The sequence below is a fragment of the Panicum virgatum genome, chromosome 4K, assembly GCF_016808335.1.
Source record: "Panicum virgatum strain AP13 chromosome 4K, P.virgatum_v5, whole genome shotgun sequence".
In the NCBI taxonomy this organism is placed as follows: Eukaryota; Viridiplantae; Streptophyta; class Magnoliopsida; order Poales; family Poaceae; genus Panicum; species Panicum virgatum.
Genome location: NC_053139.1, coordinates 12,109,238 through 12,181,326, shown reverse-complemented (window position 1 = coordinate 12,181,326; position 72,089 = coordinate 12,109,238). Strand labels below are relative to the sequence as shown.

The 72,089-nt window shown below is 47.7% G+C and overlaps 2 protein-coding genes and 1 pseudogene across 6 annotated transcripts; all 3 read left to right on the top strand.

Annotated features, from left to right (window-relative positions):
- The first annotated feature begins 41,970 nt into the window (after positions 1-41,970).
- Positions 41,971-43,239, top strand: LOC120701896 (transcription termination factor MTERF2, chloroplastic-like). Its single transcript, XM_039985702.1, has one exon. The coding sequence runs from the start codon at positions 41,971-41,973 to the stop codon at positions 43,237-43,239; it is 1,269 nt and encodes a 422-aa protein (XP_039841636.1).
- A 1,662-nt stretch (positions 43,240-44,901) lies between these two features.
- Positions 44,902-47,776, top strand: LOC120701895 (annotated as a pseudogene).
- Positions 47,777-50,371: 2,595 nt separating this feature from the next.
- LOC120703140 (transcription termination factor MTERF9, chloroplastic-like) lies at positions 50,372-53,232 on the top strand. 5 transcript variants are annotated; one of them, XM_039987156.1, is made up of 3 exons: positions 50,372-51,626; positions 51,737-51,805; positions 52,841-53,232. In XM_039987156.1, the coding sequence occupies exons 1-2, from the start codon at positions 50,441-50,443 to the stop codon at positions 51,781-51,783; spliced, it is 1,233 nt and encodes a 410-aa protein (XP_039843090.1). In that variant the 5' UTR covers positions 50,372-50,440; the 3' UTR covers positions 51,784-51,805; positions 52,841-53,232. The 5 variants fall into 5 exon arrangements, with proteins under 5 accessions (XP_039843090.1, XP_039843089.1, XP_039843087.1 ...); XM_039987155.1 differs by having other exon boundaries at positions 52,830-53,232; XM_039987153.1 differs by having other exon boundaries at positions 51,737-53,232.
- Positions 53,233-72,089: the final 18,857 nt, after the last annotated feature.

The window sequence follows — 72,089 nt, the reverse complement described above, 5'->3', positions numbered from 1 at the left end:
AAGCTGACATTACCCGAAAGTGCAAGGCCCTTAACCAGAAGAAGGCAACTCTAGATATCAAAGCTGATGTGTCTGCCAACATGAATCGACTCGACCTCCTGAAGAAAGAACTGGCGGAACTCGAAGAAAAGGTCCGCACCACCAAGGAACTCATCCAGGCCGAGGAAACTTCCATTGCAAACTCCAAACAAGAAACCCAGGAAATAGCCGAGCAGATACAAGCAGAGTTTGCAGAGATCAGCACCTTGAGTCGGCAGATAGTTACAGGCGATGACAAGGATGACGAAGCAATTGTAGCACGAGCAGACGCCAACCATTCTGAAGCCATCCATGCCATAGAAGAATTCCTAAACCAGTAGATAGGCTCAAGAGACGATTAGTACTGCCTGTTAACCTGAAACTTGCAACTGTCTTAAAAACATCTTAAGTCGATGGTTACACATCAGCTGTTCGCTTCTCATATATATTTTACTAGCCAACTCAACGTGTTGGCCCCTTCTCATTTTTTTACTGGCCAACTCAACGTGTTGGCCTGTCATCATTTTTTTACTGGCCAACTCAACGTGTTGGCCTTTCATGATTTTTTTTTGCGGACAACTCAACGTGTTGGCCTGTCACGATTATAGCCAGATGGATCTCATCAGCCCTTGTTACTCGCCTTCCCACATGCTCGGGAAATACTTCTTGAGATGTTGACCATTGACAGCAACAGGAAACTTGACGCCGTCCAATTCCTCGAGCATGTACGCATTCCCAGGTAAAACCTGATCAACCTTGTACGGTCCATGCCAAGTTGGAGACCATTTACCAAACTTTTTATCTTTAGTTCCTAATGGCAATACTGCCTCCCAAACCAAGTCTCCCACCTGGAAATCCTTAGACTTGACCTTCTTGTTGTATGCACGAGCAACTTTAGCCTTATTTTCTTTGATCTTCTCCAACGACCAAAGTCTTAGCTCCGTTAGGTCCTCCACGTTGTCATTCATCAAGGCTGCATACTGTTCAGTTGATAGATCATTTTGAAACTCAACACGCCTTGATCCAGCCGTGATCTCCCATGGTAGCACAACATCCTGGCCGTAGACTAGATGGTACGGCGATGTCTTGGTGGACCCATGACATGAAATACGATATGCCCACAAAGCTTCTGATAACACCTCATGCCAGCGCCTAGGATATTCATCGATCTTTCTCTTTATGAGCTTGATGAGGCTCTGGTTGGATGCTTCAGTCTGTCCATTAGCTTGGGCATAATATGGAGATGATCTGATCAGCTTAATCCCCATGTCATCGGCAAACTTTCTGAATTCCTCTGATATAAACACCGATCCTCCATCGGTCGTAATGGTCTGAGGGATCCCAAATCTGTGGATGATGTGTTCTTTGACAAAGCTGATCACATCTCTCGATGCTACTGACCTCATGGGCACTGCCTCTACCCACTTTGTGAAATAATCTGTGGCAGCTAAGACCCATTGGTGACCCTTGCTAGACGACGGGTTGATCTGTCCAATCATGTCCATGCCCCAACCTCTGAATGGCCACGGTTTGATGATAGGATTCATCACTGATGCTGGCACTATCTGAATTTTGCCAAACCTCTGACATGCCTGACATCCTTTATAATATTTGAAACAATCTTCAAACATAGTGGGCCAGTAATAACCCGATCGCCTAATCAGCCACTTCATCTTATGAGCCGATTGGTGAGTACCGCAGGCTCCTTCATGAACCTCATGCAAGAGCCGATTTGACTCTGAAGATCCCAGACATTTAAGTAGTAGTCCTTCCAAGGTCCTGTAGAACATGTCATCCCCTATCAGAATATACTTCATGGCCTTGAGTCTTATCCTTCAGGGTGCCCCCCGAGCCGAATCCTTCAAGTAATTGAAGATATCGGCTCTCCAGTCTCCGGGTTCTAGAAACTGAACCTCCACGTCAACTCCATCGGCTGCTTCCCTGTACCCGGAAGCCATATGTGACAAATCATTGGCTTCATTGTTCAGAGTCCTGCGTATCCAGTGGAAATTGATGTACCTGAATTGTGACATCAACTCACGGCACTGCATCCATATCGGAAATAGAGCCTCGCTCTCACATCTATATTCCTCCGTGAGCTGAGAAATCACCAACTTTGAATTTCCAAAAATTTCCACCGCTTCTGCTCCAGCTTCGAGAAGCAATTCCATCCCTTTGCGAACGGCTTCATATTCCACCAAATTATTGGTGCATGGGGCAGTCATTCTGATGGAAAAGGAGTAAGTCGCCCCACGAGGCGACACCAACAGAATTCCCACACCGCACCCGTCATCACAAGCCGATCCGTCAAAGAACATAGCCCAAGCACGAATAAATAATGCAGCAATATCAGTGCTGATCCTGTCTGCAACAAGATCCGCCAGTGCTTGTCCCTTGACTGCTTTTGCAGGCTGGTACCGGATATCGAACTCTGACAATGCAAACATCCATTTTCCAAGTCGGCCTTTCAGGACAGGAGCCGACAACATGTGCTTTATGACATCCGATTTGCATATGACAATTGTTTCCGCCGAGAGCAAAATATGACGAAGCTTCGTACATGTAAAGTATAAGCAAAGGCAAAGCTTCTCGATTTCAGGGTACCTGGTCTCGGCATCTAACATGCATCTGCTGAGGTAGAAAACCACCCTCTCCTGGCCGTCATGCTTCTGGACCAACACCGAAGCAATGGAAGTGTCACCCATGGATAGGTACACGTAAAACGGCCTATCATGCTGAGGAGGAACCAACACCGGAGGCTTTGACAAATATTCTTTGATTTCATCGAAAGCTTGCTGCTGTTCTGCCCCCCAGCGAAACTCATCATCGGATTTGATCTTCACCAAACCCATGAACGGCTCAATGCGTCCAGACAGATTAGAAATAAATCGTCTGACAAAGTTAATTTTACCGATGAGCTTCTGCAACTCTTTCTTTGTAGTAGGTGGTTTGATCGTCTTCACAGCTTCTTGACTCTTCAGGCCGATCTTGATTCCCCGCTCATGCACCAGGAATCCCAGAAATTGACCGGCCGATACTCCAAAGGCACATTTCTTTGGGTTCATTTTGAGCCCAAATCTTCGAGTCCGCTCCAAAACCTGGCGCATATCCTTTAGATGCCCCCAGCTGATTTGGACTTGACCACAACATCATCAATATAAATCTCTACCAGCTTGCCGATGAGATCATGAAAAATATAATTCATGGCACGTTGGTACGTTGCACCGGCATTTTTCAGTCCGAAGGTCATAACCAAATATTCGAATAAGCCGACTGCGCCTGGTACTCTGAACGCAGTCTTGTTCACGTCTTCTGGGGCCATGAAGATCTGGTTGTAGCCTGCATTGCCATCCATAAAACTCATCATTTTGTGGCCGGCAGCTGCATTGATCAATGTTTCTGCAACAGGCATCGAGTATTCGTCCTTTGGTGTTGCTCTGTTGAGATCTCTAAAATCGACGCAAACACGCCATCGGCCATCCTTCTTTTGCACCGATGCCACACTGGAGATCCATTCTGCATACCGGCATGGCCTGATGAACCCAGCATCCAGCATCTTCTCCACCTCTTTCTTAACTTCTTCTAGGACTTCGGCCTTCATCTGACGTGCTCGTTGCTGAAACGGCCGAAACCCTTTCTTGAGCGGGAGCCGATGCTCGACGATGCTTCTATCCAGTCCGGGCATCTCGGTGTAGTCCCATGCAAAGCAATCCCGGTACTCTTTCAGTAACGCAGTCATCTCCTCTCGCAAAGCCGGATCCAACTTCTTGCTGATAAATGTCGGCCGTGGCTTATCCCCAGGACTGATGTCAACCTCTTCCAAATAATCAGCTGATGTGAACCCGTATCCGAGTTTGCCGTCGTCTGAACAACCAGCTGTGAACGCAAGCGAGTCTTCGTTGCCCACAAGATCAGCGGCAAACACAGGGAGATGACAAGAAAAATTATTTGGCCAACCGCACGGGCTGGCCGCTTCCATAAATCCATTATCATCCGGAACCAAATAGTCGATGAGTGGCCAACTGCCAGAGCAGGCCATCGTGTGTACATGATGTAACAATTCCGACCACAAATAGGATTTTTCTATTTTTTGGGGCCGATCGCTGGGACCGGCCTCTCTATTTCTATTACACCCAGTGGCATGCCAGGATGCATCTACTGTAGCAGCACCGTCCAAATTAAACCGGCTTAAATGCACTAACCATCATCTTAATACTTAATCCAGTTACTGTGCACTTAAAACGGTGTAACCTGACAGGCTGTCGGGTAAAATCCCGATTAAACTACTGTACTCCAGGATCACAATTGCACTTAGACCCGTACGAAGACGAGCACAGGTGTTACCAGCATACATAAATCTTCAAAATAATTTACAACACCAGTTTTACATAAAAGTCTTAAATACAAACAACAGAGTTCAAACGCACAGCGGAAGTTTAAAACTGAGTTCGAAATACAATACGATAGCTACGACGACGATAAAAGGTGAGCTCCACATCCTGCCCACCGATGTGACGCCAACCTGCCCAATCTTCACGGGGAAGACGGGGCCCACTCGACGGTCCAACCTGGAGGAAGCGGCTGTCCAATCCAGGACGCACAGATCTCCTCGAAGTCCGCAGGGACACAACCTGCTCAGAAGGGTTACAACAACAACCCTGAGTATACTAATACTCAGCAAGGCTTACCCGACTCTGGGTATACTTAGCCCATTACCTAGACATGCAAAGCTTTTTGGCTCTGAAGTTCTTTTGCTGAAAAGCTGCTAGAAGTGAATCCTTACTTTCAATATTTTAGCTCCGTTTAGTATCTCAAGTATTAACTAAGTTTGCCTAATCATCTAGAGCACACATGGTGGAACAGATTATCTTTTAGCAACTTCCAAACCAGTCTTTTTCATTCCGTTTTCAATTCAACTTCTTACTACGATGTGACAAAGAGATCAAGGCTCTCATAACCGCGAGTCACGGCGAATCGATCCGATTTAACCTTGCAAGGTGGACCTAACTCACACGACACATGTAAGCCCCGTCGGGCCACGCGCGTCAACTGTTTCCACATTACCACGGCATCTGAACTACGCCTGCTAAAACCCAGATGATGGGCCCCTTGCAGTGAACTCCCGGAGAACCCGGAGGCGGCATCCTATCCAACACCCGCCAACTCCCACGCCCAGCGTAGCATGGCGGAATTCAAATCACCGCTGTAAGGTGGTACACAGCTTACCGGTTTCGACTACCTCCTACTTCCGGTATGTGGTTAGTACTGTTCAATCCTCGATCAGCACTGCCAACAACGGAACGGTCCTCAATCGACACAGGCGGAGCTTACTTTCCATCCATTCCATACCAAAACCAACTCATTTCCGCCCGGTCTCCATTTCTCTTTACTCAACAATTCATTTCAAGCCAAAGCTAAGGGATCAAGATCCTAAACTCGCGAGTGACAGTAATCACTCGACTTCTACCGAAATCCTATTTAGCAAAGCATTTCTATCGACACCTGCATACTAGTATAGGCCCACGGTACCTAGGGAACATGCATACTATGGTTCCATTCAACTCCTAGAACATAAATGCACAATACTTAAATAAACATTGAATAATTTAAATTAAGGTTATGCTCCGGGGCTTGCCTTGCAGGTCAGCGGGGTTAACTAGGTCTCCGGGGGCGTGCTCAACGGCGACCTGCTGCTGCTCCTCTGCTCGTGGCTCCTGGACCGGCTCAACGATCAGTTCGTGGACAGCTTCATTCGTAGCGTCTACACGAATAAAAATATGACATGCACAAATATTTTTCTTCTGAAGATCTTGATTTTAGAAACCCAACAAAATTGGGTTTGCATTTTTTAGATTTTTCTACGATTTAATAAGCATTAAAGAAAATATCAGCCGAAATAACTAAATAACTGGAAAACATAAAAAGGGGGTGGGGGCGCTGACAGCCGGGCCCCACACGTCAGTGGGAGCCCAGCTCCCAATTGCCCCTTCCCCCTCCCCTGTTTCGTCCAGGCGCGGCAGGCAGGCGGCCCGCGGCGACGCGGCACAGGCCGGCCGGCGACGGCGGCTGGTCGAGCCGTGGCCGGGGCGCGGGGCGGCGTGGCCGAGCGGGCGCACATGGCGCGGCGCAGGGGCGTGCGCGGCACGGCCCAGAGGCGCGCGCTCAAGGCGACCCGCGGCGGGGCCGAGACAGGGGCGGGGCGGCGCGGGTCTTTCCCCGCCGGCGGCGTGGTCGGCCGGCAGCGGACGGGGCGGTGCAGAGCTCAGGGAGGCCGAAAGGCTCCCAGGTGCGCGGCTGTGGCTCGCGGGGAGGCGCAGAGGCGCTCCGCGGCGGCGAGCGGCGGCGCACGGCCAAGGGCGGCGGCGGCGCGCTGCGTTCCGGTCCGGCAAGGGCCGGCCGGCGACGAAGGTGGGGCGGGTGACGGTCAGAGGGTCCAAGCGGACCTAGGGTGCACGACGGCGGCGCGCGAGCTGGCGCAGGGAGGGCTGGCGGCATGCGCACGCGGCGGGCGGCGCGTTCCGTGGCGGCGCGGCTTCGAATCGACGGCGGCGGCGCCGATTCGGGTGGGGAATAGGTCGGGGAGTAGGAGGAGGCCACGATTGAGCTCACCAGGGTTCGATTTGAGGCGGAGGATGGCCGGAAGAGGTAGCTCGACGTGAGGGGCGAAGCTCGGGGCGGAGCTTGACGAGGGCAGCAATGGCGGACGGCGTCTGGGCTTGACTTCGGCCGGGTAGGGCACGGCCGCGCTCGTGGAGGGATGGAGGAGCTTCGGGGCGAGGTCGTGCAGCTCGGAGTGCGACGGATTGAGGTGGGGCGGCGAGGGTTGGCCGGAGCGACGAGCGACGGCGATTTCGCTCGGTTCTGCTCGCTCGAGCTCGACCTAGCTCAGAGGAAGGAGGAAGGAGGATTGGGACGGCACGGGAAGCTTCGAGGCGTCCGTGAGAGGAGAAGAGCAGCGTCGGGCACGATTGCCGACGCGTGGACGCGCTCGCCGGCGACCACGGCGGCAGTATGGGCGTCGGGGCACAGTGTCGAGCACAGGAGGGGCACTGTTGGCTCGTTTAATGATTTTAGCCCGAGTTTGTCAAGTTGAAACTCAATTTTTCATATAGGAACTTGAAATTTGGCCAAAATAAAAGTTGTAGAGGATTAAAAGATCTACAACTTTCGTTTTGGGCGGAAGTTGATTTGAGGCTCGGATCAAGGACAAAAACGAGATTGAACACAGGTAACTAGATGTTTACTAAGCGAACGCGATTAGCGTTAACGACGAATTTGAGTCCACGATTAGCGAGTTAACTCAAGATTAGCAGGACGATTAACACAGGGGTGTTACAGCCTTCCCCCCTTAAAGGAATCTCGTCCCGAGATTCACGCACGAGAGAAATCAAACAGGCGGAAAGGGTTCGAAGATGTAGTACCTGGATGAGCGTTTAAAAACTCCGGATACTTGGATCTCAGGAATTCCTCCTTCTCCCAAGTGGCTTCATCTTCGGAATGATTACTCCATTGAACTTTGTAGAATCGGTTGGTTGTGCGACGAGTAACTCGATCCTTGCGATCAATAATCTTGATAGGATGCTCAGGATAGGTGAGATCAGACTCTAATTGAATCGAGTCACTTTCAACAGCTTCAGTCGGAACTCTAAGGCACAATCGGAGTTGCGACACATGGAAGATGTTATGAACTGCAGAAAGATTTGCTGGAAGATCCAACCGATAAGCCACAGGACCGCATCGTTCCACAATTGGATATGGACCGATGTAGCGAGGAGCAAACTTTCCTTTTATTCCGAACCTTTGCACGCCTTTCCAAGGTGATACTTTCAGATAGACGTGGTCACCGACCTTAAAGACGAGTGGATCTCTTCTTTTATCTGCATAGCTCTTCTGTCGAGATTGTGCAATCCTTAAGTTGGCTTGGATAAGGCGAACTTGTTCTTCGGCCTCTTGAACCATGTCGGGCCCAAAGATTGTTCTTTCTCCAGTTTCAGACCAATTGAGAGGTGTACGGCATCGACGACCATACAACGCTTCAAATGGTGCCATTTTGATGCTCTCTTGATAACTATTGTTATAAGAGAATTCAGCTAACGGCAAGCATTGATCCCATTTCTGTGGATAGGTCAAGACGCAAGCACGGAGCATATCTTCCAAAATTTGATTTATCCTCTCGGTTTGGCCGTCTGTTTGAGGGTGATATGCAGAGCTGCGAATAAGATGCGTTCCCAAGCAAGCATGTAATTGCTCCCAAAAACGAGCAACGAACTGAGTTCCTCGATCGGAAATGATAGTCTTTGGCACACCATGTAAACATAGTATACGATCCATGTACAATTCCGCATATTGCTTGGTCAAGTACGTCGTCTTAACTGGGAGGAAATGTGCCGATTTAGTTAGCCTGTCGACCACAACCCAAATAGAGTCATAACCCTTTTGAGTTCGAGGTAAGCCGACGATGAAATCCATACTTATATCTTCCCATTTCCATTCTGGAATATTCAAGGGCTGGAGGGTTCCAGCTGGTCTGAGATGACTAGCCTTAACTCTCCGACAGATATCACACTCCGACACATACTTGGCTATTTCCCTTTTCATCCGAGTCCACCAAATTCGTTGCTTCAGGTCTTGGTACATCTTGTTGCTACCCGGATGAATTGATAGTCGTGAAGTATGGGCTTCATCAAGGATCTGTTTTCTGAGCTCAAAATTCTTAGGCACCACTAGTCGGTGCTTGAACCATAACACATTCTCAGCATCCTGGTGGAAGCAATTCACTTTAGGGTCTCCTTCTAATAGTCTTCTCTGAATTTCCTTCACCCCCTTATCTTGCTTTTGTGCCGCTATGATGAGATCGCGAAGAGTAGGAGTAAGCTCTAGATGAGCCAAAGTGCCATGTGGTACAATACTTAAATTCAGCTTTTCCATTTCAAAGCAAAGAGATTCACTTAATGGTATAGCTGAGATGCAATGACAGTGAGCTTTGCGACTCAGCGCATCGGCAACCACATTTGCCTTTCCAGGATGATAATGCACTTCGAGCTCATAATCTTTAATCAGCTCAAGCCATCTTCTTTGACGCATGTTCAAATCAGCTTGAGTGAAAAGATATTTGAGGCTCTTGTGATCCGTATAGATGTTGCACAATGAACCTAAAAGATAGTGTCGCCAGATCTTCAGTGAATGGACCACAGCTGCTAATTCAAGATCATGAGTGGGATAGTTTTCTTCATGCCTCTTGAGTGATCGAGAAGCATAAGCAATCACTCTGTTTTCTTGCATCAGGACACAGCCGAGTCCTGTGCCTGAGGCATCACAGTAGACATCAAAAGGTTTTGTAGTGTCCGGCTGGGCCAAGATTGGAGCAGAAGTGAGAAGTGTCTTCAATTTCTGGAAAGCTTCCTCACATTGAATACTCCAATAGAATTTAACACCCTTTTTCAGAAGTTCAGTCATTGGCTTCGCAATTCTGGAGAATTCTGGAATGAATCGGCGATAATAACCAGCTAAACCCAAGAAACTGCGGATTTCAGGAACTGAAGTTGGGGCTTCCCAATCGAGTACATCCTGCACTTTACTGGGATCCACAGAGATGCCCTCAGCAGATATGACATGACCGAGGAATGGCACTTCTTTCAGCCAGAAGTCACACTTGCTGAATTTGGCATAAAGCTGGTGCTCTCTCAGACGCTGAAGTACTATGCGAAGATGATGAGCATGCTCTTCCTCATTCTTGGAGTAGATCAAGATATCATCAATGAAGACCACGACGAACTTTTCTAACTCCGGCATGAATACCGAATTCATGAGGTACATGAAATAAGCGGGAGCATTGGTTAATCCGAAAGACATTACCAAATACTCGTATAAACCATAACGAGTAGAGAAAGCTGTTTTTGGTATATCCACCGGTCTGATTTTGATTTGATGATAACCAGATCGTAGATCTATTTTTGAGAATACCTTAGCTCCGGCTAGTTGATCAAAAAGAATATCGATACGGGGAAGTGGATATTTGTTTTTGATGGTGACTGCATTCAGCGGTCGATAATCCACACATAGCCTCAGTCCGTGATCTTTCTTCTTTACGAACAGAGCCGGGCAACCCCAAGGTGAGGTGCTCGGTCGAATATAGCCTTTATCCAGCAACTCTTGTAACTGGATTTTTAATTCAGCTAACTCATTCGGAGTCATTCGATATGGCCTTCGAGATATAGGCGCGGTGCCAGGTTGTAACTCAATGACAAACTCAATATCTCGATCGGGAGGCATGCCTGGCAAGTCCTCCGGAAACACATCGGGGTATTCACAAACCACCGGAATTATTTCTAGAACTTTCCCCTCCAGATGGTATATGACAGTGGCTGGAATTGCATGCTAGGAAAGATGAATGTCCATAGAACCATACATGGAAGAGTTGAACTGAAGGATACGAGAAGAGGTATTGATGATAACGCCATGCTTCGTCATCCAATTCATTCCAAGTATGATATCTATCCCTTGACTTGGAAGGACAATGGGAGTGAGTGGAAAAATTTTCCCACCCAAGGTAAGGGGAACATTTCGAACTACTTGGCCAGCATTTAACCGGGTGCCAGGTGTCTGAATAATGTAGGGTCTCTCTAGGCATGTTACTTGTAAGTGAAGTCGTGCCACACATGCTTCACTGATAAAATTATGAGATGCTCCAGAATCAAATAGCACAGTAACAGGGCAGTGATTAACGGAGAACGTACCCGCCATCACTTGGGTGCCCTCCGGAACTTCCTCCAGAGTGGTGTAGTTCACACGACCAGTCTTGGCAGGTACAACCTTCTTTTTCTGATCCTTCTGGCTGGAACCTTGACTCAGCGCGGGAGTCTTGTAGATATTCTGCCGAGGTGGTAGACGGCAGTCACGCGCAAAGTGCCCCAGGTTACCACAATTGTAACAGGGGTAGTTGTTGGGGCGTGGAGCTTGTAGCATTAGGGGCCTCTGCTGCTGTATCGGAAAACGGGGTGCCCACTGCTGCTGTTGCTGGGGTGGTCTAGCGACCCAACGGCCCTGCTGTGGAGGACGGTTTGAAGCCTGTTGATTCCCTGTCTGAACCAGCTTGTATCTCTGGGGTGCATTGCTGGAGGATCCAGCAGGTGCCTTTCTCTTCTTGTCAGCTTTGTGTGCCAGCGTGGCATCTTCCTGCGTGATGGCCTTATTAACCAGATCAGTAAAGTTGTTGCAAGTAGTGAGAGCCAGTTTGTCCTGGAGCTTTGTACTAAGTCCCCTTCTGAAGCAATCTTGTTTCTTCTCATCAGTGTCCACATGAAAACCACCATACTGGGATAGCTGGTTAAAGGTCTGGGCATATTGGAGCACAGTGTTGGTCCCTTGTTTCAGAGCTAAGAACTCTGCCATCTTTCTCCTCATCAAGCTTGTCGGGATGTGGTGGGCTTTAAAAGCTGCCACAAACTCATCCCAGGTGAGACGTGTACCAGCGGGAAGTAGAGCCTTGTGATTTACCCACCATATTTTCGCAGGTCCCCGCAGCTGTTGCGCTGCAAAGGCGGCTTTGTCCATCTCTGTGCAATTGAGGATACTGAACTTATCCTCAATGGTGCGAATCCAGGCATCAGCCTCAAGGGGATCATCGGCCTTGTGGAACAGAGGTGGCTGGGTGGCCAGAAAACCGACATAGTCAGTTTCTGCTGGTGCTAGCGGGGGAGCATGTCGACCTCTGCCGGCATTGACTTGGGCTTGCACCAGTTGCCTTATCAACTCCGTCTGCTCGTTGCGGTCTGCGATAAGAGCTGCAACAGCTTGAGCCAAAGAGGGAGGTTGTTGGGGCAGTGCCTCGTGATTGTCATTGTCATGGTTATCACCCATCTGCAAAAATAATCATTCCCCTGGTTAGCCATTTCGCTAGCAAGACTAATCCATGCAAGTAAAGAATGTGCATATATAATATGAACACACGGCATGAATCATTTCTCTCGCGATATGGTTCACCAAGGGAATTAAAATGGCTTCTTTCGATTGACACCGCCTCAACTCAACACGTTTCGCCCAGAGTAGTTCTACGCATGCAAAACTAAACATCGCTCAACAAAATTTCAGATTTGAAGACGGTCAAAGCGCAACTCATAGCTGAAATTCCACACACTGACAGAAAAGCTCATTACGGAAGTAAAATTTACATTAAGCAGCCACGCTGCTTCAGCTGGAACAAGGTTCAGTACAAACCAAGCCGTGCTACGGCATCAAACTAGCATGGGAGAAGGGTTCACAACAACCCTACAACACACCACTACTAAAAGAAAGGTCTTGCCCGACCCGGCTACACACCACACTAGGAGGGTTATCCTACATGACTCGAACTACTGAGCCACAAAAGAATTCTCAACCCAAGGTTAGCCTAAAGCTCTATGTGGGTCATCCTACCCAACTATCCTACAGTAAGGCTACACTGCAAGGGGAGAATCAACACTATCCCACTGCGTCCTCACGGAGTCCCAGGTCCCGACTCGACTCCAGACACTCCCTCGATCTCCTCAGGGTCCTCTTCCTCTTCTTCTTCTTCTGGCTCCTCCTCTGCTGCCTCGGCCTCCATCTCTGCTGCTGCCTGCACCTGAGCCTGAGCGTCCTCAATCCACTCCTGGGCCTGCTGAAGCTGCCCCTCAAGGTGCTGCACCATCTGAGTCCTGTTTTCTAACTCCTCCTGCAACTCCTGAATCCTGATCTTCCTTGCTCTAGACTTGGCCTTCAGGGTCTTGATCTTGTCCTGGGTACCAATCATGTGCTGCTCATGGAGGTGAGCCTCTCGAGCCTTGCTCCTGCATACCGCATTCTCCTCACGAAGCTGCTCATACATGTTGCTCAAAGCTGAGGAGTAGCTGAACGAGAGTGCTGTCCTGACGCTATAGTCGGGCATCATGATGTTCAGGTTGCGGTTCACCCGATCTGTATAGGCCTGAGTAGTCTCATCCCTCAGAGGAAACACACTGTAAGGAGTATCTATCACCTCTGCATTATGCTTCTCTGAGAACTCCTCAATAGCCTTCCTAGCTGCAATCTCCCAGGAGTCTGCCAGCTTCCTACCATAGACAGTGAGCTGCCACGAGTCCCAATCCAAGCGAGCGGGGCAAGCAGGAATCTTCACAATCATCTGACAGCGCTCGGTGCCCAGCAAGCTAGACTCGTGTCCGGAGTACTGTGGGGACTCAGTGTAGTCAAACGCCCTGAGCATCTGCCACAGCAGACGAGGAAAGTGGCCGGTGTGGAGGGCATTGGAGTGCGGTCAACCCTCAGCGTCCACGATCACGTGCGTGAAGCTAGCCATCTGTAAGAACACATAGCGCTAACGTAAGTCACAGATTTTTAAAAGAACAGATTTAAACTTGGTAACGCAACACAAATAAATTTTTAAGAACACATAGTAAAAACATGGTGATCCAAATAAATTTTTGTGAAGCGCAACCGAAGGTAACAAAACAAACACACAACTCAGGATTGCAAGATGCATGCCACGTTCTAGCGTTTCTCACCCAAACAAGTACAAAGAATATGGTATACGAGAACAATCGGTGGCACGTTTACGTACTCTCCCTATATATAGACTAGTCGTTCCTACGATCAAGGATTTTATAACGCGCTTACGGAGTTAGTTTCCTGCAGAAGAACATAGAGACAGATATAAATATCCATTTCTGGACCCTTCGTGCCAGCACACACGAACGGCCCCCATGTGTCCTACGCCACACGGGTAACGCATATGCAGTTTCCCACATATTCACACATACATTACCATCCACTATAGAGATGGCACCCAGACGTTCGACGCTGAATGGGCAGCGCTGCATACGTCATAACAACGTATTCACTTCCCGTACACTCGCCTTACGGGACATCCAAGGGTAGACATGTCCCAAGGGTCACGGTCATGGCCAACCGCATGACAGGTTTACATCTCGTAACATTGCCTTACGAAATGGCCGTGATCACCATCACACGGCATGAAATCCGCACTCCATATCAGGCGGCAGATAGCGACAGGCTCATTTGAATTGAGCCTTATCACCTCCTCGTATGCTCAACATACGGGACCCGCGCACGTATGAAACACGTGGGCTATTCTAAGGACTACCAGAATGCTTACCTTGCTTACCTCAACGTAGGTGCGTCGTTACAGAAATAAGGTTTAACAAAAAGTAAAAGCTGAAAGTGCTGGAATAAAATAGATACATAGTTGCCACCTAACTTATAAAACATAATTAGGGCATACGAACTATCTATTCTATTCCTTAGCGCCTCTAGCGTCAACTTTTCGAAAACCCGAAATCGTTGCAAGGTAATCACCCCGGTGCAATTTAGAGCTCTGATGCCAGCTGTAGCAGCACCGTCCAAATTAAACCGGCTTAAATGCACTAACCATCATCTTAATACTTAATCCAGTTACTGTGCACTTAAAACGGTGTAACCTGACAGGCTGTCGGGTAAAATCCCGATTAAACTACTGTACTCCAGGATCACAATTGCACTTAGACCCGTACGAAGACGAGCACAGGTGTTACCAGCATACATAAATCTTCAAAATAATTTACAACACCAGTTTTACATAAAAGTCTTAAATACAAACAACAGAGTTCAAACGCACAGCGGAAGTTTAAAACTGAGTTCGAAATACAATACGATAGCTACGACGACGATAAAAGGTGAGCTCCACATCCTGCCCACCGATGTGACGCCAACCTGCCCAATCTTCACGGGGAAGACGGGGCCCACTCGACGGTCCAACCTGGAGGAAGCGGCTGTCCAATCCAGGACGCACAGATCTCCTCGAAGTCCGCAGGGACACAACCTGCTCAGAAGGGTTACAACAACAACCCTGAGTATACTAATACTCAGCAAGGCTTACCCGACTCTGGGTATACTTAGCCCATTACCTAGACATGCAAAGCTTTTTGGCTCTGAAGTTCTTTTGCTGAAAAGCTGCTAGAAGTGAATCCTTACTTTCAATATTTTAGCTCCGTTTAGTATCTCAAGTATTAACTAAATTTGCCTAATCATCTAGAGCACACATGGTGGAACAGATTATCTTTTAGCAACTTCCAAACCAGTCTTTTTCATTCCGTTTTCAATTCAACTTATTACTACGATGTGACAAAGAGATCAAGGCTCTCATAACCGCGAGTCACGGCGAATCGATCCGATTTAACCTTGCAAGGTGGACCTAACTCACACGACACATGTAAGCCCCGTCGGGCCACGCGCGTCAACTATTTCCACATTACCACGGCATCTGAACTACGCCTGCTAAAACCCAGGTGATGGGCCCCTCGCAGTGAACTCCCGGAGAACCCGGAGGCGGCATCCTATCCAACACCCGCCAACTCCCACGCCCAGCGTAGCATGGCGGAATTCAAATCACCGCTGTAAGGTGGTACACAGCTTACAGGTTTCGACTACCTCCTACTTCCGGTATGTGGTTAGTACTGTTCAATCCTCGATTAGCACTGCCAACAACGGAACGGTCCTCAATCGACACAGGCGGAGCTTACTTTCCATCCATTCCATACCAAAACCAACTCATTTCCGCCCGGTCTCCATTTCTCTTTACTCAACAATTCATTTCAAGCCAAAGCTAAGGGATCAAGATCCTAAACTCGCGAGTGACAGTAATCACTCGACTTCTACCGAAATCCTATTTAGCAAAGCATTTCTATCGACACCTGCATACTAGTATAGGCCCACGGTACCTAGGGAACATGCATACTATGGTTCCATTCAACTCCTAGAACATAAATGCACAATACTTAAATAAACATTGAATAATTTAAATTAAGGTTATGCTCCGGGGCTTGCCTTGCAGGTCAGCGGGGTTAACTAGGTCTCCGGGGGCGTGCTCAACGGCGACCTGCTGCTGCTCCTCTGCTCGTGGCTCCTGGACCGGCTCAACGATCAGCTCGTGGACAGCTTCGTTCGTAGCGTCTACACGAATAAAAATATGACATGCACAAATATTTTTCTTCTGAAGATCTTGATTTTAGAAACCCAACAAAATTGGGTTTGCATTTTTTAGATTTTTTTACGATTTAATAAGCATTAAAGAAAATATCAGCCGAAATAACTAAATAACTGGAAAACATAAAAAGGGGGTGGGGGCGCTGACAGCCGGGCCCCACATGTCAGTGGGAGCCCAGCTCCCAATCGCCCCTTCCCCCTCCCCTGTTTCGTCCAGGCGCGGTAGGCAGGCGGCCCGCGGCGGCGCGGCACAGGCCGGCCGGCGACGGCGGCTGGTCGAGCCGCGGCCGGGGCGCGGGGCGGCGTGGCCGAGCGGGCGCACATGGCGCGGCGCAGGGGCGCGCGCGGCACGGCCCAGAGGCGCGCGCTCAAGGCGACCCGCGGCGGGGCCGAGACAGGGGCGGGGCGGCGCGGGTCTTTCCCCGCCGGCGGTGTGGTCGGCCGGCAGCGGACGGGGCGGTGCGGAGCTCAGGGAGGCCGAAAGGCTCCCTGGTGCGCGGCTGTGGCTCGCGGGGAGGCGCAGAGGCGCTCCGCGGGGGCGAGCGGCGGCGCACGGCCAAGGGCGGCGGCGGCGCGCTGCGTTCCGGTCCGGCAAGGGCCGGCCGACGACGAAGGTGGGGCGGCTGACGGTCAGAGGGTCCAAGCGGACCTAGGGCGCACGACGGCGGCGCGCGAGCTGGCGCAGGGAGGGCTGGCGGCATGCGCACGCGGCGGGCGGCGCGTTCCGTGGCGGCGCGGCTTCAAATCGACGGCGGCGGCGCCGATTCGGGTGGGGAATAGGTCGGGGAGTAGGAGGAGGCCGCGATTGAGCTCACCAGGGTTCGATTTGAGGCGGAGGATGGCCGGAATAGGTAGCTTGACGTGAGGGGCGAAGCTCGGGGCGGAGCTTGACGAGGGCAGCAATGGCGGACGGCGTCTGGGCTTGACTTCGGCCGGGTAGGGCACGGCCGCGCTCGTGGAGGGATGGAGGAGCTTCGGGGCGAGGTCGCGCAGCTCGGAGTGCGACGGATTGAGGTGGGGCGGCGAGGGTTGGCCGGAGCGACGAGCGACGGCGATTTCGCTCGGTTCTGCTCGCTCGAGCTCGACCTAGCTCAGAGGAAGGAGGAAGGAGGATTGGGACGGCACGGGAAGCTTCGAGGCGTCCGTGAGAGGAGAAGAGCGGCGTCGGGCACGATTGCCGACGCGTGGACGCGCTCGCCGGCGACCACGGCGGCGGTATGGGCGTCGGGGCACAGTGTCGAGCACAGGAGGGGCACTGTTGGCTCGTTTAATGATTTTAGCCCGAGTTTGTCAAGTTGAAACTCAATTTTTCATATAGGAACTTGAAATTTGGCCAAAATAAAAGTTGTAGAGGATTAAAAAGATCTACAACTTTCGTTTTGGGCGGAAGTTGATTTGAGGCTCGGATCAAGGACAAAAACGAGATTGAACACAGCTAACTAGATGTTTACTAAGCGAACGCGATTAGCGTTAACGACGAATTTGAGTCCACGATTAGCGAGTTAACTCAAGATTAGCAGGACGATTAACACAGGGGTGTTACATCTACTCTGTGAGGCCAGTGGATAAGACCAGCCTCAGTCCGTTTTTTGTCGCCTCGATCCGATCACAGTCTTCCAGGGCGATCCCTGAGATCGGCTCTTGTCCTTCCGCATCCCAGGCATTCATGTCTGCGAGCGAGACATCGCTAGAGTCATCTGCACGGACCACCTCCACTTCATCGCCATCCCATTGGACGAGGTACTGATGCATTGTGGAAGGAATACAACAGTTGCCATGAATCCAGTCCCTCCCAAGCAGCACTGTGTATGTACTCTTGCTGTTGACGATGAAGAACGATGTTGGTATAGTCTTGCGGCCCACTGTCAGCTCCACATTAAGAACCCCCATCGCCTCTGATGGTTGTCCGTTGAAATCATTAAGCATCACATTGGTTTTGATCAGATCAGTAGAAGAATGACCCAATCGGCGCAGCACAGAATACGGCATCAGGTTGACCGCGGCGCCAGTGTCGACCAACATCCTGTTCACAGGCTTGCCGTTGATGAAGCCCTTGAGATACAATCCTTTCAGGTGCTTGTAACTCTTCTCCTTGGGCTTCTCGAAGATGATCGGCTGTGGGCCGAGATCCAGCTGTGCAACAGGCAAATCCTCCGGTTGGGGTGCCCGAAACTCCGACGGGAGCACGAACACCATGTTCACATCAGCCGATGGCTTCTCATCGGCTTTTCTCTGCTTAGGGCGCCACTCTTTCCTCGGAGGGCGCCTTTCCTCCCTTCGCAGTCGCCTGACTTGTTCCGCGAGATCCGGACGCGCTTTCCCCAGCACGTCGAGGTACTTGGCTTCTGCCTCTTCCAGATTGCGCAAGCGCTGCACCCTGCGCTTCTGCGAGCGATTAAGCCCATCAGGACACCACCGTGGACGATGGTACCTATCTTCTTCTTGCTTGGAATCACCCCTGGTCGGCCTCCTCACACGGTCATCATGACGTGTTCTGGGCCCTAAGCACCGGAACACCGATGTCTCATCCTGCTGGTGTCCTCGAGGCCTGCACTCCAAGCAATCATCTATAGTAGGCAATCGGCTCATGCCGGAATTCCAGCAGTACCTGAAGAACGGGCAATCCCAGTGGTCGTGTATAGCCTAGCGTCTCCCCAGTGTCCTTCCTGTGCGGTGCTCGTACTCGTCCTCCTCCGATTCGTATCGGCGGCGCAACTTGTACTGGTACTGGTACTTTTCCAGAAGCCGATTAGAAGCTGGAAGCTGATTGCGGATGTGACGCACCTGCTCTTTAGTCACATGCTGTTGTTCCAACTTGCGTTCATCCTGCGGCCGTTTGCCAGAAATGGCCTCTCTCCTCTGCTTGTCATGGCGGCGCATGGGTCCTACCATGTTGACCTGGAACGCCAAATCTTGGCCCTTGGATCCGAAGTCTGACAGCTCCACGACATTAGCTTGCAGGAAGGGCTTTGTGTCAACCTTCATCATGTGTTGAGCCAGGATTAATCGGCCTTGCTCGATAGCTGATTGGATCTGACGACGTAGCTCCTTGCATTCACCCGTGGCATGAGTGAACGAGTAATGCCATTGCAGTACAGCCTCCCCTGCAGCTCTTGTGCCGTCGGCAACTTGTGATTCTCTAGGAGCTTCAGTTGTTTTTCTTTGAGGAGCAGATCAAATATCTGCTCTGCTTTGGTTACGTCGAAGTCGAAGCCCTTCACAAGCCCCTACTGTTTGACCCACTTGCATGGGACAGGGTTTGCCCCCCGAGTCCACTCTGCCATGGCCACTTCTTGTTCCTCGCCAGAGTCATCAGATTCATCTGCCTGGGCCATGTTTACATGGCGCTTGAACTTGTCCTGGTACAGCTCAGGATGGTAACGTTCGTATGCTGTGAGCTTCTGCACCAGGTGCGCCAGAGATGTGAACTCCAACTGAAAAGCCGCATCCTTGATCGGCTTAGCAAGTCCCAGGACAGCCAGATCGACTGCCTCCTTCTCTATGATGCGCGACGAGTAGCATCGGTTCTTGACTTCTCTGAAGCGCTGTATGTACTCTGACACAGTCTCTCCTCGCTTCTGCCTGACTTGGACAAGGTCGGCAATTCCAGCTTCAGCAGCCTCCGAGTGGTACTGGGTATGGAATTGATCTTCGAGCTGCCTCCAAGTTCGAATCGAATCCGGAGCCAGCGATGCATACCACCCAAAAGCTGGGCCTGTAAGAGATTTGCCAAAGAACCGAACCCTCAACGGATCCGACACTGAGATCATCCCAAGCTGGGTTAAGTATCGGCTCACGTGTTCTATAGAGCTGGCTCCTTCTGACCCGTTGAATTTGGTGAACTCAGGAAGCCGATACTTGGGTGGCAAGGGGATCAAGTCATAATCACATGGATACGGCTTGGAATAGCCAATCGCTTTCCTCTTGGGCAGGATGCCGAACTGGTCTCTCAGTATTGCACTGACCTGCTCCACACTAAGAACTCCTGGGGCTGATGGCTCAGCACTCGGCCCAGTAGCGTACTTTGCCAGCCACGCTTGTTTCTCTGCGTCTGCTCCAGAAGCTCCTGGGTTTACCATCTGCACCGAGCGTGTCGGATTGACGCTGTCAGGGATGTAGGCACACGTGTAGCCATGCGGAATCTCATTGGGTGGCTCGGTGAGGAATTGGCCTTCTCCAGGATCACCGCCGATTTTGTGGATGACGTAGATCGGCGAATTTTGTGGTCTTGGAGCCGCAAATGAGAACGGCAATTGCGGCCTAGAATGCAGTGCAGCTTCCTCTGTGTGACTCCCCAGGGTTGTCCCCGATGGAGAGTACTGGTTCTTGATTATCTCCTGGATGACGCGATGCGCCATGCGCTCAAGTTCGTTCATCAGGCTCTGAGAGTGCCGATGAAGCGCATGGGCTACCATGTAGTTCATCTCCTGACGCAGGGCCCTGGTGCGCTCCTCTGATGGAACAGACAAATCCACGTTGTCGAGAGCGCCTTTAGGCGAGAACCCCTTCCACCTGATGCCATGGTTGTGGGTCCTCTCAAAAGAGCCGATGAGATCGGCTTCCAGCAGAGCTTTGATCTCATCATACTTCTTCTTGTGTTCAGGAGAGAGCTCTTCATACGTGACGGGCTTGGGAGCGGGTTCTTGATCTTGAGCTCCAGTCATTGTTGCAGTGGACGTTATTGGCGAGAAGTGTCCCACCGGGCGTGCCAGAATGTGTTGTCGGTCGAAACCCACCGGCGAGCAGCGACGGGCAACACGAAGAGCCAGGAGGTTGCTGGGGCGCTGGCAGGCACTGCTCCCTCGTCGACGGCCCGCAATTCCGTCACGCGCCCGGAGAATGTATGGAAAGCCGGGCGTGCCACCTGACCTATACCCGATCAGGAGGGTGCGAACGTGCTCCGAACAGTTTCCTGCATACAAAGACACGTGTAAACGTAAGTCCGAGCCGTGGTCGGCTCCCCGGGACGACTCTTGCATCGGCTTTAAAGAGCCAATCGAGTCCCGGTGTCAGAGTGGATCTGCATCTATCCAGATATTGATAAATAAAGCAAATAACTGTAAAACTGCTTCAATTAAATCTAGCTAATCTAATCCACGATGGTAAAAGCTTCACTGCTAGATCGGAACATCCTACATGTGACTAGGCCTAATGAACGTAACAGACAACTAAACCAGAACCCAAAACAGAGGCCTAAGAACTAGCAAAAGCCGATTCCCAGAACAATCCCTATTAAGGCTAAGATAAAGTATCTACTACGCCACCGGATCGTCCAATCCGTTTGCAAGGCCTAACCTAGCAGATATTATGCCAATTCCTAAGATAAGAGCAAACCATAATAGATTAGATCTACCAGACATAAAAGAAGCAGGGTGTTGCCTCTGTGCGACTAATTCCATGTAACAAGAACTAGCATAAGATTGAAATATGATCGCACAGAGACAACATGATATTCGTAGATGATAAGCAACGAAGCACAATAGATCTACTGGAAGCCATGCTATGAATATCAAGATAACTAGCATTACTCGCCATCAAAAACGCTTCAGTACGAGTAATACCAAGATAAAAGCAAGAACAACGCTGCCCTGATCGCAAGAAGCGATCAGGGCAGCATGGCGCTTACTTGGATGAAACCCTAGGATTAGGGGTGGCGATGCGCCGAGAGTTGTTGTTTTGCGAGACGTGATGACGCTCTCCCTTCATGAATAACAAAGGGTACATATTTATAGTCCGGAGACTTGGGAAACAATCTAAACTAATCTTGTCCCGATTGGACTCTATCTCTAATCTTAAATTAAATCTAAAGATACATGGCCCATGTGGCCCAGATGCTCACGCAGGAGCTGATTTACAAGTCTTCTTAGTCTTCTACTTTAAGCCCATTTTGCTTTCGGCCCATAAATTAATCCTGTTAATTTATGGCGATAACACCATCCTCCCGCTGAGTGACACTTTCGTACGGACTTTATCGATGCGTCACGTTATCTAGCTAGTTATCTTTTACTGCTTCCGCTGAGCAATGAGACTTGAATAATTTTAGTAGATGGAACTCTGTAGTACCTTACTATTCTGAACCTGGTTTGTAATAAATTTTCTTTCCGCTGCAATCACTCTGAGATGTATGAAATGTTCTATGTTGTAATCTCTGGGCTCACCTTCGTGTGAGTGTTGTCTGCTGATCCTGGAATAGCGTGGCTTTAATCGAGGCTTCACTCGAGGAACTACCGGTGAGTGCCAAATTGGGTCAGAGTTGCTTAGCAACAAAGATCAGTGCACCCGGGCCCAGTAGTTTTGGGTGGTTCCGCCATAGCTGGCTTGTGGCTGTGGTGCATTTCCGTGCTTACCGGCCTGGGTAATGGTACACGCCAACCCAAGTTCGGGTTGGCCCATATGGGCATACGGTCCCTTCTTATTGCAATGTCGTTGGGGCAGTTCTTCACCCACCGATCGAGTGTTTTTATGTTTACATTGCACTTAGTGAGGCTGACTCTGAACTATTACTTACAGTGGCTAGAATTGGTACTGAGAAGAAACAATGGTTTAACCAAGTGTTGTTGCCACCAATACATTCTTGATTTCTAAGAACTGTTTGGTTCCATGGACCTCTGCCCTGTGATTTTGAGAATTGGGGGTTTCTATCAAAATATTTTCACTTCTACAGCCTGTGTGCATGATGATAAAACGCATAGTACAGCCTTCTAGTTTTATGGCAGGTCACGCGATGTGTGCAAGAAATTATTGAGGTGTTTCCTAAGCCAGAACGCAAAAGGCCGCTGTAACCACCAGTGCTCTCTAGGTTTGAGTTGCATCTGAAATACCAGGCCCCTGGAGGGCTCCTCCTTTACTGTATGATTAGTAAAGTGTGGTTGCCGTGATGCCGTCCAAAGTTTTGATCTATTTTCGACAACGCATGTGCAGAAGCAGTTGGCCAGACAGGCCAAGCGCATGTGTGAATCTTGAACGCATGACGCTCTGGCAATTCTATCCATCTTCATAACTATGTAGGACTAATTTCTTTCTAGATCATTTAACGTTTTACGATTTCCTTGAGTCTTTTTAAGAGAATGAGTTACATATTCATGTGATATGCATGCCATATCTTGGATATTTATGGCTGGGAGTTTGGGTTACCCGAAAATTTGGAGTCGGGTTTTCGAAAATCCGGGTTCTAGAAACTGCAACTCAAAATTCGCTGGAAATAATCAAAACCCGAAAACTCGAGTACCTGACATATCAGGTTCGGGTTCGGGTTCACCCGAACAACTCGAATCACGGAGAAGAGGAAGAGCCGGAGGCGAGATGCAGGTGAGAGTGCACTGAGGACGGCGTCGACGTTCGCCAACCTCCATATCTCCTGCGGCGCGGCCCCGCCGCCGCGCGAGCTCATGCTGCAGCAGATGCCGCCGGCCTTCCACACCATGCCGTCGTCGCAGGTGTCGAGCTCCATGGCAAGGGGAGGGGTGGAGCTGTGGATGGGGGCGGTGGGCGTTGGCCTCGCGGGGACCGGGGATGGGGCAGCGCCGCAGCGGGCGGTGGGCATGGGGCGTCGGGCGGTGGCGTAGTGGGCACGGGGCGGCGGGCGGTGCCGCGGTGCCGCGCTGGGCATGGGGGCTGGGGCGGCAGGTGCGGCAGAGGTGGGGGTAGTATTGGGGGGCGTGGGGTGGGTGTGATATCCCGAAAAATCTACCAAAATAAAACACGCGTTAAAAATAAATTTCAAAACTTTTTCATTGTTGAGCTCAATTAACCCTAAACCCTATATCCCGCATAGAAATCTTCGCCGTCCCGACACCTGATTTCAATTGTCGTTCCATCTTCTCTTCTCCTCTTTCCGCTGACCGAACCCCTCCCTCTTTTCCTCGCCGCTGTCACATCCCGCGCCGCTCGGCTGCCTGTCGTCCACACGCGACCGCCGACCGTGAATCTCGCCGGCGTGCGCTCGCTCTCTCTCTCTTTCTCTCTTTCTCTATTTCTCTCCTTTTCTTTTTCCTTTCTTTTCTTTTTCCTTTTCCATTTTCTTTTCCCTCCCTCTCTCCTTTTCACCTCTCCTCTGCCGCGCCCTCCCGAGCGCCGCTCCGCTCGACGCCCCCCCCCCACGGCGCTACCACCGGCCACCGCCCTCACCCCTGCCTACGCCACCACCACGCCCCTTGCCTCCTCGACGCGCGCGCACACCCCTGCTCCCGGCCGCCCCCACACGCACCACGCAGCCGCGCCGCTCGCCGTGCCGCCCGCCGTGCCGCGGACTGCCCCGTTCGCCACCGCCTGTCCATGCGCCGTACCACACGTTCCACGAGCGCCCCTGCTCGCCGCGCCGCCCGTCGTCAAGCCAACCGCGCACAGAGCCCTGCCATCGCCGTCGGCCACACGTGCACGCACTACTCCCACGTGGACCACGCACCCCTGCTCGCCGCGCCTTCTGCCATCAGGACAGCGCCGCCTGCCCCGCTCACGCCTGCCCGAGCCATCCCATCACCCTGAGCCGGCCTCGCCGCTCGCGCGCCGCTTCACGACACGCGCAACCGGCCAAGCGCCATTAAAGGCGCTCCGCCAAGCCCGCTGGCCGGCCACCGCCGTGTTCCACCCCTCCACCGCCTTCAGCGCCTATAAAAGGGCCCCAACGCCGCCCACAACCACCACAACTCGCACCGCCACCTCACAGCCCTCCTCGAGCTCTCCAGCGCCGCCGCCACCACCATAGCCGCTGAGCTCCGCCCGCCGCCGTGGGGAGCCATCCACAGGCCGCCATCGCCCAAGGTGAGCGGGGGAATCGAATCCCCAGGGCTCCCTCGTGCTTTTCCCCCAGCTTCGGGCCGCCACTGAGCTCCACAATGGCGCCACCACGGTCACCGCCGCCCGCCGCCATGGCCAAGTCTCCACGGTCCATCTCCGCTCGAGCCGCGGCAGGGGAGCGGCCCCTCTCCCTTCCCTCTCTCTTTTCCCCCACTCCATAGCCGCCCATGCGCCCCGAGCTGCCGGCCCAGGCCGCCGCCGGCAAGCCGCCCCCTCACCCCTGTTTCTCGGCGGGGAAGGGAGGAAGAAGGTGGCTTTTGCCAAAAACCCCCCTCTCATTCCCTCTATTCTATAAAGAGCCCTTCCACTCTTTTGCCTTTTTGCAAAAGAATCCCTGCCTTTTATTATATTCCAAAATAAATCCTTCCCCATATAAACATATTTCTATATAAACCCCTAACCTTTTTCAGAGTAACCCGGGTATTTTCTAATATATCAATCAAGCCCCTGTCTTCTCAAAAATAATTACAAACAGGTCCCTGACTCCTTGTTTAACCCCTAAACCTCTCTGTAACCTATCATTTTATGCGCCAAACAATCTCCGATTGACCTGAAACTTTACCACGCCATTTCTAACATAGTTTTGGCCATGCCATTAGGAAACCACCCAAAAATATTACCCCTATCTCCATATCTTAATTGTTTCCGATTTGAGCTCAACAATAAAACCTTTATTTCTTTTTCTTGATTGTGTGTTTGTTTGTATAAGTCGTAGATCACGGTGTGAACGAGGGAGAACCTGTCGATGAGCAGTACTGCGAGCAAGTGAATGAGGACCAGTTCCACGATCCCGAACCCGAAGGACAGCACCTCGATCAGGACTTCCTGGAAGGCTTTGAAAACGGCACATTCAATCCCATTCTTTGATGCATGTTATGTGCCAGTTTTATAAACACAACCTATTGGCCTGCTTTATAAAATTGCATATGTTTTGACTGCTGAAAACATAGTTGGATAGCCACCCCTTGATCTGTTACAACCATTCCTTGATAACCTAGATTGATGTCCGAATGAGTTTTGTTTGGACGTTAATCGCTACTAGAACGCTTAGGACCTTAAACACGATACAACTTGTTTTATAAAAAGAAAATGTGTGGGTGTGTGTGTGGGAAGGGAAAATGTGGAATTTCGAAAGATGAGATTAGACGAGATGGATGGCACTTCTGTGTGAATTGCCGAATGGTGTGCTCGTGCCTGTGTGGCAGAGCAAGGAAGGGAGATATCCATCTTGTCACAACTAAGGACCGAGTTGGTGTGTCATCTCACCTAACTCCATTATAGTGCAAACCACTCGACCGTTGAATGGGAAACGGCTTAGCATAAACCCCAATAGTTAGTCTGATAGCCATCAGGAGAGCTGAGAGCAATGGGTGGTCAAGGAGAAGGGATTAGCTCTGTGTGACTTATGCCCCGGTTAAAACCTCTGAGATAGGTCAATGACCCCTTGGTGGATCCCGTGATGGCTAGTCAGGTCTAGTTAAGATGGGTAATGGCTTTGTTGGGATCTGTACCGACACTAAGGTGATCGAGTTGCGGTACCCCGCTTGTGGGTAAAGTTGCACACCTCTGCAGAGTTAAGAATCTATTCGAATAACCATGCCCACGGTACTGGGCGAGTTACGGTGTGGTCACATAACTAGTGTTTATTCTGGGAATGGATGGGTTGGCGTGAGTTGTTTTGGAAAAGTATCCGGCAGTTGTGCCGTGTGCTACGGCGGATGAGGTGTCCGGTAGCAACTTAAAACTTGGATCCTATGTGGATCAACACTACGGGTTACTCGGTACAAGAAAATTTTCTTGAAAATCCTTTCTTTCAAATGAACCCCTGCATAAAAATTAGCTTTCCGCAAATTAAACCCTAGCCTTATCCTTGATTTACCCTGTATATTATATTCTGTTTATACCCCTCCGTGGCTGTGGTTGAACTTGTTGAGTACGTTTGTACTCACCCCATTATTAATTTTTACAGAGGAAGATCCAGACTTCATTCCCGAAGACGTTGAGTAGTGGTTCCGTCCTGCACCCAACCTTGCCTGTAGATAGGGTCACCCGCAGGAAGTTCCGTATGGCGCAAGACTCTGATGACCCCCTCTTCGTAGTTAACATTGTTGTGTGGGTGTTAGTTGTTATGCTCGCAATAGTGGCGCTTCACTGCCCACTTCCGCGTAGAATTGTACGGTGATGTACCATCTTATGTAATAAAAGTGTTATCAGCCTCCTGGGACTGATATTATATCACTTTTAAGTCTTCTCTCATGAGGGGACGGTTCAGGTGGTATCAGAGCCATAGGTTGGCCGTAGGACGTGACCCTAGGAGCGAGACCCTTTTTCAAGCCTTTTCACATTAGGACTTTTCCTTGCTTAATCCTTTTTCCACACAAGCACTCACCGCTGGTTCTTGCCCAATTTCTGATGGCTGACAATGGATGGAGTGGCGGAATCTACCATGCAGAGCCCGGCCTTCCTAAGTTATTGCTACTCAGCCTGGAACGCGTCGGAGTTGTGGACCCACCAGAGTACGTCTACCGGGAGTATGACTCCAGGGGCACTCTTCGGTGCGACATGATGATCTTTGTGGGAAAAAGCACCCGCTACCCTGACGTGGACCCCTGGTTCATCTCCACCACTGGCTTTCGCTTCCCTGACACCTACCGAAAGGCCGCCCGAAAAGCCCTGCGGCGTCTGCATGTGGTTTACAAGCATCATCTTCAGCGGACTCCTATGGGATTTTCCCACCTACTGAAGAAAGAGGATGCTCATGGATTGCCCGGATGAGAGGACTTGGGAGAGAAGAAGAAGACCTAGAAGATACGGTCTCCCACCTATCCATCTACCTCACCGGCCTGGATGATATCTACCGCGAACAGGCGGCGCAACTGAAGCACCAAATCCACAGGGCAAAAAAAGCAACCCAAGAACTGGAGGAACAACGGACAAGAGCTGCACGCGCCGAGTATTCCCTAGCCGCTCTCCAAGCCCAATGGCAAGAATACGAGGCTCGCAGAGGAATAGGTGGGTGAATAGAGGAAGAACCCGAAGAAACCCATTGGGATAGAGGTACTCAGACTGAAGATGATGTGATGGATCAGTGTCTCCCACCAAAGAAGCCCCCTATCCGGATCGAGAAAGAGTCCCCAAGATAGGAGTAGCACTCCAAGCTAGAACCCTATCCTAATAATCATGTATCCATGGAAACTGTACCCCTCCATGTTGTAATAATAAGTACCATCTGTCCCCTTTGTACCCAAATACTTGTGCAAAATTTATTCACCCTATCTTTGTTTTCAGATGGCTGAGGAAGGATGGACCCAGGGCAATTGCCAAGCTGCACCTGGCTTCCCCAGCCTCTTGATCAATGCCCTGGAAAGCCTTGGCGTTACGGAACGCCCAAGGTACTACAGCAGAGAGTACGAGCATCATGATACCCTCCGCTGCAGGGTGATCCTGGTCATCGCTAGAAGTGACCGCTACCCCGACATCCAGCCTTGGCAAGTGACCGCCACCGGGTTTAGGCACCAAGACACCTATCCCTTGGCTGTCAGGAAGGCGCTCCGTTATTTATGCCGGATTTTTGAAGGACACCTCGCCCCCACACCAATGAGGCTCTTCCCTCTGGCCATTAGAACCCTAGTTTGGGAAGCTTGTATGAGAAGCCTGGAACGTCGCCGCCATGAAGAAGACCCCCTGTGCCAATTGGCTACCTACCTAGCCTCCTTAGACCAGCTCTTTGACGAGCAAGCCAGCATCCTGAGGGAGCAGACCCATCGAGCCGAGCAAGCAGAGCTCGCGGTAAGACTGCAATAGATCCGGACAGCCCAAGCCGAGGCAAGAGCCACAGCCGCGGTCAGCAGTGAAGCGGTTGCCCAGGAGAGCCTCAGGCAGGCCCGAGACCGGCGTATGCAAGATGGACTAGAAGCGGAACGCCAGTCCCGGCAATTGGGGAAGACCATGTCTTACTTGGAACGCCCGTCATAGGATGGGGACCACTCTTGAGAACCCCACATGCCCCACCCGAGGACCCTGAAGGTTCTACTGCCGCCGTTGAAGGAAAAGCTGCTGTGCAACCCCGGGAAAATGGAAACCAAGAGGACGGCGAGCAAGGACTGCTCGTTCCCTGGAAGCACACTCTGAAGAAGGCTCGCCCCGCGAGTAGCATGTCCCAAAGCCACCCCAGCCCCTTTGACCTAAGATGTACCCTTAAATGTGACCCTATACCCGGACGTGTAGTACGCATTTGGCCTTGCCCCGTGTTGTACCCTCCCTTGCAGTAATGAAGTTGTTTGTGCTTGTTGTTTGTTTGTTAGTTGTGTGCTTTCCGGCAGAAGGTAGATTCTGCCTTTTCAAAAATACAAATTAAACAACTTAAACATCACATAATCTTAATCCCAATCTCACAAAGACTCTACCTAATCTACAGATGGCTTCCCGGAGCGGTACGAGGGCCTCCCGCAACCGGACCCCTGCAGCCGTTGATGCAGGAGTACAGCCTAATGGGCAGAACCCTCCTCAGGAAGAACAGGAAGTGAGCTAGAGCAGAGGAGAAAATCAAGGAGAAGTGCCCCTGCCACCACCACCACCCCTCGGGGACCTGGTACAGATAATACACAACCAGACCCTCATACTGGAAACACTGGCCAATGCCCTCGTTAACAAGCGGCCACGAGAGCAGACCATGAATGACAAGCTGACAACTTTTCTGAGGACCAAGCCGCCCACCTTTGCTGGATCCAGCAACCCCTTGGATGCAGACGACTGGCTACGTGTAATCTAGAGGAAGCTCGAGCCGTTCGAATGCCAGGATCGAGACAAAGTTCTTCTGGCAGCCCACCAACTCACCGAGACTGCCTTAGCCTGGTGGGAGAACTACTGTGCCGCTGCCGAAGATGCCTCCACCATCACTTGGAAGGAGTTTGTGAAGGAGTTCCGCCGTTACCATATCCCCTCAGCCACCATGAAGCGCAAGGCGGATGAGTTCCGAGCTCTGCAGCAAGGAAGCATGTCAGTAGAAGAGTACACCTACCAGTTCATGGAGCTGGCCCGATATGCACCAGAGGAAGTGAACGATGATGAAAAGAAGCAGGATATGTTCAAGAAGGGATTGAACCCAGAACTCCGGACCTTGCTTACCCCTCAGATCTACCCCGACTTCAATACTCTGATGAACAAGGCTATTCTCACAGAAAGAGCCAAAGCGGAAGAAAGAAAGGATAACAAGCGCAAATTTCTGGAAAGCAAGGCCCGCCAGCAGGACCGCTTTCAGAAACCAAGAAGCTTCAGCTACACTGCACCAAGATCTCAGGCCCCAATGCAGTATAGGACTCAGTCCTATGTGACAGGCCCACAGGCCCCTAACACACAGTTCAGGAGCCAGAACACCATGAAGGCCCCGCAGAGTAATGCAAGCCAAGTCACCACCAACAACAGCAATGCTAGGGCCTATTTCAACTGCCGAGAGACAAGGCATTTCATTGCCAACTGCCCATATGCCAAGAACAAGCCTGCTACATCGGCCTTCTCCAACATGGTGAATGGACCAAGACCAGTTCTGTCAGGTGCCAACCGAGTGCCCATCCGCAACAACAGCAACACCAACAACAACAGTCAGCAGATGAGGCAGCCCCAGCAGTCATTTGGATGAGCCCGCGTCAACCACATCAACGCGCAGGAGGCTCAAGGAGCTCAGGGCGTAGTGCTCGGTGAGTATCTAGTCAGCTCAGCTCTTGCAACAGTACTATTTGATTCTGGGGCATCACACTCATTCATATCATCGAGTTTTGGGGAAAAGCACAATATACCTACAATACTACTAAAAAACACCCCTATTAACCCGTACGCCTGGAGGTGACATCAAGTGTCAACTAGGTTATCTACGGGTAAGGATCAATTTAAGTGGGGTAGAATTTCTAGCAGACCTAGTAGTACTTAAGTCTAAAGGAATAGACGTGATCCTTGGAATGGACTGGTTAAGCCTGCACAATGGTCTCATAGGTTGTGTTGATAAGGTGGTACACCTAACGAACCCAGAGGGAGTACGAGTGACCTGCCATACCTGGGGAAGTGGATCAGACCCGATGGTGTTTAGTATGGAAGCCAAGTCCTTGGAAGAAGTCCCGGTAGTAAACGAATACCCAGATGTTTTCCCTGAAGAACTTCCTAGAATGCCACCAGATAGAGATATAGAGTTTGCCATCGACCTTGTCCCTGGAACCTCTCCTATAGCCAAGAGACCCTATAGGATGGCAGCCTCTGAATTGGCAGAATTAAAGAAGCAGCTGGAGGAACTACAATGAATTGGATTCATTAGACCAAGCTCGTCGCCTTGGGGAGCCCCAGTCCTATTTGTCAAGAAGAAGGATGGGAGTATGAGGTTGTGTGTAGATTACCGGGCACTGAACGAAGTTATCATCAAGAATAAGTACCCCCTCCCCAGGATTGATGACCTTTTTGATCAGCTAAAAGGAGCCAAGTACTTCTCCAAAATTGACCTAAGGTCAGGATATTTTCAGCTCAAGATTAGAGAAAGCGACATCCCAAAGACAACTTTTGTCACCCGTTACGGGCAGTTTGAGTTCACTGTGATGTCCTTTGGACTCACTAATGCACCTGCTTATTTCATGAACCTCATGAACAAGGTGTTTATGGATGAATTAGATAAGTTTGTCGTAGTCTTCATCGACGACATACTTATTTACTCGAAGAGTGTCTAGAGCACGAGCAACATCTGAGGGTAGTTTTGGAAAAGTTGAGAGCAAACAAACTCTATGCAAAATTCAGCAAGTGTGAATTTTGGCTAGAGGAAGTGGCTTTTCTTGGACATATTCTGACCGCAGAAGGAGTAGCAGTCGACCCTGAGAAAGTCGAAGCGGTTTCCAATTGGCAGCAACCAACTAATGTTAGTGAAATTAGAAGCTTTCTTGGATTAGCTGGGTATTATCTAAGATTTATCGAGGGATTCTCCAAGATAGCCCGGCCCAAGACGGAACTACTTAAGAAGGAAAAGAAGTTCGTCTGGACAGAATCATGCGAAAGGAGTTTTCAGGAATTGAAGCGAAGGTTGACAACCGCTCCAGTACTAACCCTACCGGATATTCATCGGGATTTTGTCATTTATAGTGATGCATCCCGACAAGGATTAGGGTGTGTACTGATGCAAGACAGGAAAGTTGTTGCGTATGCTTCCCGCCAACTCAGGCCTCATGAGCAGAACTACCCAACACATGATTTGGAGTTTGCAGCCGTGGTGCATGCCCTCAAGATTTGGAGACACTACCTGATTAGAAACAAGTGTGAGATATACACGGATCATAAGAGCCTGAAGTATATCTTTACTCAACCAGACCTGAACCTCAGGCAAAGAAGATGGTTAGAACTGGTTAAAGACTATAATGTGGAAATCCATTACCACCCTGGTAAAGCTAATGTGGTAGCTGATGCCTTAAGTCGGAAGTCTTATGGACCCAAGGATGCCCATCTGCAGGAAGAGATGGCACGATTGAATGTGCACATTGTCACCTGAGGTTCCATTCGCATGATGAGCACTCAACCTACTCTGGAGGATAAAATCAGAAAGGCCCAAAGTTTGGACAAGGATTTAATGGAAATCGAATGCAGACTGGCGAAAATAAAGCACCGGATTTTAGAGTGGATAGTGAGGGAACTTTATGGTACAAAAATAGAATTTGTGTGCCCCAGAAATGAGACTTTCGGCAAATAATTATGGATGAAGCCCATAACTCGACCTACTCCATCCACCCAGGATCCACCAAGATGTATATGGATTTAAAACAAAAATATTGGTGGAAAGGTATGAAGGCTGATATTGCACGATTTGTCGCCCATTGTGATACTTGTCAAAGAATCAAGGCCGAACATCAGAAGCCAGCAGGATTGTTGCAACCCCTACCCATCCCGGTTTGGAAATGGGATGAGATAGGAATGGACTTTGTAGTGGGTTTGCTCAGAACACAGAAAGGACATGACTCCATATGGGTAATAGTGGACCGACTCACTAAAGCGGCTCATTTCATACCCGTACGGACCAATTACGGTGGAGAAAAGCTAGCTAAGCTTTATGTGGAAAATATAGTAAAGTTGCATGGTGTGCCTAGCAGAATTGTTTCAGATAGAGGGACCCAATTCACCTCTAGGTTTTGGAAAAGCTTGCATAAAGCTATGGGCACCAAATTGGATTTCAGCTCCGCCTATCACCCACAAACGGATGGTCAAACAGAAAGGGTAAATCAGATTATGGAGGATATGTTGAGAGCATGTGTCCTTACCTATGGCAAGGATTGGGAACAAAGTTTACCCTATGCAGAATTCTCATACAACAACAGTTACCAGGCAAGCCTAAGCATGTCGCCATTCGAAGCCCTTTATGGAAGAAAATGCAGAACTCCTCTGATGTGGTCAGAAGTTGGAGAACGCGCTTTAGTAGGACCCGCACTCATAAAGGAAGCGGAAGAAAGAGTGGCCAAGATCAGAGAAAAGCTGAAGGCCTCCCAGTCCGACAAAAGAGCTACGCAGACAAGAAGAGACAAGAAATAAGTTTCAACCCGGGAGAGTTCGTATACCTTAAGGTTTCACCCATTCGGGGAACCCAAAGATTTCAAGTACAAGGAAAGTTGGCCCCTCGGTACATTGGACCGTACCAAGTTCTGAAGAAAGTCAGAGCCGTAGCATACCATCTGGAGCTACCGGAAGAAATGTCAGATATACACCCAGTGTTTCATGTCTCACAACTAAGAAGGTGTTTGAGGGTACCCGAGACAGAACACGTACCAGTAGAAGTAATAGATTTGCAGCCAGACCTGCGATACCAGGAAATACCGGTCAAGATCCTGGACACTGTCACTAGGAGGACAGGAAACTCCGAAGTACGGATTTGCAGAGTTCAGTGGAGCAGACACGGAGTAGAGGAAGCTACGTGGGAACGAGAAGATGCCCTGAAGAAAGAGTTTCCCCATCTGTTTAGGAGCCAGCCGAATCTCGAGGACGAGATTCATTTTAAGTGGGGTAGGTTTGTGATATCGCAAAAATTCTACCAAAATAAAACACGCGTTAAAAATAAATTTCAAAACTTTTTCATTTTTGAGCTCAATTAACCCTAAACCTTATTTCCCGCCCAGAAATTTTCGCCGTCTCGACACTTGATTTCAATTATCGTTCCATCTTCTCTTCTCCTCTTTCCGCTGACCGTACCCCTCCCTCTTTTCCTCCCTACCGTCACATCCCGCGCTGCTCGGCTGCCTGTCGCCCACGCGCGACCGCCGACCGCGAATCTCGCCGGCGTGCGCTCGCTCTCTCTCTTTCTCTCTTTCTCTATTTCTCTCCTTTTCTTTTTCCTTTCTTTTGTTTTTCCTTTTCCATTTTCTTTTCCCTCCCTCTCTCCTTTTCCCCTCTCCTCTCGACTCCGAGCGCCGCTCCGCTCGACGCCGCCCCCCCCCCACGGCGCCACCACCGGCCACCACCCTCACCCCTGCCAGCACCACCACCACGCCCCTTGCCTCCTTGACGCGCGCGCACACCCCTGCTCCCGGCCGCCTCCACGCGCACCACGCGGCCGCGCCACTCGCCGTGCCGGCCGCCGTGCCGCACACTGTGCCGCTCGCCACCGCCTATCCACGCGCCGCACCACGCGTTCCACGCGCTCCCCTGCTCGCCGCGCCGCCCGTCGTCAAGCTAGCTGCGCACAGCGCCCCGCCATCGCCGTCGGCCGCATGCGCGCTCACTGCTCCCACGTATACCACGCGCCCCTGCTCGCCGTGCCTTCCGCCGTCAGCACAGCGCCGCCTGCCCCGCTCACGCCTGCCCGAGCTACCCCATCACCCTGAGCCGGCCTCGCCGCTCGCGCGCCGCTCCACGACACGTGCAACCGGCCAAGCGCCATTAAAGGCGCTCCGACGAGCCCGCTGGCCGGCCACCGCCGCGTTCCACCCCTCCACCGCCTTCAGCGCCTATAAAAGGGCCCCAACGCCGCCCACCACACCACAACTCGCACCGCCGCCGCACAGCCCTCCTCGAGCTCTCTAGCGCCGCCGCCACCACCATAGCCACCGTGGGGAGCCGTCCACAGGCCGCCATCGCCCAAGATGAGCGGGGGAATCGAATCCCCAGGGCTCCCTCGTGCTTTTCCCCCAGCTCCGGGCCACCACTGAGCTCCACAATGGTGCCACCACGATCGCCGCCGCCCACCGCCGCTCGCCGCCGTGGCCAAGTCTCCACGGTCCATCTTCGCCCGAGCCGCGGTAGGGGAGCGGTCCCTCTCCCTTCCCTCTGTCTTTTCCCCCACTCCATAACCGCCCACGCGCCCCGAGCCGCCGGCCCAGGCCGCCGCCGGCAAGCTGCCCCCTCTCCCCTGTTTCTCGACGGGGAAGGGAGGAAGAAGGTTGATTTTTGCCAAAAAACCCCCTCCCCTTCCCTCTATTCTTTAAAGAGCCCTTCCACTCTTTTGCCTTTTTGCAAAAGAATCCCTGCCTTTTATTATATTCCAAAATAAATCCTTCTCCCATATAAACATATTTCTAAATAAACCTCTGAACTTTTTCAAAGTTACCCGGGTATTTTCTAAAATATCAATCAAGCCCCTGTCTTCTCAGAAATAATTACAAACAGGTCCCTGACTCCTTATTTAACCCCTAAACCTCTCTGTAACCTACCATTTCATGCGCCAAATAATCTCCGATCAACCTGAAACTTTACCATGCCATTTATAACATAGTTTTGGCCATGCCATTAGGAAGCCACCCAAAAATATTACTCCTATCTCCATATCTTAATTGTTTCTAATTTGAGCTCAACGATAAAACATTTATTTCTTTTTCTTGATTTTGTGTTTGTTTGTATACGTCGTAGATCACGGTGTGAACGAGGGAGAACCTGTCGATGAGCAATACTTTGAGCAAGTGAACAAGGACCAGTTCCATGATCCCGAACCCGAAGGACATCACCTCGATCAGGACTTCCCGGAAGGCTTTGAAAACGGCAAGTTCAATCCCATCCTTTGATGCATGTTATGTCCCAGTTTTATAAACACAATCTATTGGCCTATTTTACAAAATTGCATATGTTTTAACTGCTAAAAACATGGTTGGATAGCCACCACTTGATCTGTTACAACCATTCCTTGACCACCTAGATTAATGTCCGAATGAGTTTTGTTTGGACGTTAATCACTACTAGAATGCTTAGGACCTTAAACACGGTACAACTTGTTTTATAAAAAGAAAATGTGTGGGTGTGTGTGTGGGAAGGGAAAATGTGGAATTTCGAAAGATGATATTAGATGAGATGGATGGCACTTCTGTGTGAATTGCCGAACGGTGTGCTCGTGCCTGTGTGGCAGAGCAAGGAAGGGAGATATCCATCTTGTCACAACTAAGGACCGAGTTGGTGTGTCATCTCACCTAACTCTATTATAGTGCAAACCACTCGACCATTGTATGGGCAACGGCTTAGCATAAACCCCACTAGTTAGTCTGATAGCCATTAGGAGAGCTGAGAGCAACGGGTGATCAAGGAGAAGTGATTAACTCTGTGTGACTTATTCCCCGGTTAAAACCTCTGAGATAGGTCAATGACCCCTTGGTGGATCCCGTGATGGCTAGTTAGGTCTAGCTAAGGTGGCTAATGGCTTTGTTGGGATCTGTGCCGACACTAAGGTGATCAAGTTGCGGTACCCCGCTTGTGGGTAAAGTTGCACACCTCTGTAGAGTTAATAATATATTCGAATAGCCGTGCCGACGGTACTGGGCGAGTTACGGTGTGGTTACATAACTAGTGTTTCTTATGGGAATGGATGGGTTGGCGTGAGTTGTTTTGGAAAAGTGTCATGCAGTTGTGTCATGTGCTACGGCGGATGAGGAGTCCGGTAGCAACTTAAAACTTGGATCCAGTGTGGATCAACACTACGGGTTACTCGGTACAAGAAAATTTGCTTGAAAATCCTTTCTTTCAAATGAACCCCTACATAAAAATTAGCATTCCGCAAATTAAACCCTAGCCTTATCCTTGATTTACCATGTACATTATATTCTGTTTATACCCCTCTGTGGGTGTGGTTGGACTTGCTGAGTACGTTCGTACTCACCCCATTCTTAATTTTTACAGAGGAAGATCCAGACTTCATTCCCGAAGACGTTGAGTAGTGGTTCCGTCCTGCACCCAACCTTGCCTGTGGATAGGGTCACCCGCAGGAAGTTCCGTATGGCGCAAGACTCGGATGACCCCCTCTTCGTAGTTAATATTGTTGTGTGGGTGTTAGTTGTTATGCTCGTGATAGTGACGCTTCACTGCCCACTTCCGCGTAGAATTGTACGGTAATGTACCATCTGATGTAATAAAAGTGTTATCAGCCTCCTCGGACTGATATTGTATCACTTTTAAGTCTTCTCTCATGAGGGGACGCTTCAGTGGGCCTGGTGGGCTGGCTAGGGTTAGGGTTAAGGGGTTTGGTGGGCTAGGCTGGAATGAATAACATATTTGGGCTAGAGTGTTTTTCGGGTTATTCGAGTAGTTCGGGTACCGTGGCCTGATACCCGAATTACCCGTAGTAATTTCGGGTATCGTGAGTTGGAACCCGAATTAAGTTTCGGGTTTTCTGGGCTCGGGTTTTTTAGGTTCGGGCTGGGGTTTTTCGGGTTTGGATTCCGGGCTTCAGGTGTTTTGCCCACCCATAGACATTTTGATTCACTGTACCTGTACCGCTTCCTAATTTCTGCTAAAAAACATTTGCATGATAGCTCAGGTGTTTTGGTGCTGGAACATGTCTGTGAAAATGTTCTCTTTTCCCAAATAATTACCACTGCAGAATCACCTTGCTACTTTGAAGTCAGAAGTACTACTTTCATTTATCAAGCAAATTCAGTGATTATAGACTGAACGTTTACTCAGCTTTCAAATCTATTCCGAACATCTGGTAAAAGTGCTATGTTTAGTTATTGGGCCTTTTGCGATGATTTGACTGCCAGTAGCCCGAGCGACTCTTAACATTTGCCCCCCCCCCCAACCCTTTCTCTTGTTTTCTTTCCATGAAGGCCTATTAAAGGCTCGTTTGGCACCGCTCCGCTCGAGATGCTTCAGCTTCGCGCTACAGTATGCTACAGTAGTACTGAAGCCTGAGTGGAGAAGCTGGCGAAGCTAGGAATCGTGGCTTCGCCGGCTTCACACTACAATATGCTACAGTAGTACTACAGTGAACGGAGTAGGTGAAGTCAAAACTGCGCCAAACGAGCCCTAAGCTTTTCCTCTTCTTCCGTTGCAGCATGCAGTGGACTTTGCTGCGGCCTACGGCCACGAGTTAACTGCTCGCTATCATGAGGATGATTGGGTGCTACCTTTTACTTAAACGATGTTTGTTTTCACATGGCTAAAGTTTAGTTCTCACATCAAGAAAAATATTGCTATTTAGAAGTATTAAATAAAATCTAACTATGAAAAAGAATCTTAATATATCAAGAACACCCTCATAACATAAGCAACAAAAGAGATTTTGTCCAGCAAGATCTGAAAACCAAAAGGAGACCGGCAAAAGATAGAGTGTTGTTGGGGACGCCACCTTCGGCCAGATCGCCCAAGGGTGAACCTGCGAAGCACCAAGCCCAGATCAAGTCGTGAGGCCAGGCGAAGGCCACCAGGGTGCAAAGACGCAACGAGCTTCGGCGGAACGCCGAAGATGGGTGCAGGCAGGCGCGAAGACAAGCGAGGGGGCCATACCCGAGCGAAGAGGCGTTATCTCGAAGACCCTAGTAGCGAAGCTCGCGTGATGATCTGGGAATGAGGAAGGCTGCTGAGGTGTACCACACTCAGCGGGGAGGGGGAATTTACCATATGCCCGGACCGAGCTGGGGCTCGGTTGGCTAGCTCAGCTGGGGCTGGGCAAGCCCACCCGCGTTCGACGCCGGCCGGGCGCGGGTGCTCCACTCCTTCTTACAAGATACGCCAGAGCTCCTGGCAGATTTCAAAAAAGAAAAAAAATATTACCGTTGTAAGGGTTATATAATGTAATTAGCCAAAGGTAGGTGAACTGCCTCTATAAATACTGGTGTAATTGTCGGTGATGGAATATTGAATACAGAATTTGTGGCTTCCCGGGTCCCTTTGGCAAAGGGGGCCTCTTCCATCGGGAGTAAGGGCCTCTTTGGGAGGACTTCGAGCGGCTCCGCCTCCACTGCACAAACCATTGTAGCAGCACTGTTCATAGAAGCCATTTTATCTCTCCTCTCCTCCTCTCTCACTGACACAGTGACGTTGTTCACCCAAGCCTAGAGCTGGGTTTTGGTGGTTCTCCGGCTCCGTGCTATAGTGGCGCTTCAGCGCCGGAGTCGGAGCCGGCGGGAGCCCTCCCAAACAGGGCCTAAGTGTGTCCCGACTCTTAAGCTGTTGTGATGTTAGCTCATTCCGGAGACATTCTCCACCAACAAGTGTGTTGCCCCCATACGGTTGAGTGTGTTAGATTTTTATCTTAATCTTTAGTTATAGACTTGCATTATGTGGTGTTTGCACTTGGAATTATGTTTTAGCCAATAAGTTTTCGGACCAATTTAAATTATTCTTAAACATTTTCCCAAAAAATTTTAATATTTTGGAACATTCTAAAGTGCTTCCAAAACTTTTTAGGACAACCGAAAATTTTTCAGAACACTTTGAACTGCTACGCTTGAAACATTCTAAAGTGTTTGGTAAACATTTGGTCGGAATTTTTTGCTAAATATTTTTTCATTACAGTGTGAACTATTTTTGAAACAAACCTAAAATGACTCAAAAAATCGGAACATTCTGAAATGTTTACTAACATCTCGAAATGTGCAAAACATTTTCTAGGAACTTTTTGGCCCACAATTTTTCCGACACATTTAATATTCTGAAACATTCAAAAGTGTCTCCAAAACTTTTTAAGACAAATGAAAAATTTCTAGAATATTTTGATTTGTTTTCAAAAATATCTGTAATGCTGGAAGCATTCTAAAGTGTTTGGTAAACATTTGGTGGAAACTTTGTTGCTAGTCAAAATTGGCAAATATTGTGGCCGGCCGGTGAGACCGATCTAGCATGTGTAATCCAAGTAGATTTAGATTTATATTAGGAATCTTTTTGTAAATAAATCAACTCGTGAATGGGTATGTCTTCCCTATCTATAAATATGAAGGCTAAGGCGGATCGAGGGTTAACCATGATCAAATCAATACAATTTGCCACTTTATTTTTCATCTCTCCAATTCTAGCTTTTCCAACCCTAATTCTGCTCTTCCTTCGTCTCTACGACATTTGAGGGCGTTCTGAGTGGCCTGCCAATCTCAGAATAACTCTAACTCCATTGCTTCGATGGGTCCCTCCGGGGCTAATATTTCTAGGTCTACGCAGTCTTCCAGAAGAAACCAATCTGACTGGTTCGTTCAACCAGTTTGACTGGTCGACGCAGACGGGCTGCAACAAATGATCAATTGCGATCCGCGCATTCTAGCGCTTTTGCGTGTTGACCAGATTTGCGTCAACAAACTTTTCGCTAAAGATTTTTTTCAGAACACTGTGAAATGTCTTTTAAACAAACCTGAAATGTTCAAAAAATTGGAACATTTTGAAATGTTTACTAACATTTCGAAATATGCAAAACATTTTTTAGAAACTTTTTGGCCAACATTTTTCTGACCAATCAAACATTTTTTAAAATTCTATTTTCAAAACTTTTTAGGACAAATGAAAATTTTTCAATACTTTGATTTTTTTCAAAAAAATCTGTAATACTTGAAACATTATAAAGTGCTTGGTAAAATATTTTGTGGAACATTTTTCTGGAACATTGTGAAATGTTTTTCAAACAAATCTGAAACGACTCAAAACCTTGAAATATTCTGAAATATTTATTAACATTTCGAAACGTTTACTCAACAAAAAATCAAAAGTTGATTCTTTAGCAAAAGAATTTAATTCATGGATGAGTAGTTAAATGGGTGAAGAAAAAGAAGGCGATTCCATCATCAGTTTGCTTTGCTTGCCTGTGATACTCATAACAGGGTGACAGGCAAACGTGCTTAATGGGTGAAGAAAGAAAGGAAGAAACTAATTAGCCTTTTGGGCTTCAGTTTAATGGGCCTCTAATCCGCGCGGTGCCCACGTGTCGGCTGGTTCTGCGATGGAAACAAAACTAATCGCATGAAGTTATAAATAAACCTCCACTAAACTTCAGAAGTTATAAATAGACTTCCCATAAACTTCAGAGATGTTAGGCACAGATTGGAAGACCACAAACACTTATCACCAGCGGAAGAACTCTGGACAAGCGGCCAACCAAGACCCTGTTTTGCATTCATTCAACTTCTCTTGAAATATTTGGTGAATCAATTTTTCTGGTCAAGCTGAATCTGTTTTGAAAACCGTTTGATAAAAAGCTTCTTCAGGATAAAACTGGATGAAGCCTATGTTCTTTGGCTTGACCCGGCTAGTTCAAAAAAGCCGTTTCGTATAGCTTCATGTGTCCATCAAGCTATACCAAATGGGTGAAGTACCCATACCATGCTCCTATCAATGTCATCAACTAATTTTTTGGCATTAATCCAACAAAGTACCCATACCATATTCCTATCAGTGTCATCAACTAATTTCTGGCATTAATCCAAATAAGGCCCTGTTTAGTAACCAAAAAATTTTCTACAATACTCGTCACATCGAATGTTCGGACACATACATAGAGTATTAAATGCAGTTAAAAAATTAATTACACAGTCTAACTGATTAGCACGAGATAATCTTGTAAGACTAATTAGTCCATGATTGGATATTATTTGTCAAGTAACAACGAAATGTGCTATAATACTTACCCAACAACTTTTCACCAACTAAACAGGGCCGAATTTCACTGAAATCATTCGATTTGAACTTCAAATTAAGATGACGCGAAAGTTTGCTGATCAAATAAGCTTTTTTCTTCTGAAAGCTAGCTGATCAAATAAGCTGGAAAAGTAAAGAACAAAAAAAAAACGAATAGCAGCTGGGAAAAAAGAGCGTCTTTTTCCACGGGAAAAGAAACCAAAAGAAAATGGTTGGGACCGGGCTTCCCTTGCCCAGTTGCCCCTGACGCGGACCGACTGGCTCCTCTCCGTCTCAACTGGGGAAAGCCGCCGAATCGGGGGGAATCGACGCGCAGCCGCCTCCACCTCCGGCGCCGCCATGCTGCTCCTCCGCAGGCACCTCCTCCCTCTCCACCGCGCGGCTTCCTCGCTCCCTTCCCCCATCTACCAACGCGCCTGGCTCCTCTCCACCTCCACCTCGGCCTCCACCGCCCCGTTCTCCCTCGAGGACTACCTCGTCGCCGCCTGCGGCCTCCACCCAGCTCAAGCCCTCAAGACGGCTAAGAAGGCGTTCGATGAAGCATCCAAACTTTGTAACAAGAAGGCATTCGAGGAGCTATGCTGGTCCCGCCTCAAATCCACCTCCAACCCCGACGCCATCCTCGCCCTGCTCTCCGGCGTCGGCCTCTCCAGCGCCGACATCGCCGCAGTCGTCGTCGCGGACCCGTTGCTCCTGCGCGCCTCCCCCAAGAACATTGGCCCCCGCCTTCATGCTCTCCGCGACCGCCTCGGCCTGTCCAACCTCCAGATCGCTCGCTTCCTCCTTGTAGGCTCACGCGCCCTCCGCAGCCGCGGCTGCGACGTCGTTCCAAGGCTCGAGTTTTTCATCTCTCTATTCGGTTCATTTGAACAGCTCCTCGCGATATTGAAGAAGAGTGATAGCATTCTGCAGGCGGATGTTGAAAGGGTTATCAATCCTAATATCGCGTTGCTTCGTCAGTGGGGCTTAAGTGTTCGAGATATTGCCCAGCTGTGTTCAAACAACTCGTGGGTGCTTACCTATAGCCTGGAGCGCGTCAAGGAATTCTTGCTGCGCGCGGAAGAGCTTGGGGTGCCCCGCAGCTCGCGAAGTTTCAAGTATGCGGTGTCCGTCGTCTCAAATATCAACAAAGAAAAGGCTGCTTCCAAACTTAAGTTTTTGAAGAGTACTCTTGGTTGCTCTGAGAGTGAAGTTGCAATTGCAGTGTCCAAGATGCCAAGTATTCTGCCATTCTCTGAGGAGATCCTTCTCCGCAAGATTCAGTTCTTGATCAAAGAGGTTGGAATGAAACCTCAGCACATTGTTGAAAGGCCTGTCCTGTTAGCACACAGCCTGGAGAAGCGACTAATGCCCCGGCATTGTGTCATGAAGGTCCTGCAGGCAAAGGGATTGCTGAGTAGTAAAATGGGCTTTTACTCATTCGCTCAAATTGGAGAGAAGACTTTCAAATTGAAGTACATTGACTGTCACAAGGACTCTGTTCCTGGGCTTGCAGATGCTTATGCTGCAGCTAGTGCTGGTGTTGTGCCCTCTGGAATCAAATTTGAACATCTTAAAATATTCCAATCCTTTTTGTTCGATGATGCAAGTGCTACTCACGCTCATTAGCAGCTGGCGATGGTGAAGGCATTCTCAATTCTTCTTTCTGCGGTAGAACAACTGGTGACCTCTGACCACTCATCATCCATGTTTAAGTTATGGTTGTCTATTATTCTGTCAAAGAGTTGATTGGCTTATTCTGGAGCTTTACTGCACGTGTTTGTTAGTCGCTTTTTCTGTCTAGCGCATGGCTGAAGATTATCCTTAACTGAGGTGTTCATCTGTGGATAGGCCCTTGTCCTAGCACCTGATCTAGTTGGAATTTGTTAGCACTGGCTTTCGCTTTTTCTCTAACCGTGTTTGCTCAATATGTTTCATTTCTACTGACATTTTATAGCGCTCACTGATACTTATTTGTTCCCTAGTTCGTTTTGAGAGGATGTGTTATGTTTGCTCTACTGATGTTTACATTGCACTTCCAAACTGAGCAATAGCTCAGTGGTGGGCTTGTTGTAGTTGTGCCCACCGACCAGGTTCGAACCTTGATATTGCACCCCAAAAAAAAAAACTCTCCGTGCTTGCTGGCTTGTGGCTGTGGTGCGTTTCTGTTCTCGCCGGCCTGGGTAACTGTACACGCCAGCCCAAGTTCGGGTTGGCCCATATGGGCATGGGTCCGGGTTTAGGCGATTTCTCGGCCGGGATCATACGGTCCCTTCTTATTGCAATGTCGTGGGGGCAGTTCTTCACCCACCGATCGAGTGTTTTTATGTTTACATTGCACTTAGTGAGGCTGTACTATTACTTAAGTGGCTAGAATTGGTATTGAGAAGAAACAATTGTTTAAACCAAGTGTTGTTGCCACCAATCATTCTTGATTTCTAAGAACTGTTTGGTTCCATGGACCTCTGCCCTGTGATTTTGAGAAGTGGTGGTTTCTGTCAAAATATTTGCACTTCTACAGCCTGTGTGCATGATGATAAAATGCATAGTACTATTTGTACGGATTTTCTTACCATTTACAACATGCCTTACTATGCCTTCTAGTTTTATGGGCAGGTCACGCGATGTGTGCAAGAAATTATTGAGGTGTTTCCTAAGCAGGAACACAAAAGGCCGCTGTAACCACCGGTGCTCTCTGGGTTTGAGTTGCATCTGAAATAACAGTCCCCTAGAGGGCTCCTCCTTTACTGTATGATTAGTAAAGTGTGGTTGCCGTGATGCCGTCCAAAGTTTTGATCTATTTTCGACAACTCATGTACAGAAGCAGCAGACCAGAGAGGCCAAGCGCATGCGTGAATCTTGCACGGCATGTGTGTAACGAGAATAGATATCCATATCTAAATAGAATAGTGTATGCTTATTGTAAGTTAAGGCCATAAAACATGTTTGCATCTTTGTCATCATCATCATTTATTCGAAAGATTTTTTTTGACGAGCATTTATTCGAAAGATAGGAGTACCTGTTGTATAGTAGTAGCTTTTTGATTGGTAGTTGTCGTATCCCATTGTGTAAAATATTCATTATAGATTGATCTTTATGAAAAATTCATATGTGATCTGTTTCCTTTGCCGCATCCTGGTGACCCGTAAAATTTAACAGTTCAAAATGCAGTTCTGGTCCTCCTTAAAGTAGAGGTCAAATCAAATTAAGTTTTCATTCATCCAAAATCTGATGTCCCCCTTGCAAAATGCATCGCACCATCACTAGTCATCGCAACGCGCTGTGATTGATGGGACCAGAGGGCCGTGATCCTGTGGACGCTTGACCTAGCGGAGCGGGACGCAGTGCTTGCCAACGAGGCGGCCAAGAAGTGGCAGCCTGGGAACCGCCTGCTTGTCGAGATCGCGTGCACACGCGGTTCCGAGCAGCTCTTCACCGTCAGGCAGGCGTACCACGAGCGCTTCAAGCGCTCGCTGGAGGAGGACATCGCTGCGCACGTCAAAGGGGACTTCCGCAAGGTGATGTGTTTCTCTCATTTCTTGTAGTGCCTCCAGAATTAACCTCAATATTTTGATTTGATACATGTGTGCTAGTGATTGGAACAGTATTGTTGATACCTTCTAATCTTCGAAGGATATCTGAATGTGGACTGGACCTTTGATTTGTTAATTTTTATATCTCAAATGTTGATTTAAATCATGTATTTATCGTAAGTGTCGATGTGTGATATTGATCAGTTCTGTTCTGAAGTTGATAGAGATTGTTAAATCACATGCATGCTTATGATATTGACTTTTGGCCCGCAATGTAATGAAATATTAAATAGGTTTGTGGATCCAAAATGTTCGTTAATGAGATTGGTAGTTGTCGTATCCCTTATAGATTGGTCTTTATGAAAAATTCATATACCATCTGTTTCCTCTGTCGCATCCTGGTGTAAAATTTAGCATTCCAACATGCAGTTCTGGTCCTCCTTAAAGCAGAGATCAAATCAAATTCAGTTTTCATTCATCCAAAATCTGATGCCCCCCTTGCCCTGTCATTTCCTCATTTTGTTTGTGTCACTCTTAAAATAAGGTTACATATGCAAGACTTAATTTGTTCAGGTTTGCTGGTTTAAAGGATGGCTCACTTATTGTCATTTTAGTTTTTGGCAACCTTATTCTAGTTTCACTAGCTCCCTGAGCTTTCGACGATAGGGAACACAGTGCAAAAAAGGAAACATTGCCAAATTCTGTGATCTGACCTTTGCTTTATTCTTCATTTCAGCTGTTGGTGCCACTTGTAACTTTGTAAGTGCATACCTCTATGATGGACCAGAGGTCAACACAAGGTTGGCACACTCAGAAGCCAAAATACTTCATGAGAAGATCCAACACAAGTCTTACAGTGATGATGAGAGCATCAGACTCCTCACCACTAGGAGCAAAGCTCAGCTGCTTGCTACATTCAATTATTACAATGATTCATTTGGCCACCCAATCAACAAGGTGCATACATATCTAATAAACTTATGTTTTTTTTTGCTGTATAAAATGATACAGGAAGTGACCAACTTGTTATTTACAATTTGCAATACCTATTTGTGCTTCTGCATTGCACTACAGTTGAATCTGATTATGCAGTTGTGGAATGAGTAAGGTGCATCTACGGTTGCGTTTTGTCCCTCATTTACTTGTATCACAACCCACAATAATACAAATCACCCATTCGTACTCTGATGGAAAATAATAAGCTGTTGCTCATGCCTTCTTTTGCCGATACGACTCTGTTCTTATACTGTTTATTCATTCACCCAATTAGAAAGGAGCATGTGTAACATTTGGAAAGCTGTTTACTCATTTTTGTTCCTACACCCTTCAAGATCTGCCTTGTCCAATAGTTAGTGTTCAGCCCATGTTGCTTATGTGTGGATTGGTTGCATCCGTTATGACAGATACATTTTGTTGATCTATTTCCATTTGCAGCTTGTTCTGTTTCGTTCTTGGGACAGAAATTTCATGATGCTCTGGCAATTCTATCCATGTTCAGAACTATGTAGGACTATAGGTCAAATTTCTTTCTAGATCATTTAACATTTTAAGATTTCCTTAGTCTTTTTAAGAGAATGAGTTACATATTCTTGTGATATGCATGCCATATCTTGACTATATTGATTCACAGTACCGCTTCCTAATTTCTGCTAAAAAACATTTGCATGATAGCTCAGGTGTTTTGGTGCTGGAACATGTCTATGAAAATGTTCTCTTTTCCCAAATAACTACCACTGCAGAATCACCTTGCCACTGTAAGTCAGAAGTACTACTTTTATCAAACAAATTCAGTGATTATAGACTGAAAGTTTACTCGGCTTTCAAATCTATTCAGAACATCTGGTAAAAGTGCTATGTTCAGTTTGATGTTTTGCTGGTTTTAGAGTTTCAGTTCTGGACACTAGCTGCATGTATCATTTGCATGACCTAGCATACTACAAATATCACTACGCAGATCTGCTAGTGTTCTCAGCAAAAATATTCGCATGATTCACTACCGACTTTCTTGCAAATTACTCATTGAGACCTGCTTCCTAATAAGCTCTGTGATCCACAGGATCTGAAGGCTGATCCCAAGGATGAGTACCTCAAGATGCTGCGAGCGATCATCCGGTGCTTCACCTGCCCTGACAGGTACTTCGAGAAGGTTGCCAGGCAGGCCATCGCGGGGCTAGGCACAGACGAGAGCTCCCTGACCTGGGTCATCACCACCCGTGCGGAGGTGCACCTGAAGTTGATCAAGGAGGCGTACCAGAAGAGGAACAGCATGCCACTGGAGCGCACCGTCGTGGGGGACACCTCCGGCAACTACGAGAACATGCTCCTCACGCTCCTGGGGCTGGAGTAATCTGCGCTCGCATGTCGCACTGTCGCTGCTCGGTTCCGTGCCGTGTCATTTGTGATCTGATCGGGTAATAAACCTAGTATGCGCTGCTGTAAGTCGGACGTGAGGCTGTTTCTTCAGTGCTGGTACTGTCGCTGCATCTTTGAGTGTGTTAGTTTTTTATCTTAATCTTTAGTTCTAGACTTGCATTATGTGGTTTTGCGCTAGGAGTTGTGTTAGGTTTTGTCAAATTGCTGAAATTCTAATGAACGTATCTTTCATTGCTTAGTGGAAAATATTTTCTGGGAACTTTTTGGCCAATTTTTTTTGGATCAATTTAAATTGTTCCCAAACATTTTCCCAAAATTTTTTAATATCCCGGAACATTCTAAAGTGCTTCCAAACTTTTTGGGACAACCGAAAATTTTTCAGAACACTTTGAATTGTTACGCTTGAAACATTCTAAAGTGTTTGGTAAATATTTGGTGGGAACTTTTTACTAAATATTTTTTCATTACAATACGAACTATTTTTCAAACAAACCTAAAATAACTCAAAAACTTGGAATATTATGAAATGTTTACTAACATCTCGAAATGTGCAAAACATTTTTCTGGGAAATTTTTGGCCAACAATTTTTCCGGCACATTTAAGTTGTTCCCAAATATTTTCTAAAAATTTGTAATATCCTGGAACATTCTAAAGTGTCTCCAAAACTTTTTAAGACAAATGAAAAATTTCTAAAAAGTTGTATTTGTGTTCTAAAAATTTGTAATGCTTGAAGCATTCTAAAGTATTTGGTAAACATTTGGTGGAAACTTTGTTGACAGTTAAAATTGGAAAAATATTGAGGCCGGTCGGTCAAATTGTATTAGGAATTTTTTTTGTAAATCGACTCGTGAAGGGGTAAGTCTCTCCCTCCCGCCTCCACCCACCACACACACACACACTAAGGCCGATTGAGGGTTAACCACGATCGAATCAATACAATTTGCCTCTTTATTTTTCATCTCTCCAACCCTAGTTTTCCAAACCTAATTCTGTTCATCCTGTGTCTCTACTGCATTTGAGGGCGTTCTAAGTGGCTTGCTGATCTCAGAGCAACTCTAGCTTTATTAGTTCCGACGGGTCCCTCCGGAGCTCTAGCTTCATTAGTTCCGACGGGTCCCTCCGGAGCTCGTGTTTCTGGGTCTACACAGTCTTCTTGAAGAAATCGGTCTGACCAGTCCGTTAAAATGGTTTGACCGGTCGGCCCAGAGGTGCTGCAGGAAACGATCAATTGTGATCCGCGCATTGTAGCGCTTTCACGTGTTGACCAGATTTGTATCAAGAAAAAGTTTTTTATTCAAAACACCGTGAAATGTTTTTTAAACAAACCTAAAATGACTCAAAAAAATCCGAACATTTTGAAATGTTTACTAACATTTAAAAATGTGTAAAACATTTTTCGGAAACTTTTTGGCCAAAAATTTTTCGGACCAATTTAAATTGTTCTCAAACGTTGTTTAAATTTTTTTTGATATCCTGGAGCATTCTAAAATGTTTCCAAAATTTTTTAGGACAAATGCTAATTTTTCAATACTTTGATTTTTTTTCCAGAAAAAATCTGCAATACTTGAAACATTCTAAAGTATTTGGTAAATATTTGATGGGAACTTTTTGCTAAACATTTTTCCGGAACACTGTAAAGTCATTTCAAGCAAATCTGAAATGACTCAAAAAGTCGAACTATTCTGAAATATTTATTAACATTTCGAAATGTTTACTCAACGAAAGATCAAAAGTTGATTCTTTTGCAGAAGAATTTAATTCATGGATGAGTAGTTAATGGGTGAAGAGAAAGAAGGCGATTCCATCATCAGTTTGCTTTGCTTGCTTGTGATTGATACTCATAACAGGGTGATAGGCAAGCGTGCTTAATGGATGAAGAAAGAAAGGAAGAAACTAATTAGACTTTTGGGCTTCAGTTTAATGGGGCTCTAATCCGCACAGTGCCCACGTGTCGGCTGGTTCTGCGATGGAAACAAAACTAATCGTATAAAGTTATAAATAGGCCTCCACTAAACTTCAGAGATGTTATGCATAGATTGGAAGATGACAAACACTTATCACCAGCTGAAGAACTCTGGCCAAGCGCCCAACCAAGACCCCGTTTTGCATAGGTTCAACTTCTCTTGAAATATTTGGTAAAGCGATTTCTCTAGTGAAGTTGAAACTGTTTTGAAAAATATTTAATAAAAAGCTTTTTTTTTTGATAAAACTGGATAAAGCCATGCCTTTTTGGCTTGACCTCGCTATTTCAAAAAAGCCGCTTCGTATAGCTTCATGTGCTCATCAAGCTGTTCCAAATGGGCGAAGTACCCATACCATGTTTCTATCAGTGTCATCAACTAATTTGTTGGCATTAATCCAAATAATTTCACTGAAATCGTTCGATTCCAAGTTCAAATTAAGATGATGTGAAAGTCGCTGATCAAATAAGCTGGAAAAGAAAAGAACAAAAAAAAACGAATAGCAGCTGGGAAGAAAAGAGCGTCTTTTTGCCACGGGAAAAGAAACCCAACCCTTGCCCAGTTGCACCTGACGCGGGCCGACCGGATCCGTAGCACACTTAGTATAAACTTTGATTAATAATTAAGAGTACTAAATGAAATTACTTTGCAAAACTAACTCCACAATCCCTGCACTACTTCGTGAGACGAATTTAATGAAGCCTTTGACCGCACGATTAGAAAATGGTTACTGTAGCATTACTATAGCCAATCACGGATTTTTCTAGCTCATTAGATTTATCGTGCAAAATTGTATTCATCTGTGAAAAGTTTTGCAAATAGATTTCGTTTAGACCTCTACGCATAAAAGATTCTGTGGTCACTGTTCATAGCACAGATGAACCAAAACGGGGCCTCAGCTGGGGAAAACCGCCGAACCGGGGGGAATCGATGCGCAACCGCCTCGGCGTCCGCCGCCGCCATGCTGCTCCTCCGCAGGCACCTCCTCCCTCTCCACCGCGCGGCCTCCTCGCTCCCTTCCCCCATCTACCACCGCGCCTGGCTCCTCTCCACCTCCGCCTCGGCCTCGGCCTCGGCCTCCACCGCCCCGTTCTCCCTCGAGGACTACCTCGTCGCCGCCTGCGGCCTCCACCCAGCTCAAGCCCTCAAGACGGCTAAGAAGGCGTTGGATGAAGCATCCAAACAAGGTAACAAGAAGGCATTCGAGGACCTATGCTGGTCCCGCCTCAAATCCGCCTCCAACCCCGACGCCATCCTCGCCCTGCTCTCCGGCGTCGGCCTCTCCAGCGCCGACATCGCCGAAGTCGTCGTCGCGGACCCGCTGATCCTCCGCGCCTCGCCCAAGAACGTCGGGCCCCGCCTTCATGCTCTCCGTGACCGCCTCGGTCTGCCCACTCCCCAGATCGCTCGCTTCCTCGTGGTCGGCTCACGCGCCCTCCGCAGCTGCGACGTCGGTCCAAAGCTCGAGTTCTTCATCTCTTTCTTCGGTTCATTTGAACATATCTTCGCGATCATCAAGAAGAGTGACCGCATTCTACACTCGGATGTTGGAAGTGTTATCAATCCTAATATCGCGCTGCTTCGTCAGTGGGGCTTAAGTGTTCGAGATATTGCCCAGCTGTGTTCACACAACTCGTGGGTGCTTACCTATAGCCTGGAGCGCGTCAAGGAATTATTGCTGCGCGCGGAAGAGCTTGGGGTGCCTCGCAGCTCGCGAAGTTTCAAGTTTGCGGTTTTAGCTGTCTCAAATATCACCAAAGAAAAGGCTACTTCCAAGCTTAAGTTTTTGAATAGTACTCTTGGTTGCTCCGAGAGTGAAGTTGCAATTGCAGTGTCCAAGATGCCAAGTATTCTGCCATTGTCTGAGGAGCTCCTTCTCCGCAAGATTCAGTTCTTGATCAACGAGGTTGGAATGAAACCTCAGCACATTGTTGAAAGACCTGCCCTGTTAGCACACAGCCTGGAGAAGCGGCTAGTGCCCCGGCATTGTGTCATGAAGGTCCTGCAGGCAAAGGGATTGCTGAGTAGTAAAGTGGGCCTTTTCACATTAGCTCAAATTGGAGAGGAGACTTTCAAATTGAAGTACATCGACTGTCACAAGGACTCTGTTCCTGGGCTTGCAGATGCTTATGCCGCAGCTAGTGCTGGTGTTGTGCCCTCTGGAATCAAATTTGAACATCTTGAAATATTCCAATCCTTTTTGTTCAATGGTGTAAGCGCAACTGACGCTCATTAGCATCTGGCAATATTGGTGCAGGCGTTCTCAATTCTTCTTTCTGCGGCAGAACAACTAGTGATCTCTGACTGCTCATCGTCCATGTTTAAGGTATGGTTGTCTATTATTCTGTCAAAGAGCTGGTTGGCTTATTCTGGAGCCTTACTGCACGTGTTCGTTAGTCGCTTCTGTCTAGCGCATGGCTGAATATTATCCTTAACTGAGGTGTTCATCTGTGGATAGGCCCTCGTCCTTGCTAGGGGTGGTAAAGGGCCTAAGATTTTGAATTAGAAAATCTAAAGGCCGGGCCCTAAAAGGGCTGGGCTCTAATCTTATACAATTTTGAACTAAAAAATTTAAGAGCCTTGTTGGGCTGTGAGAGCCACTAGGGCCATGGCCCATTACCACCTCTAGTCCTAGCACCTGATCTAGTTGGAATTTGATAGCACTAGCTTTCGCTTTTTCTCTAACCGTGTTTGTCATTTCTACTGACATTTTACAGTGCTCACTGATAATTATTTGTTGCATAATTCGTTTTTAGAGGAATGTGTTATGTTTGTTCTACTGATGTTTACAATGCACTTGCAAACTGAGCAATTGCTCAATGGTGGGCTCATTGTGGTCATGCCCACCGACCAGGTTCGAACCCTGGTATTGCACCGAAAAGAAATTCTCCGGGCTTGCTGGCATGTGGTTGTGGTGCGTTTCCGTGCTCGCCGGCCTGGGTAATGGTGTATGTCAGCCCAAGTTCGGTTTGGCCCATATAGGCATGGATCCGGATTCAGGGGATTTCTCGGCCGGGATCATACGGTACCTTCTTATTGCAATACCGTAGGCAGTTCACCCACCGGAGAGTGTTTTTATGTTTACATTGCACTTACTGAGGCTTGACTATTACTTACAGTGGCTAGATTTGGTACTGAGAAGAAACAATTGTTTAAACCAAGTTTCGTGGCCACCAATACATTCTTAAGAACTGTTTGGTTCCGTGGACCTCTGCCCTGTGATTTTGAGAAGTGGGGGTTTCTGTCACAATATTTGCGCTTCTACAGCCTGCATGCATGATGATAAGATACATAGTACTATTTATATGGATTTTCTTACCAGTTACAACTTGTCACACTATACATTCTAGTTTTATGGCAGGTCACGCGATGTGTGCCAGAAATTATTGAGGTGTTTTCTAAGCAGGATCACAAAAGGCCGCAGTAACCATAGGTGCTCTGTGTTTGAGTTGCATCTGAAATACCAGGCCCTGGAGAGCTGCTTCTTCACTGTATGATTACTGAAGTGTGGTTGCCGTGATATTGTCAAAAGTTTCGATCTATTTTCGTCAACTCATGTGCAGAAGCAGACCAGACAGGCCAAGCGCAGGCGTGAATCTTGCACGGCATGTGTGTAACAAGTATAGATATGTGTATCTAAATAGAATAGCGTGTGCTCATTCCAAGTTAAGGCCGTAAAACATGTTTGCATCTTGTCATCGTCATCATCATCATTTATTCGAAAGATTTTTTTTGAGGAAGATTTATTCTTAAGATAGGAGTACCAGTTTTGTATAGTGCTAGCTTTTTGCTCGGCTCCTTCAAAAAAAAAAACTTTTTGCTCGGCCAGCCAGTGGCCCATGTGATGCTTGCAGACATGGCCAGCAGGAGTCGAAGATGATGTCCGCTACGCTTGAGCCTCGGGGTTCTTGGGCCTGTACTGATAGTCCGCTGCCTCCTCCCGACGTGGGCCGACTCTTTCCTTTTTTACATCCAGACAATGCAGCTCGGGTTGTTCTTTCAGCCCAATTATTCGTTTCGTTCATATATCACATTCTATATTTCATTTAAGAACAAATATTTTGTTTCGGTTTAGTAATATATCTTCTCAAATAGGCTAGCAATACACATTTATTTTATGCTATTTTTTCTTCCAATTGAAGTCATAGTATTAACTTCTAAACATTTTTTTAGTGGAACATTTTATTTATCATAAATCTGAAAAAAATATCTTGAATATAGAACATCTGCTCCTAATTCTTAAGAAAACATTTGACATTCACAAAAATTGTCATAGCCAAAATTTGGCCTCATTTTGATGATCTTATATCATTAGAAAACACACTTTTTTCCCACACCTTTTACATCAAGAAACCCGTCATGAACGAACGATGCATACCTTGCCTTTTACCCAACCATGCACTAAACTTAAACTACAGCTTAATACACTACTGAAGCAGTTGGGTCTGGTACGGCGACATTCAGGATCTGAAGCAGTTGGATCCGCCACTAGTTGGGCACGCCGCGTGGGCGATCGCACGTGAAATCCCCCCGCGCGGCCCGCGCGCTAGCTGCAAGCAACCAAGACAGTGGCGGCCGTGGAAAACCGCTGCGGCGGCGCGCCCCAAACCGCTGGCTGTGCCGGCGCGCACACGATCGACGACGGCAAGGCGGCCGGCCGGCCAGCGAAATCTCTCGAGGCACGCACGCACTGCCATTCACCTGCGCCGCCGGCGCATATCATCTCCGGTGGCGGGCCGGCCGGCCGGGTATGTCGTCGCGCGCGGCGCAGGACACGGCCGGCAGCACGGAGGGCGGCCACGGACCACGGCTCCCGGCCCGGCCTGACCCCTACCTCTACATGTCAAGGCATTGGCGCGCGTCGAGAGCCGCCCGTGCATGCATGGACACGGCATGTGAAGCACGGATCGGAGCAGCAGGGTCTTTCACTCGAGTTTTCACCCATCGGTCGGTGCCGGAAAGAAACGCTAGTTAGCTGCAGAATTCACATGGAGCTATGGCGACCACTGCGTCCAATCACCGGCCAGCCAGCTAGATCATCTCAGCATGCGCGGTTGGCGCCCTCGGCTTTTGTAACACATGGCCTAGGATAACGACTAAGATCTATTAGCTTCCTAGGGACCGGCTTATTTAAGTCAGTCCAACTCTCTTTTCCGTTTCCAGTCTGGGACTTAGCCTCCCCCGTTAGGGTTCCGACGTCCTCGTCGAACCAACTTACTGTGCCACGCCCGTGGGTTCACTGCCAGCAGCCCATGTGTGTCCGTCCACATGCTGTTGGCATCTGTGTTTCCATGCGTCGACGTGCTCATGTACGCGCACTTCTGCCCGTACATGGTGTGAATCCATGCGTCGACGTGCTCATGTACGCGCACTTCTGCCCGTACGTGGCGTGAAACCGCGAGAGTATGGCTCTGATACCTCTGTAACGACCCGGCCCAGGATAATGGCTAAGATCTACTCTAGACGTTGAGTAGACCACACCTGCTAAATAACTCTCTTGCGCTTTCGTCCTCGCTTCGCGCAAAAAATTCGAACCGGAGTTATTAGCTTCCCAAGAACCGGCTATTTAAGTCAGTCCAACTTCCTTTTCCCTTTCAGTCTGGGACTAAAGGAATACTGTGCCGCATGTTACAGTAGCCGTGTGCTACAGTAACCGCGCGGCCGAGTCGAGTCGGCCCGTGGGCCGTGACAGCTTTACACGGCGGAAACGCAACGGCGCCCGACGTGCCTTCAGACGTGACAACACTTGTCAAATCGCGAACCCAATCACTTGCATGCATGCAGATTCTGGGGCTTCGATCTGGCCCGCACTCTGCAGTTCAGACTTCAGAAGAGGATGCAGCAAGGGATCGGAGCTGCCTGAATTTGTATATATACAACTCCAAGGTCTGGCGCCGATCGATCTCCGATCCGGTCTCTGTATCCAGTAATCGTCGCCGACTCTCGCAGCAGTTCAGTTCTTTTCTTTTCTATTGGCGATCTCATCTCGATGCGTGAGCGTGAGAGCTGACGTGCTCACGCCAATAAAGCACGCGCAGCTAGTGTTTGGCCAGGGGCCTGAATCTTTTGGACATCCCTGCTGACTACATCTCTGAATGACTGAATCCTCACCTGGCAAAAGAAAAAAAAGGAAGTAAGGAAAGCACATCATCATGCAGTGAAAAAGATCACATGTTCTTGGGATCCCTGGCGTCATAGCGAGATATAGAGCCAGTGTAACGTCTTACATACATAACCTGCTCTCCTAACAGGATAAGTGGATAAGATATCTTCCATCCCGCCAATGGTACAGCAAGGCACATGGCCAGAAGAGAAGACGGAAAGATAGAAGACATTCTTGCAGTTTCAATTTTCAAACCTGCTTGGCAAAAAAAAAGGACATGGTACAAGCAACTGCGGTTGACATTTCGTGCAAATTAAAGTCAGTCATTTGGATCAATAATGCAAGCGAAGTGGGAAACAAGCAGTATAAAGTACGCAGTGTTGCCTCAGTCATGAGCAATGCTCAAGCACCCCTTCCAATCATGAACTGCATAGAACTGCACACAGATGCGGATTCGGCATTCTCCCTGTGATCGGCGCCGATTCAATTCCTTTCTGAGAATCAGGTACTACTATACTTCACAGACACTAACTCGGAGGAATCTTTCTTTTTATGTTGCTGGTCCAAAAAGATCAACCAGCGGCAGATGATTTCTGATGAACATTTTAATTAAGCACACCGCGCGCCTCTCAGTGCTAAACATGGAGAGATGAGCTCCAGAAATTGACAAATACGTACACTCCCATGTCCCATCAGATGACAAGCATGGTCGCCACCTCGTCGTCGGCTACCGGGCAGCAGCTAGCGCGGGCGAGTGCGGCATCGAGGGCACGCACTAGGAGGAGCACGGCTGGCCGGCCGATGACGACCGGCCCCTACATTGCGTGGAACGGGTGGTGGTGGTGTGCGCCCAGGACAACGACCATGTGAAAGACTTCGGTGACCACCGGACCACGACGACCACATAATTTGGCAAGCGATTTGACCAGCGTGCGTGCCTTTTCTCCCGATCTTTTGGTTCCGCTATCCACACTCGTGGTACTCCAAATCCATACTATAAACAAAATATTCCATCCTAGTCATCGAGATTCTCTACTCTATATTTAGTTTCTCCGCACCCATCTATTTTGATAAGGACATCAACTACAACACAAGTATGTCTACACCAGCAGCACCTTTTCCAGCGCCACCAGATGCATCTCCTCCTCAGGCGCCACCTTCTTCCTCATCTGGGCCAATCACTCGGGTCCGTGCAAGAGATCTAAACTTCGTCATGCTACTAAAGAATGAAGGCCCAGAAGAATAGACGCTGGCCCAACTGAGGCCCTTGTGTGGGCGCCTAGGGCTGGCCACCACTAGGGGTTGCGCCCCCTCCCTGGCCGCCCCTTCCCCTAGGGGCTGCGCCCCCTCTCTCCCTCTATTTAGATAGAGGCTTCATTTCTTTTCAGACTTGAGTTTTGTTTTACAATTAGCTTTAGCTACTCTTGAACACGCGCAAAACAGTGCTGTCCTCGTAGAACTCCACCTTCGAGTGATAATTAGATTGCTCGCATCTCTTTCTTGTTCGTTCTTCGATTGCGGACAGGAAACGATCTTCGTGATCAGGCTGGTCTTGCATCAACAAAGTCGGTAACCACAGGGAGTTGGTTCAGCGATTGCATTGGCGCTTCGGGCTCGCTCGTCGTAGTCGGATCGTGAGGGTCATCTTCCACCAAGTCGAATTTATCCCCACTCACCGAAAGATCGGGCACTCCGGCTCTATCAAGTGGTATCAGATTTCCAGGTTGATCGGTGAGTTGATCGAGTGTTTTCCCTTTCCTACAGTCCACAAAACCAAAACAAATATATATATATATATATATATATATATATATATATATATATATATATATATATATATATATTCAGGTTAGATCCTTGTCCCAGCACCCTTTTGAGCCTTGCACTGTCTTTCAATAATTCGCATTGTTGAATTTGTGTGCCTACGTGTTCAATTGTTGCTGGTTACTTTGTGTTCTATCACTATTTTTTTTGTCTTCGAACCCTAGCGCACCGCCACATCTCTTTCCCTTGTGCATCACCCCCTGCTGCTCGCCCACCCACCACGCGCCGACCCCCCTGGATCGCGCGCCGACCCCCTCCCACCTGGATCGCGCCTCCTATTTCCCCCTGCCTTGTGTGTCCTTTGGAAAGTCAAAAAAAAGGAAAGCAAAAAAAATAGGTTGCCTAATCCTGATCGACCTCATTTGAGAAAGTTTTGGTCGCCTCGGAAGTCCTACCATACAAAGGGACGTCAGGATCTTTTTGTTACCGGAATACCCCTACCCTTCCTGAAAAAGTGTGTGTGGTAACTTGCTCATTTGTATTCCTTTGTTCATATAATCAGTTTGTGAGTTTCTCCGAAAAAAACAGAAACGAAGAAAAAAAAAGGGAAACAGAAAGGAGGTTACCTCATCTGGGCGCATCACGCAGGACGCCTAGGTGTGCGCACCTGCTGCTACTTGTTCTTCTCTCTTGTGTTTCCTTTGCCCCCCTACCCTTGCTCAACTTTTGCACTTTGTTTCCAGCAGCTTCGATTACGTGTTTGGCACTATAATTCAACCTTGCATTATTGTTTGATTGTGCTAACCCTTGAATTGAGTGCAGCCTACCCAGAACTCCACATAGTTCTACGATGAGCAGACTTTGTTTCTCCAGGCAATCGCTCCTCCAATCTTTCGCCGGTTCTACCTGTTGGTTGCAGCTCACCCCTGTGTGCTTGGTAAGAACGGATAATAATTTGATAACAGCCCTACTGTGAGCTCCGGGTCCACACCCTTGTTGTCGTAGGCTTTGCTTTGTGTTTGCCCTAACTATGGCAGGAGATGACGAAACGACAGATGCACAGCTGCGGGATGTGCGGACACAAGTTGATGGACTTGCCGCGGACATGAAGACGATGCATGAATGGCTTGATTCTACGATCACTTCGTCGAACGAGCCGTTCAACCAGTTAGACCTCGCTCAGATGGCCACTAAGACCACGCTCGACGACATCGTGTCACGACTCGATACGTTGACCACGACGCTCACGGAGTTGCAGAAGGATTATGGCGGTGATACGGACCAGGAAGATGGAACTCACCGCGGTCGTGCCCGCCGTGTGGTACGTCACCCACATAATGACTCATTTGCTAAGATTAAATTTAAAATTCCATCTTTTAATGGCAAATATGATCCTGCTGCTTATCTTGATTGGGAACTAGAGGTCGACCAGAAATTTTCATGCCATGATATTCCTGCTAGTTCTCAAGTTAAAGCTGCTATTAGTGAATTTACTGATTTTGCTTTAATTTGGTGGCGTGAATATAAACAAAAACATCCCACTGCCACTCCCACCACTTGGACTCAATTAAAAGCTGCTATGCGACACAGATTTGTCCCTTCCTATTATGCACGAGATTTGCTTAAAAAATGCAGTGCTTTCGACAAGGTCAACAATCTGTTGAGGACTACTATCAGGAGTTACAAAAGGGTATGATTCGTTGTGATTTGTTTGAGACAGACGACGCTGCTATGGCCCGTTTTCACGGTGGTTTGAACCGAGAAATTCAGGACATCCTTGATTATAAGGAATATTCCGATATGACCACATTGTTTGTATATGCTTGCAAAGCTGAACGTGAAGTGCAGGGATGCCGCTCGATGACATATCCTAACTCTTTTGCAGGAAGAAGCCTGGCAACCAGCTCAGCGCCTGCTCTGCCTGCGCCATCCACGACCAGCACTACATCGCGCGAGAGGACGGCCAAACCTGCAGCACCCTCGTCCATAGGCGCTGTTCCTTCCACAGGACGTACACGGGATATTTAGTGCCATCGTTGCAAAGGATTTGGGCACATGATTTGGGACTGCCCAAACAAGCGTACCTTGCTCATACGTGACAATGGTGAGTACTCGTCCGCTAGTGATTCCGAGGAAACTCAACATGCTATGTTTTCCACTGACCATGCAGCTAACGAAGAGGTACATGTCGATCCCGGCGACACCGATAGGTATGAGAGTCTTGTTGTGCAGCGTGTTCTTAGCACACAGGTTGCACAGCCCGAGAACAACCAGCAGCACACGCTATTCCACACCAAAGGCGTTGTACCAGAACGGTCGATTCGCATCATCATCGACAGTGGCAGCTGCAACAACTTGGCGAGCACAACTTTGGTCGAGAAGTTGTCCTTGCCCACTCGCAAGCACCCGAACCCGTATCACATTCAATGGCTTAATGATGGTGGGAAAATAAGAGTCACACGCTCGGTACGCGTTCCTTTTTCGTTGGGCTCCTATTCTGATTATGCTGATTGCGATGTTGTTCCTATGGAAGCATGCTCTTTGTTACTTGGTAGACCTTGGTAATATGATACTGATCGTTTACATCATGGTCATTCGAATCATTATTCCTTCATGTTTAAGGGTCAAAAAATAATTATACATCCAATGACCCCTGACCAAATTATAAAAGATGATCTTGCTCGGCTACTAAAGCGGCAAAACAACTCGCCCCTACACCAGCCACCCCTGTTAATTCTGAAATCAAGTTGAATGCTCCTGTCTTACTTGCTACACGTGCTGATTTTGATGCTTTACGCGATGCTCATTTGCCCTGCTATGCACTTGTATGCTCTAGTATGCTCATTTCACTTGATGATGCCCCGTCTTTGGATACTCCCCCTGCTGTTTCTAACCTCTTGCAGGAGTACTCTGATGTGTTTCCCAAAGACTTGCCACCGGGTCTTCCTCCACTCCGTGGCATTGAACACCAGATCGACCTCATCCCCGGCGCCCAGCTTCCAAACCGCGCCCCGTACCGTATGAATCCGGATGGGACGAAGGAGATCCAGCGCCAGGTGCAGGTGTTGCTTGATAAGGGTTACATTCGTGAATCTCTTAGCCCTTGTTCAGTTCCTGTTTGACTTGTTCCAAAGAAAGATGGGTCATGGTGTATGTGTGTAGACTGTCGCGCTATTAACAACATCACCATTCGTTATCGATATCCTATACCACGCCTTGATGATATGCTAGATGAGCTTAGTGGTGCCATTATTTTCACTAAGATTGATTTGCGTAGTAGTTACCATCAGATTCGAATGAAATTGGGTGATGAATGGAAAACGGCTTTTTAAAACGAAGTTTGGGTTATATGAATGGTTGGTTATGCCGTTTGGATTGACTAATGCTCCAAGCACCTTTATGCGTTTGATGAACGAAGTTCTAAGGCCCTTCATAGGATTGTTTGTTGTTGTCTATTTTGGTGATATCCTTATTTACAGCAAGACTATGGAAGAGCATTTAGAACATTTGAGTGCTGTTTTTGATGCGTTGCTTGCTGCCCGATTATTTGGTAACGTGGAAAATGCATCTTTTGCACACGTGTCTCGTTTCTTGGTTATGTTGTTACTCCACAGGGCATAGAGGTGGATAGCAGCAAGATTGATGCCATTCGGGAACGGCCCACACCGACGACAGTCACACAGATTCGGAGTTTTCTTGGACTTGCAGGCTTCTACCGCCGGTTCGTCCGTGATTTTAGCTCCATTGCAGCCCCTCTACATGAGCTTACAAAGAAAGGTGTGCCGTTTGCTTGGGGCGACTCGCAGGAGGTAGCGTTCAACACTTTGAAAGATAAGTTAACACATGCTCCCCTCTTGCAATTGCCTGATTTTAATAAAGTGTTTGAGCTTGAATGTGATGCTAGCGGCATTGGGCTAGGTGCTGTTTTGTTACAAGAAGGAAAGCCGGTTGCTTATTTTAGTGAAAAATTAAGCGGTGCTAGCCTGAGATATTCTACTTATGATAAGGAGCTTTATGCTTTAGTTCGCACTTTGCAAACATGGCAGCACTATCTTTGGCATCGCGAGTTTATAATTCATTCTGATCATGAGGCTTTGAAACATATTCGTACCCAAACAAATATGAACCGTCGTCATGCTAACTGGGTAGAATTCATCGAGTCTTTCCCTTACATTATTAAACACAAGAACGGGAAGGAAAATGTCATTGCTGATGCGTTGTCTCGTAGATATACCATGCTTTCACAGTTAGATTTTAAAATTTTTGGCTTGCAAACTGTGAAGGATCAATATGTCAACGATGCTGATTTTAAAGATGTTTTAATACATTGCATGCATGGCAAACCATGGGGCAAATTCCACATGCAGGATGGGTTCCTGTTTCGCGCTAACAAGCTGTGTATTCCAGCAAGCTCAGTTCGTCTTTTGTTGTTACAGGAAGCACATGGAGGTGGTCTCATGGGACACTTTGGCGTCTACAAGACGCACGAGGTACTGGCCGCACACTTCTTTTGGCCCCGGATGCGCGTGATGTCGAGCGCCTTGTTGCACGCTGCACTACTTGTCAGAAAGCTAAGTCACGATTGAGCAACCATGGTTTGTATATGCCTTTGACTGTCCCTACTTCCCCTTGGCTTGATATTTCTATGGACTTTGTTTTGGGATTGCCTAGAGCTAAGAAGGAGAGGGATAGCATTTTTGTGGTTGTTGATAGATTCTCCAAAATGTCTCATTTTATACCTTGTCATAAAACTGATGATGCTAGCAGTGTTGCTGAATTGTTCTTTCGAGAGATTATTCGTTTGCATGGTATTCCGAATACAATAGTCTCTTATCGTGATGCTAAGTTTCTCAGTCAGTTTTGGAGATCTCTTTGGAATAAATTGGGAACTAAATTATTGTTTAGCACAACTTGTCTCCCTCAAACTGATAGGCAAACTGAGGTGGTGAATAGAACTTTATCAACCATGCTTAGGGCTGTTTTAGACAAAAATTTGAGACGTTGGGAGGATTGCTTGCCTCATATTGAATTTGCTTATAATCGTGCAACACATTCTTCTACAAAGATGTGCCCTTTTCAGATTGTTTATGGTTACATTTCTCGGGCACCTATTGATTTGTTTTCGCTTGATGCTGAGGACGCCCCACATATAGATGTGGTTGCACATGTTGAACAAATGATTGACCTCTATGAACAAACACACCAAAACATTGCTGCTGCTAATGCTAAGTATCAGGTTGCTGGTAGTAAAGGAAGAAAACATGTTACTTTTGCACCTGGTGATATGGTTTGGTTGCATTTGAGAAAGTATCGTTTTCCTACTTTGCGCCGTTCTAAATTGATGCCTCGTGCTGCTGGTCCTTTTAAGGTGCTAACCAAGATTAATGATAATGCTTATATCCTTGACCTACCTGCGGAGTTTGGTGTTTCCACTAGTTTTAAAGTTGCAGATTTGAAACCATATGCGGGCGAGGATGAGGAGTTGCCGTCGAGGACGACTTCAGTTCTAGAAGGGGAGGATGATGAGGACATCAACTACAACACAAGTACGTCAACACCAGCAGCACCTTTTCCAATGCCACCAGATGCACCTCCTCCTGAGGCGCCACCTTCTTCCTCATCTGGGCCAATCACTCGGGCCCGTGCAAGAGATCTAAACTTCGTCATGCTACTGAAGAATGAAGGCTAAGAAGAATAGACGCTGGCCCAACTGAGGCCCTTGTGTGGGCGCCTAGGGCTGGCCACCACTAGGGGCTGCGCCCCCTCCCTGGCCGCCCCTTCCCTAGGGGTTGCGCCCCCTCTCTCCCTCTATTTAGATAGAGGCTTCATTTCTTTTCAGACTTGAGTTTTGTTTTACAATTAGCTTTAGCTACCCTTGAACACGCGCAAAACAGCGCTATCCTCGTGTATTCAGAACTCCACCTTCGAGTGATAATTAGATTGCTCGCATCTCTTTCTTGTTCGTTCTTCGATTGCAGACAGGAAAAGATCTTCGTGATCAGGCTGATCTTGCATCAACAAGGTCGGTAACCACAGGGAGTTGGTTCAGCGATTGCATTGGCGCTTCGGGCTCGCTCGTGGTAGTCGGATCGTGAGGGTCATCTTCCACCAAGTCGAATTTATCCCCACTCACCGAAAGATCGGGCACTCTGGCTCTATCACATTATCTATATCTCCTCTCTATGCCAATTACCGGCTGCAGGATCCACATGTCAGAATTTTTTATCTTTTTAATCCATCCCGACGGCCCCTTCCTCCCTCTCTCTCTCTCTCTCCGGCGCTCCTGCCCCATCGCTGGCGCCCCTCCTCCCCTTCCACTCCCTCAGCTCGCAAGCGCGCCGACGAGCGGCGCATTGGTGTACGTGGAAGGCTCCGCTTGCGCATAGTTGTCACGGCTGTCGGTGTACCCGTCGCCGCCGTCGGGCACGCCCACGACGGCTCCGACCAGCACGTTCGCGTCGGGCTTCGGCGAGGCAAGTACCGGAACCCCTCGTCGTAGCCGATGCGGGCCGGGTGGTCGCGCACCGCTGGCATGGACGCGCTCGCCAACCTCTCCCTCTCCTTCCTCCTCCACGACGCCTCCCTCCTCCTCCCTCCCTCTCTGCTCGTCCACCGCCCCCACGGCTCCTCCATGTCGTGCTCTTCCGCCGTCCGCCGCCCCCACGGCTCCTCCATGCCGCGCTCCTCCGCCGCCTTCCTGTGGCACGGGCAGAGCACAGCCGTGGGACGGCGGCGGGCACGCGGGGCAGCCGGCGCGGCGCCATGGCGGCGGGAGCAGGGTGGGCCGGTGGGGAGCCCACCCTGCTCCCTACCGGCCTGTGACAGCTGACGTGCTCACGCCAATAATGCACGCAGCTAGTGTTTGGCCAGGGGCCTGAATCTTGTGGACATCCCTTCTGACTCCATCTCTGAATCCTCACCTGGCAAAAGAAAAAAAAAAGGAAGTAAGGAAAGCACATCCTCATGCTGTGAAAAAGATCACATGTTCTTGGGATCCCTGGCGTCATATAGCGAGCCAGTGTAACGTCTTACAGTACGTACCCTGATCTCCGAACCTAACAGGATAAGTGGATAAGGTACCTTCCATCCCAATGGTACATCATGGCACATGGCCAGAAGGCAGAAAAATGACATTCTTTGCTGCTTCAATTTTAAAACCTGCTTGGCAAAAAAAAGGGACATGGTACAAGTAACTGCAGTTAACGTTTCATGCAAAGTCAGTCATTTGGATCAAGGGTACCCTTGGATCAATGCAAGCTAATAAGTGGGAAACAAGCAGTAACGCAGTGTTGCCTCAGTCATGAGCAATGCAGTGTTGCCTCAGTCATGAGCAATGCTCATCAAGTACTCCTTCCAATCATGAACTGCATAGAACTGCCACACAGATGCGGATTCGGGAGTATCCCTGTGATCGGCGCCGATTCCTCTCCGAGAATCAGGTACTATACTTCACTGACTCACTCACACTAACTCGGAGGAATCTTTCTTTTTTTGTATGCTTCAGGAGCAGCATGATAACGCACGACTCGTAGAATATACCGGGCGCTGGTTGCTATGGTCCCAAAAAGATCAACCAGCGGCACATGATTTCTGATGAACATTTTGATTAAGCACCGCCTCTCAGTGCTAAACATGGAGATGAGCTCTAGAAATTGGCAAATACACCCCCATCAGACTCCCATCAGCTAGCGGGCGAGTGCGGCATCGAGAGAGCACTTCTAGGAGCACGGCTGGCCGGCCGACGACGACCGGACCCTACATTGCATTGCATGGAACGGGTGGTGGTGTGAGCCCGTGCATGACAACGGCCATGTGAAATACTTCGGTGACCACCGGACCACGATGACCACATAATTTGGCAAGGGATTTGACCAGCGTGTGTCCTTAATTGTCTCCCGATCCTTTCGGTTCCCCTCTGAACTCCTACAAGGCTACAAGCCTTTTTTAGAAAAGGAAACTTTATTAATTTTAAGTTTGATATCACCTTGAAATATTCCCGGCCTCTGTCCTAATGACACACAACCCTACAAATTTTTTTTTGATAGAAGCCAAGTACATTAATAGTTGTCGATCCTAAGGCTAGACGGCCACTCATGCACCCGGGCAAAAAAGTCCTTGGCCACCTGGGCCAAAAAATGCGATGTCGCCACAAGGGTGTACTGCGAAGAAGGCCGTTGTAGGATAGCCTATGTTTGTAACCAATTGTAGTCGCGAAGATAACCTACAAAAAAGAATGTTTTTTGTTATCAAATATGAAATATCACTGCATTTCTACAGCGCCAAACAGACCAGCAAAGGGCTGCGGCACCTACAAGGACAAGTGATTTGTAATATTTTGGTATACTGTTCAACCAGTTTCCAAACATATTAGATACACTACTTGGTTTAGGCAAATCCCAAGCCACGTAGACCGAGGCTCATACCAGCCGTGTAACGCGACAATTAAAGAAAAGATGTTGTATTGTCTCATCTTTATGACAAAAGCAGCATAGTTGGCTGCCTTGCCAATTACGTCTTGCCAGGTTGTCTTTTGTAAGTATGACTCCCCGTTTTAGGTACCATAGAAAGATCTTGATCTTGAGTGGAATTTTAAGTTTCCAAAGATTTTTGTTTGTATTTGGGATATTCTGATGTATTAGTCCGAGGTAATGTGATTTTACTGTAAAAACACCTGCCTGGTCTAGATTTCATTTGAAATCATCCCGTTCGTGGTTAAGTGTAATGTTAGCTAGGCGTGCAGCAAGGTTATTCCACAATACTAATTTGCTACCAATTAGATCTCTTCGCCAAGATAGATTGGGGGTACCTGAACTCAGTACCTCGGCCACCGTATCCTATTTTTTACGAACTATGTTATAAAGTTGTGGGTATTGTTCGCGAAGGAATCTATTACCTAACCATGCATCTTTCCAAAATCTTATCTGAGACCCATCCTTAATGATGAAGGTGCCGAATTTTAAGAAGTTTGCTTTGACCTTCATTAGGCTTGCCCAGAAATGTGAATCCCCACTCTTTCATTAGATTTGTACTAAAAGTTTATTCCCTAAGTACTTATTGCGTAGAATTTGCTGTCATGTATCATCTGTCATTAGAAGATGATATAGCCACATACTGAGCAGAGCAATATTTTTAAGCTCTAGGTTATGTATTTCTAGTCCACCCTGATTCTTAGGTTGTCACAGAATACTCCACTTTGCCAAACGGTATTTTCTTTTGTTCTCATCACTTCGCCAGAAGAATCTAGACCGAAAGTAATCCAGCTTTTTACGAACCCTTTTGGTATTTTACAAGGCTACAAACCTATACGCGCGCTGATGAAGCTGAACAGTTCACATGCATGGGCATGGACGACCAAACCTACTGAGCTAGCTAGAAGCTCAGCTGGAGTTGGTTCCTCCCTCAACTTTACACGACGGAAAGGGAAGAACACGCCACACGCTTGTCACATCCTAAACGCATATCAATTGACCTAGCAACTAATAAGCTACCCATGCATGCACGCATCATGTTGGGGACTTTTCGTTTGGCATAGTATTATTTAGTATAAAATGGTAACAATAGTATTATTCAAAGTACTCTAACATGAAATGATGAATCATAAAAACCTTTACGTAAAGGCATAGAAACAATCAGAACGGTCCTACAAACCTTCCGTAGTGGCACTACTGGAAACTGCGTGTCTGCTGTGTGCCCCAAATTTTGGCAACCTCTCAGTCACATGGCAAATAACTATTTTATTGTGTGTAACTCAAAAAACACACAACAAATATTGGGCACACGTCAAAGCATAACAAATATTGGGCATACGTCAAAACCATGCTTTGTTGTGTGCTTTTTCTTGGCACACGACAAAGTAATAAATTTGTCGTGTGCTTTTTTTTGCACACACAGCAAAGCAAAATAATAATTTTTTTCTTTTCTCACTTCAAAATTTTTCTACTCTTCACATACAACATGTGATACTCCATGTTAAAATTTGGTGTATTTTTTGTAATTATTTGCTATATTTAACTAATTAATTGCATTTCAAGCATTTTTTTGAATCAAGTCAAATTTGAATCACAAGTGATTCAAATAATAGAATAAATTGAGTGGGAAAATGATATTCATGTTATTTAACCTAGTTTCAGGCTTACCCATCAAATGAATAGAAATTTCGAACATCTTGTCCAGGAAACACGACCACGAATGTGCAAATGTGAAAGGACCTTAATTGAGTGATGTCGCCTAGAGGGGGTGAATAGTCGATGAAAACAAATTCTAGAGATTAAAACACTTAAGCAGACTATCAGTAGCTGACCGGTCAGACCGGCCAGGCAGACCGGTCCTACACTCAACACAGGAAACTAATACACCAACCGGTCAGACCGGTTTAGCAGACCGGTCAGACCGGTCCTACGCAGAACCTGCACAAAACAGAGTTACTTCCCCCTTCACGAGCTCTAACTTGTTATAGTGCTTCTGTAGGTGCTCACAAATATATTTCACAACCCTGCACACACAGAAACAGCACAACCAAGTAGATTGAAATGGAAGCACAAGTAAAGCTAGAGCACAAAGTGTGAGGCAAATCAAAAGAAGATGATGCGAAGAAGACGCAACGATTTGTTTCACCGAAGTTCGAATTCACCACATTCACCATGTATGAATCTTACTCTCCGTTGAGGAAGCTTATCGCGATCACAAGGTCAGGCTATCTCCTCCTTTCCACTATATAACCATGTGCCCTCGTGACACACAATCGCTACTGCAACAAACTTGCCGCTGCTCACCACAAGCTTGGGAGCTAGCCGGCGAGGCCTAGCCATCTAGGAGGCTTCACATCCAAGAGTAACAAATGCTTCAATCAAGTTGGCCGACGCAACCGCAAGTTCTCAAGCTAGGGATTATGCTCTCACTGCTCAAGTGCTCTCCAACAAAGGTTTCACTCAACACAACTCCAAAGATTCAACTCTAATCACTCAAATCTCACAAAGAGAGGTTGGGGAGGACTTCTCAAGAGCTCTCACGGCTCAGAGATGGCTCAGGAATGTAATGACATCAGCACCCACGAAAGGGTAAGGGTGTGAGGTATAAATACCCCTCTCTTAAAAACTAGCCGTTGCTCTGTTAGAGTCAGACTGGTCAGACCGGTTGGTTTGAATCAACTAACCGTTGGGGTTCAACTAGTCAGACCGGTCCACAGACCCGGTCAGATCGGTCCCACGGTGGTTTTTTGCTCCCAAGTGTTTCTCTCTGGTTTTTCTCTCTGTTTTTTTCTCACATGGGACAGCTATGAGCACTTTTGGTAATGTCAAACCACAGATGTTGCATTCCACTTGATAGTTCGACATCCTATACTCAAGTTTACATAAAATGACACATACACAACACTTGAGCTTTATATCTTGATCAAGCCGGACTTTCTTCAATCAATATCTTGAGGTTGTCAACATCCTTAATTCAGTGAGCATACCCGCTTCGAGCTAGTGACTTTGAATCTTCCTTCATATAAGAATGTAATCCATCTTGATTCTCAAGTCACTTTCTTCTTCCAAATAATGACACTCTTCAACATAGAGCTCTCCATGACTCTAGGATCTCTGGTATTTGACCCGTATCAGTTTCCTTGCTCCCCCCAAGCCGACGCTTGCGTAGCCTATTGAAACACGCCTCTCGATACTCTCTACCTTCATCCTAGCCATCCATTCTGAACTTCACATTGATTTGCGTCATGCATGAAATCTTCTTTACCAATTTAAATTCTCAATTCAATTACTCATGCAAGCTTTTCAATTTGAGATAACACATATGCATCAACTCATGTCTCATTCACATTTTTCCTTGCTTGCTTCCTTTGATAACCAATATTCATAATATATGACAAGTCTTCCCAATTTGAGACTATGCAACCACATATCATGTCTCATTCTCGCTTGTTACATACATAATGGTGCCAATGGGACAAACACATTTGCTTGCAATACATGAGCTATCTCAATTTACATCAATATCTGAATCAAATACCTGCTCATAATTTTATGCAAACAAGCTAGTCCTTTAATCGTGTTGTCAATCAATACACCAAAACCCACGAGGGGCCTAGATGCTGTGTCAAAATGAAGGGTTCGCACGTTATCATGATTTCATAAAAAGCATCTTTGAATATTTTAAAATTCTATAAAAAGCAAATGAAGTCTGAAAATCATAAAATTTGTCATGATATCATGATTTCATACGTGGAGGCTGTGGTAAAAATTTGAGAAGGGGTTCACACTAGTTGTCATGTACGCTCCTTATAAATCTAAGCATCTCCGAAGAAAATCTAATCCATAGAGTTGAGAAGTAGCTGTTCAGATTTTGAGTCAAAGTGACGGGGGAGTTGGGATTTCACTTCAAAACTTTTTGTATATGCAATAGACAACTTAGATTATGTCATGCCAAATTTTTGTAATTTTTCGAATACCTTTGATAGTTTAAAAAAAAATTGCAATTAAACAATATCATGTGATGTACGCCAACCCGGATACTCCAGACATGTGTTTGGACATCCAATCAGTAACCCGGATACTCCGGGTATATGTCCAGATACTCCAGACATTAAATTAAAAAAATAGATGTTTGTCGTGCGCTAGATCAAGGAAGCACGGCAAAGGAAGGCTTTGCCGTGCGCCAGATCAAGGCACCCGGCAAAGTGAACTTCAAATTTTGTAAACGACATCGGATGGGAAAACAGCTAAAATGAAAGTTGTAGATCTCCTAAAGTTATGAAACTTTCACTATGTAAAAAATGACCTATAGTGACATGCACAAAGGTGACATGTTGTTGTTGTACGTCACCTTTGTTATCTGGGTGACGCGCGAAAATGATGCACGTCACCTTTTATCTCTTTGTGGCCTCTCTAAAACGTTGCCCGTCACCTTTGTTATGACATAGGTGGCGTGCAACATCAAAGCACGTCACCTTTGTTATAGGTGACAGGCCACATTTATTTTTTTGATTTTTATTCACGCTGCAAATATTTATTTCAGCACACAAGAGAATGATGCCCGTCACCTATGTGTTGACATAGGTGACGGGCTAAGAATACTATAGGACGTCCGTCACCTTTTACGTACATAGGTGACGGACTTTTATCCGTCACTTTTCTATTCTAATCAGTGACGATGTACAAGTGACGGGCGCGATGCCCGTCACCTTAGGGAGATGACGCCCGTCACTATTGACTTTTTCTTACATAGTGTTTGTAGTTGACAAGTTTTTAATTTGGATTTGTTTAGAACCTCAAACAAACAATTTACACTCGGTTTAGTATAATATGTGGAGAAAGAAAATGGATTATAATAGAAATAAGTGAGAGTGAGGTGCAGTGATAGAGGAGGATTCACATGATGGGGAGGTCACGGGTTCGAATCCCACCGGTCGCGTAGCGTGCATATATTGTGCAAAAAATGCCACGACTTGAATGCCAGTGGGGCTCTTCCCTGATTAAAAGTGTTTTTTCTATTTGTTTCAGGTTTTTTTCAATTTAAATTTTGCCGGGTGTTTTTTTACCGTGGACCACCTTGGCACATGACAAAGTCTTTGTCGTGTGCCAAAAAAAGACACATGGTAAACTTCTCTTTGCCGGTTCCTATTTGCCGTCAGGCCCTGGAATCCGGTAGTGTTGGCGTAAAAATAATCTCTACAGTAATACACCGCCACCTTGATTTAGACAGACAGGTTACGTGTGCGATCGTATAAACATAATACCGATACCGTAGATTGGTTGGCTATCGGTGTTACGATTCAAAAATAGCTAAGGATTCAGAATTATGATCGTAGAAACCTATGCTGAGTAACATAAAATACATTGGAGCGAGGATGATTCAAAATATCGTGCCTTTCGTGTTGCGGTGTGTCGCCAATTATATATTCGAGCAACAAGATGGTGGATCGATAATTGGTTGTTGTATAAAAAAAGTAATAACAAAACATCTATAAACCGGAGATGACATTTGTCTAAAAAGGAGTTCCAGATGAAAAGGATAAAATGTAGATTCTACTATCTAAATATATTTATTCTATAGTGGTGTAACAGAACACCAAAAGTAGAAAGTTACTAATAGTTTCTAGTTTTGGTGTTGTGTTACACGCACTATAAATATACTCCCTCCATATTGATAAAGAATGTCATTTCAGACATCGATACGGTTTTAAAAACAGCTTTGACCACTATCTTTTTACTATAAAAAATTTATAAAATATAGTCAATATATATTTCTATGAAACTACATTTCAAGATGAATCTACTTACATCGCTTTCATATTTTCAAACATAAAATAAAAGAATTTATTTACAGTCAAAATTTAAAATATTTGACTCGACAAACTCAAAAACGACTACCTTTTCATATACGGAGGAAGAATCACTGAACCAAATGGTGGCCTACGGAGGACTGAATTACCGTTACCGCGTGGGACCCACATGATGTGTCGCCTGCCACCACGCCTCGGTCATCGAATGGTTCCGTTGGCTCCACGCAGTGCGGAACAGAGATCGCATCCGGCCTACGCGCGAAGGCCTCTTTGCACATAGTTCTTCACCGCCCAAAAAAACCATTACGCCCCGTTAGCCTCGGGTTCTCACCCCCGCGTTCCTCGCCTCCAGCCATCCAACGCCGCAGCTTGTCTCCATGGAGCCGTTGCTCATCCGTGGCCGTCCTCTGCTGCCTTGCTAACCCCACAGCAGCTCCGGGTCCCTCGCTCCCTCGGCTCCTCCAC

What these genes read in the sequence shown, in the direction of transcription:
- LOC120703140 (XM_039987152.1), top strand. Translation starts at nt 50,441, where the DNA reads ATGCTGCTCCTCCGCAGGCACCTCCTCCCTCTCCACCGCGCGGCCTCC.
- LOC120701896 (XM_039985702.1), top strand. Translation starts at nt 41,971, where the DNA reads ATGCTGCTCCTCCGCAGGCACCTCCTCCCTCTCCACCGCGCGGCTTCC.